We start from the raw sequence: 72,089 nt of genomic DNA on the forward strand, positions 1-72,089 counted from the left end.
AATAGGACACTGGGATTTATTAATCGAAGCGTTTGTAACAAGACACCTGGTGTGGTTCTTCAGCTATATCTTGCTCTGGTTAGGCCCCATTTAGATTATGCCGTTCAGTTTTGGTCGCCGTACTATAGAATGGATATAAATTCACTTGAACGTGTCCAACGTAGGATGACTAAGTTAATTCCCCAAATTAGAAATCTTTCATATGAAGAAAGATTAACAAAGCTTAAGTTGCATTCACTGGAAAGTGACCATCAGTGTGGTCCACCACAGGGACCAACAGTGTGGACCACCACAGGGACCAACAGTGTGGACCACCACAGGGACCAACAGTGTGGTCCACCACAGGGACCATCAGTGTGGTCCACCACAGGGACCAACAGTGTGGACCACCACAGGGACCAACAGTGTGGTCCACCACAGGGACCAACAGTGTGGTCCCCCACAGGGACCAACAGTGTGGTCCACCACAGGGACCAACAGTGTGGTCCCCCACAGGGACCTACAGTGTGGTCCACCACAGGGACCAACAGTGTGGACCACCACAGGGACCAACAGTGTGGTCCACCACAGGGACCATCAGTGTGGTCCACCACAGGGACCAACAGTGTGGACCACCACAGGGACCAACAGTGTGGTCCACCACAGGGACCAACAGTGTGGTCCCCCACAGGGACCAACAGTGTGGTCCACCACAGGGACCAACAGTGTGGTCCCCCACAGGGATCTACAGTGTGGTCCACCACAGGGACCAACAGTGTGGTCCACCACAGGGACCAACAGTGTGGTCCACCACAGGGACCAACAGTGTGGTCCACCACAGGGACCAACAGTGTGGTCCACCACAGGGACCAACAGTGTGGTCCACCACAGGGACCAACAGTGTGGTCCACCACAGGGACCAACAGTGTGGTCCACCACAGGGACCAACAGTGTGGTCCACCACAGGGACCAACAGTGTGGTCCCCCACAGGGACCTACAGTGTGGTCCACCACAGGGACCAACAGTGTGGTCCACCACAGGGACCAACAGTGTGGTCCACCACAGGGACCAACAGTGTGGTCCACCACAGGGACCAACAGTGTGGACCACCACAGGGACCAACAGTGTGGTCCACCACAGGGACCAACAGTGTGGTCCACCACAGGGACCAACAGTGTGGTCCACCACAGGGACCAACAGTGGACCAGAGGGACGTCACATCACTGGACATCTCCTCCATCAGTGTACTGACGTCCTCACACTGAGAGCCTTGTCACCCTTGTCATTTAGAGCTTGAGCCGTTAATGATGACAAACACACCCCCTGAGCCTCAGGTCTCCTCCCCTAACACGCCTAAATTAGAAATATTTCATGTTTTTTTTTTAGTTTTAGGATATCATATTAATTTTGCATTTTTCGAATTTTGATGTAATGATATCTTTACGATGCTCATATTAGGAACAAGGTGTACAGTATATGGGGAGCATAATGTCGGAAAATCCGACACCATTTAATAATCATACAGATAATAGCTGTATTGTACCAACAAGTTACCCATAGAAAACGTAACTTGTAGTGGAATTACCGTCTAAAGAAAACGGGATATCATCACCACATACTATTATAATTTACCATCTATTATGGTGGGAATTATTCTTAAATACATTAGTCTTTGGACTTTACCATCATAAAAACATCTTATATAAATTAACTTAATTATCAATATTAAAGTAGAGTAAATGTGACCCTTCTATCACTTTCTGAAATGTGGACAATGTAAGCCAGGCATCAGGGTGAGGGAGGGCAGGCATTGTTGATACTAGACCAGCGGCACACGGGAGCAAATACGGCTCCTGTTAAATTTACTTGGACGAAGTGTTATGGAAACCAGTGGTGTACCATTATCACACGCTGTCAACAAATTCAAGTTAAGTGTTCTTTCCGAAACCCATTATCTATCATTAGTGGCCATTAATGTCAGGATATAGGGTGGACCGGTTAGATCACGAAATCGCCTCAAACTAAAGGTAATTAAGCCAGGTCTTTATTGTTCCATGTATAGTGTTTTCTCTGATATAGCTTGTCATATATAGGATTCTGGCTTCACAGCTAGCGCACTTTTGACAGGTCAAGACGAGGAAGCAAGATTTTGTGCACCAGTTACTGGGTGATGGAAGCTACCTCAAAGAGGATAATTTGGTGTCTACACCCTAGTTATACCTGGTGGACTAACCTGCTGTACTATAAGATAAGGAACCTTTTCAATGTATGTAGTCTAATTCTGTAGTTTGATTGGCTGCATATATATAAACTAATAACCCCCCCCCCTAATGTGTAGAGGATCGATTTGTGAGATTAAGAGATTATTGCAGAAATACAGTCCACTTATCATTATACAAATTGCTATCGAAGTATATAAATTAACGTAAATATAAATTCATATAAATTAAATAAATATAAATCTAACAGGTCGGTTCCCACATTATGTGGACCTTCGGAACCGGAATATTTGGTCCTTTGAACCCACATTTGGTCATCTTAGTACCGGATGAACCAGTTAACCAGTGGATTCATTAAATATCTAGTGCAGTGTGATTTAAACAAAGCCAGTCAAGACGGCGGCGTTGCCCCTCAACTGAGTTCAGCTTCGTCAGCGGTTTCATGCACACCCACAGAGATTTGGTGGCGTGTTATTTCGTGAAATGACAGCGCTAATATTGAAGCCAGCCAAATTAGTGACTGTGTCGCGAGATTGTTCACGGATTTCGTGGTGTTCAATTTCGCGAGAGATTATCTACGAATTTTGTGGAGTTTATTTCGCGAGGTCACTAATAATATTTAATACTTCTTGATAATATTAGAAGTTTCACAGAGGCTAATTAAGAGGCTATTATCAATAATTGTGTATATTATTTCTCCAAAATAGAGAATCATTTAATATATACTGCACTAGTGTTCACAGTATAATATTTACTAATTGCCAACCCACAACAGGGTAGGATATTAACCATTGACTAGTTGAACTATTATCGTTCATCCTAGTCCCATTATTACCATAGTCAGTTGTACTATATTGAATAACCTAACACCATTAATGAATGGTCCTGACCCTATTTTGGGTGTAATTTTTATCAACTCGAGTTGAGTTGTATATATAATAATTTACTTATGATCATTACACCTTTGAGTGATTAATTAGTGTCTATTCCATCCTAGGGTGATATTGAAGAGCTAACCTAAAGGTACTTCCAGTGACACTGGTTTATCACTCAAATCATTAGTGTGTATGATTGTATATATATAATGTGTATTAATTTTAAGTGCTAACCTCTAGTAGAGGTAGGATTATTGCCTAGTGAGTTCAGAATTTACCCTAGGCTACCATTAGTGTTTGTTCAGTATTATGAGCAGCCCAAGTACAAGTCCCACAAGGCTTCACCAACTAGCTAGTATGGATAATGCTGGCAATGAGAAAACTGTCATACATCTAGTACTACAATTGCTGGATTTACCTCAACCTGATCAGACTGCTGACTCATTACAATCCTTCAGCATGGAGTTTGAGTCACTACTAAGAATATTCAGTCTTAAGGTTGATATAACTACTAGTGAATGGATGACCAAAGTAGTCCTTCAACGAAAATTGTCCAGTGATATACTAGATGAATTATATGCACATCAACATAACACCATCCTGACAGTACAGGACATCACTGAAGGTTTACATTCCATCATAAACAAACGACGAGCAAATGAGGAAGTTAAAGCCTCTTGCAAGCCTTCAGAAATAGAAAATAAGAGTCAATTAAAGGGTAAAACAACTACCCCAAATAAACATCAGTCAATTACTCTAACATCAAGTTGCAGAAAATCTGACAATGCAGCAGCAACCTCCAAGCCTACTGTTACTAGTTCACCCAAACCGGTAACTTCCAAACGTGCAGTAGGCTGGGGGACATGTATGTTCTGCAAAAGGAAACATTCAACATACCGTTGTGCTAATTATCCCACCAGAGACACTCGTATGGAGCGACTCCAGGAATTAGGGAGATGTGCAAGGTGTCTCAAGTCACACAACATAGACTATTGTGATACCCAATTAAACACCTGTAACAGGTGTAGAAGAGGTAGGCACCATGCAGCACTGTGTAAATATACGAAATTAACGTATTCAAGACCCAAGGTGGAAGATAGCATTCCCACCACAGTACAGTACTGCAAGGTGCAACAAACAAAGAGTGTCCATTCGGCAAAGTCTAAAGGTAATACGACTTTGCCTACTGCCCAAATTACCATCCTGAATAAGAGGGCCAAGGTCCATACCCGTGGGTTGTTTGACCAAGGATCCCAGAGAACATATATTACTAAAAGGCTGGCAGATGAATTACAATTAAGGCCTGTAGCCCAGATGTCATTCAACATCTCAGGGTTTGTAACAGATGCAGGACCTCAAGTCTACCAGGTGGTACAACCATCAGTACGTTTAGGCAGGTACGTCTGTCGAGTACAAGCCATTGTGGTGGACAAAATACCAGTAGACCTACAAGTTCAAGGTCTGAGAGCAACAGCCAAATTCCTGAGAAATAGAGGAATAAAATTGGCAGATAATATTAAGTCTGATCACCTCACCGACTTCGGTCTCCTTGTAGGGACAGACTATTGCCATCGATTCATCGGTAGCCCTACTAAATATCAGGGTATAACCATGTTAAACTCTGCAGGAGGTAAATTACTCTCAGGCCCAGTATCAAGCCTGAGGAGACCTATGCCTGCAGATAAACAATACCAGTAGAGATCTAAATTTGTCAGCTGATTATATTTCTCCAGTAGCATTATACTAAGGAGATTACAGCTGACTATACCAACAGAGGTTGATGTTAGTATCATCATTTGAAGCTGGAGATGATTTCATGAGGCCTCAGTGGCAAATCAGTGAACAGTAGCCTAAAACAGCTACAAGTCACTGCGACCAATGTCACTGAACCCACTGCAGTCTCAGAACCATACTTTACTTTAATGATGAGCTATTCAATCTTCTGAATCAATTAACTAAATTAAACCCCAATAAATCTGATGACTGATTTGATACATTTATTATTTAATCAAGATGTATTCCATGGGCCTCAGTGTTTATATATCAGTGACCAGTTACCTGAAGAAACTTCAAGTTATATCTAATGTCACTGATCTCACTGCAGTCCCTGAATCATACTTGACTGTAGTACTTGATCACATCCAGTCTTCTGGGTTAAATAATATGTAATAAGGCTTGAATATTAGCCTTTCAAGAGTTGACAGGGAAATGAAATCGCATTAGACTTCTAACCCCTGCAACTCTAGTACGGGACATCCGTCCTGTACGAACAGACGCACAAATGTGTGATTACTAACTACTAACATCAAATTAATCAAATAATTCGAAGGAGGAGTATCGGTGTTCGTCTGTTCTAAATAGGACTTCGACCCGTGAGCAGCCCCCTGGGGAATTATGTCGGAAAATCCGACACCATTTAATAATCATACAGATAATAGCTGTATTGTACCAACAAGTTACCCATAGAAAACGTAACTTGTAGTGGAATTACCGTCTAAAGAAAACGGGATATCATCACCACATACTATTATAATTTACCATCTATTATGGTGGGAATTATTCTTAAATACATTAGTCTTTGGACTTTACCATCATAAAAACATCTTATATAAATTAACTTAATTATCAATATTAAAGTAGAGTAAATGTGACCCTTCTATCACTTTCTGAAATGTGGACAATGTAAGCCAGGCATCAGGGTGAGGGAGGGCAGGCATTGTTGATACTAGACCAGAGGCACACGGGAGCAAATACGGCTCCTGTTAAATTTACTTGGACGAAGTGTTATGGAAACCAGTGGTGTACCATTATCACACGCTGTCAACAAATTCAAGTTAAGTGTTCTTTCCGAAACCCATTATCTATCATTAGTGGCCATTAATGTCAGGATATAGGGTGGTCCGGTTAGATCACGAAATCGCCTCAAACTAAAGGTAATTAAGCCAGGTCTTTATTGTTCCATGTATAGTGTTTTCTCTGATATAGCTTGTCATATATAGGATTCTGGCTTCACAGCTAGCGCACTTTTGACAGGTCAAGACGAGGAAGCAAGATTTTGTGCACCAGTTACTGGGTGATGGAAGCTACCTCAAAGAGGATAATTTGGTGTCTACACCCTAGTTATACCTGGTGGACTAACCTGCTGTACTATAAGATAAGGAACCTTTTCAATGTATGTAGTCTAATTCTGTAGTTTGATTGGCTGCATATATATAAACTAATAAACCCCCCCTAATGTGTAGAGGATCGATTTGTTAGATTAAGAGATTATTGCAGAAATACAGTCCACTTATCATTATACAAATTGCTATCAAAATATATAAATTAACGTAAATATAAATTCATATAAATTAAATAAATATAAATCTCACAGGTCGGTTCCCACACATAATTAGTGATGTGATCCTTGCAAATTATGATTTGCTGAATAATATTTCAAGTATATTGATCTGCTGGAAGAGATAACCTGCGGAGCCCGGGTCTCTCTCTCTCTCTCTCTCTCTCTCTCTCTCTCTCTCTCTCTCTCTCTCTCTCTCTCTCTCTCTCTCTCACTCATAGAGAGTAAGCATAGCGAAGGGAGGGGGGGGGGGGGGGGCAAAGTCCTGCGTGTGAGAAGTCTATATAACTCCTCTATTTATACTTTCACTAAACGATCCTTTTTGACATTTTTATTGTTACAAAAAATCAATGTTTTGCAACAATACGTCATTCATCCCTTTATATCCTCAGCCTCTATATCATGCCACACGTGCTGGGGGACTAGAGCCGTGCAACACGTGCTGGGGGACTAGAGCCGTGCAACACGTGCTGGGGGACTAGAGCCGTGCAACACGTGCTGGGGGACTAGAGCCGTGCAACACGTACTGGGGGACTAGAGCCGTGCAACACGTGCTGGGGGACTAGAGCCGTGCAACACGTGCTGGGGGACTAGAGCCGTGCAACACGTGCTGGGGGACTAGAGCCGTGCAACACGTGCTGGGGGACTAGAACCGTGCAACACGTGCTGGGGGACTAGAGCCGTGCAACACGTGCTGGGGGACTAGAGCCGTGCAACACGTGCTGGGGGACTAGAGCCGTGCAACACGTGCTGGGGGACTAGAGCCGTGCAACACGTGCTGGGGGACTAGAGCCGTGCAACACGTGCTGGGGGACTAGAGACGTGCAACACGTGCTGGGGGGACTAGAGACGTGCAACACGTGCTGGGGGACTAGAGCCGTGCAACACGTGCTGGGGGACTAGAGACGTGCAACACGTGCTGGGGGACTAGAGACGTGCAACACGTGCTGGGGGACTAGAGACGTGCAACACGTGCTGGGGGGACTAGAGCCGTGCAACACGTGCTGGGGGACTAGAGACGTGCAACACGTGCTGGGGGGACTAGAGCCGTGCAACACGTGCTGGGGGGACTAGAGCCGTGCAACACGTGCTGGGGGGACTAGAGCCGTGCAACACGTGCTGGGGGGACTAGAGACGTGCAACACGTGCTGGGGGGACTAGAGCCGTGCAACACGTGCTGGGGGGACTAGAGCCGTGCAACATGTGCTGGGGGGACTAGAGCCGTGCAACACGTGCTGGGGGACTAGAGCCGTGCAACACGTGCTGGTGGGACTAGAGCCGTGCAACACGTGCTGGGGGGACTAGAGACGTGCAACACGTGCTGGAGGGACTAGAGCCGTGCAACACGTGCTAGGGGACTAGAGCCGTGCAACACGTGCTGGGGGACTAGAGCCGTGCAACACGTGCTGGGGGACTAGAGCCGTGCAACACGTGCTGATGGACTAGAGCCGTGCAACACGTGCTGGGGGGACTAGAGCCGTGCAACACGTGCTGGGGGGACTAGAGCCGTGCAACACGTGCTAGGGGACTAGAGCCGTGCAACACGTGCTGGGGGACTAGAACCGTGCAACACGTGCTGGGGGACTAGAGCCGTGCAACACGTGCTGATGGACTAGAGCCGTGCAACACGTGCTGGGGGGACTAGAGCCGTGCAACACGTGCTGGGGGGACTAGAGCCGTGCAACACGTGCTAGGGGACTAGAGCCGTGCCACACGTGCTGGGGGACTAGAGCCGTGCAACACGTGCTGGGGGACTAGAGCCGTGCAACACGTGCTGATGGACTAGAGCCGTGCAACACGTGCTGGGGGGACTAGAGCCGTGCAACACGTGCTGGGGGGACTAGAGCCGTGCAACACGTGCTAGGGGACTAGAGCCGTGCAACACGTGCTGGGGGACTAGAGCCGTGCAACACGTGCTGGGGGACTAGAGCCGTGCAACACGTGCTGGGGGACTAGAGCCGTGCAACACGTGCTGATGGACTAGAGCCGTGCAACACGTGCTGGGGGGACTAGAGCCGTGCAACACGTGCTGATGGACTAGAGCCGTGCAACACGTGCTTTGGGGACTAGAGCCGTGCAACACGTGCTGGGGGACTAGAGCCGTGCAACACGTGCTAGGGGGACTAGAGCCGTGCAACACGTGCTGGGGGACTAGAGCCGTGCAACACGTGCTGGGGGACTAGAGCCGTGCAACACGTGCTGGGGGACTAGAGCCGTGCAACACGTGCTGGGGGACTAGAGCCGTGCAACACGTGCTGGGGGACTAGAGCCGTGCAACACGTGCTGGGGGACTAGAGCCGTGCAACACGTGCTGGGGGACTAGAGCCGTGCAAACACGTGCTGGGGGACTAGAGCCGTGCAACACGTGCTGGGGGACTAGAGCCGTGCAACACGTGCTTGGGGGACTAGAGCCGTGCAACACGTGCTGGATGGACTAGAGACGTGCAACACGTGCTGGGGGGACTAGATCCGTGCAACACGTGCTGGGGGACTAGAGCCGTGCAACACGTGCTGATGGACTAGAGCCGTGCAACACGTGCTGGGATGGACTAGAGCCGTGCAACACGTGCTGGGGGACTAGAGCCGTGAAACACGTGCTGGGGAGACTAGAGCCGTGCAACACGTGCTGGGGGGACTAGAGCCGTGCAACACGTGCTGATGGACTAGAGCCGTGCAACACGTGCTGGGGAGACTAGAGCCGTGCAACACGTGCTGGGGGACTAGAGCCGTGCAACACGTGCTGGGGGACTAGAGCCGTGCAACACGTGCTGATGGACTAGAGCCGTGCAACACGTGCTGGGGGGACTAGAGCCGTGCAACACGTGCTGGGGGACTAGAGCCGTGCAACACGTGCTGGGGAGACTAGAGTCGTGCAACACGTGCTGATGGACTAGAGCCGTGAAACACGTGCTGGGGAGACTAGAGCCGTGCAACACGTGCTGGGGGGACTAGAGCCGTGCAACACGTGCTGGGGGACTAGAGCCGTGCAACACGTGCTGATGGACTAGAGCCGTGCAACACGTGCTGGGGGGACTAGAGCCGTGCAACACGTGCTGGGGGACTAGAGCCGTGCAACACGTGCTGGGGAGACTAGAGTCGTGCAACACGTGCTGGGGGACTAGAGCCGTGCAACACGTGCTGGGGGGACTAGAGCCGTGCAACACGTGCTGGGGGACTAGAGCCGTGCAACACGTGCTGGTGGGACTAGAGCCGTGCAACACGTGCTGGGGGACTAGAGCCGTGCAACACGTGCTGGGGGACTAGAGCCGTGCAACACGTGCTGGGGGACTAGAGCCGTGCAACACGTGCTGGGGGGACTAGAGCCGTGCAACACGTGCTGGGGGACTAGAGCCGTGCAACACGTGCTGGGGGACTAGAGCCGTGCAACACGTGCTGGGGGACTAGAGCCGTGCAACACGTGCTGGGGGACTAGAGCCGTGCAACACGTGCTGGGGGGACTAGAGCCGTGCAACACGTGCTGGGGGGACTAGAGCCGTGCAACACGTGCTGGGGGACTAGAGCCGTGCAACACGTGCTGGGGGACTAGAGCCGTGCAACACGTGCTGGGGGACTAGAGCCGTGCAACACGTGCTGATGGGACTAGAGACGTGCAACACGTGCTGGGGGGACTAGATCCGTGCAACACGTGCTGGGGGACTAGAGCCGTGCAACACGTGCTGATAGACTAGAGCCGTGCAACACGTGCTGGGATGACTAGAGCCGTGCAACACGTGCTGGGGGACTAGAGCCGTGAAACACGTGCTGGGGAGACTAGAGCCGTGCAACACGTGCTGGGGGGACTAGAGCCGTGCAACACGTGCTGATGGACTAGAGCCGTGCAACACGTGCTGGGGAGACTAGAGCCGTGCAACACGTGCTGGGGGACTAGAGCCGTGCAACACGTGCTGGGGGACTAGAGCCGTGCAACACGTGCTGATGGACTAGAGCCGTGCAACACGTGCTGGGGGGACTAGAGCCGTGCAACACGTGCTGGGGGACTAGAGCCGTGCAACACGTGCTGGGGAGACTAGAGCCGTGCAACACGTGCTGATGGGACTAGAGCCGTGAAACACGTGCTGGGGAGACTAGAGCCGTGCAACACGTGCTGGGGGGACTAGAGCCGTGCAACACGTGCTGGGGGACTAGAGCCGTGCAACACGTGCTGATGAACTAGAGCCGTGCAACACGTGCTGGGGGGACTAGAGCCGTGCAACACGTGCTGGGGGACTAGAGCCGTGCAACACGTGCTGGGGAGACTAGAGTCGTGCAACACGTGCTGGGGGACTAGAGCCGTGCAACACGTGCTGGGGGGACTAGAGCCGTGCAACACGTGCTAGGGAGACTAGAGCCGTGCAACACGTGCTGGGGGGACTAGAGCCGTGCAACACGTGCTGGGGGACTAGAGCCGTGCAACACGTGCTGGGGAGACTAGAGTCGTGCAACACGTGCTGATGGACTAGAGCCGTGAAACACGTGCTGGGGAGACTAGAGCCGTGCAACACGTGCTGGGGGGACTAGAGCCGTGCAACACGTGCTGGGGGACTAGAGCCGTGCAACACGTGCTGATGAACTAGAGCCGTGCAACACGTGCTGGGGGGACTAGAGCCGCGCAACACGTGCTGGGGTACTAGAGCCGTGCAACACGTGCTGGGGAGACTAGAGTCGTGCAACACGTGCTGGGGGACTAGAGCCGTGCAACACGTGCTGGGGGGACTAGAGCCGTGCAACACGTGCTAGGGAGACTAGAGCCGTGCAACACGTGCTGTGGGACTAGAGCCGTGCAACACGTGCTGGGGAGACTAGAGCCGTGCAACACGTGCTGGGGGGACTAGAGCCGTGCAACACGTGCTTGGGGGACTAGAGCCGTGCAACTCGTGCTAGGGAGACTAGAGCCGTGCAACACGTGCTGGGGGGACTAGAGCCGTGCAACACGTGCTGGGGGGACTAGAGCCGTGCAACACGTGCTGGGGGGACTAGAGCCGTGCAACACGTGCTGGGGAGACTAGAGCCGTGCAACACGTGCTGGGGGGACTAGAGCCGTGCAACACGTGCTTGGGGACTAGAGCCGTGCAACACGTGCTGGGGGACTAGAGCCGTGCAACATGTGCTGGAGGACTTCAGCCGTGCAACATGTGCTGGAGGACTAGAGCCGTGCAACACGTGCTGGGGGGACTAGAGCCGTGCAACACGTGCTGGGGGGACTAGAGCCGTGCAACACGTGCTGGGGGGACTAGAGCCGTGCAACACGTGCTGGGGAGACTAGAGCCGTGCAACACGTGCTGGGGAGACTAGAGCCGTGCAACACGTGCTGGAGGACTAGAGCCGTGCAACACGTGCTGGGGGACTAGAGCCGTGCAACACGTGCTGGGGGACTAGAACCGTGCAACATGTGCTGGAGGACTTCAGCCGTGCAACACGTGCTGGGGGACTAGAGCCGTGCAACACGTGCTGGGGGGACTAGAGCCGTGCAACACGTGCTGGGGGAACTAGAGCCGTGCAACACGTGCTGGGGGGAATAGAGCCGTGCAACACGTGCTGGAGGACTTCAGCCGTGCAACACGTGCTGGGGGACTAGAGCCGTGCAACATGTGCTTGGGGGACTAGAGCCGTGCAACACGTGCTGGGGGACTAGAGCCGTGCAACACGTGCTGGGGGGACTAGAGCCGTGCAACACGTGCTGGGGGACTAAAGCCGTGCAACACGTGCTGGGGGGACTAGAGCCGTGCAACACGTGCTGGGGGACTAGAGCCGTGCAACACGTGCTGGGGGACTTGAGCCGTGCAACACGTGCTGGGGGACTAGAGCCGTGCAACACGTGCTGGGGGGACTAGAGCCGTGCAACACGTGCTGGGGGGACTAGAGCCGTGCAACACGTGCTGGGGGACTAGAGCCGTGCAACACGTGCTGGGGGTCTAGAGCCGTGCAACACGTGCTGGGGGGACTAGAGCCGTGCAACACGTGCTGGGGGACTAGAGCCGTGCAACACGTGCTGGGGGGACTAGAGCCGTGCAACACGTGCTGGGGGACTAGAGCCGTGCAACACGTGCTGGGGGTCTAGAGCCGTGCAACACGTGCTGGGCGGACTAGAGCCGTGCCACACGTGCTGGGGGACTAGAGCCGTGCAACACGTGCTGGGGGACTTGAGCCGTGCAACACGTGCTGGGGGACTAGAGCCGTGCAACACGTGCTGGGGGACTAGAGCCGTGCAACACGTGCTGGGGGTCTAGAGCCGTGCAACACGTGCTGGGGGGACTAGAGCCGTGCAACACGTGCTGGCGGACTAGAGCCGTGCCACACGTGCTGGGGGACTAGAGCCGTGCAACACGTGCTGGGGGACTTGAGCCGTGCAACACGTGCTGGGGGACTAGAACCGTGCAACATGTGCTGGAGGACTTCAGCCGTGCAACACGTGCTGGGGGACTAGAGCCGTGCAACACGTGCTGGGGGACTAGAGCCGTGCCACACGTGCTTGGGGGACTAGAGCCGTGCCACACGTGCTTGGGGGGGGGGGACAGAACAATAACAAAAAAGATGTCAAAAAGGATCGTTCAGTGATAGTTTAGTTGTTCTCCCGTAGATTTCCTGTTGATATCATCGACAGATACAGAGATAGCAGGAGACTCGACATCAACGAGGCACTACACATCAAAAAGTCAATACCAACAATCAACAGACAATTAACGCACAACTATATTCTATATTCAATATGCATATATTGTTGTTGATCATATTGATCATTGTTGCATATGTAAATATATATATATATATATATATATATATATATATATATATATATATATATATATATATATATATATATATATATATATATATATATATATATATATATATGTCGTACCTAGTAGCCAGAACGCACTTCTCAGCCTACTATGCAAGGCCCGATTTGCCTAATAAGCCAAGTTTTACTGAATTAATATATTTTCTCTAATATTTTTCTTATCAAATAATTAAGCTACCCATTTCATTACGTATGAGGTCAATGATTTTTGATTGGAGTTAAAACTAACGTAGATATATGACCGAACCTAACCAACCCTACCTAACCTAACCTAACCTATCTTTGTAGGTTAGGTTAGGTTAGGTAGCCGAAAAAGTTAGGTTAGGTTAGGTTACGTAGGTTAGGTAGTCGAAAAAACATTAATTCATGAAAACTTGCCTTATTAGGCAAATTGGGCCTTGCATAGTAGGCTGAGAAGTGCGTTCTGGCTACTAGGTACGACATATATATATATATATGTCGTACCTAGTAGCCAGAACTCACTTCTCGGCCTACTATGCAAGGCCCGATTTGCCTAATAAGCCAAGTTTTCCTGAATTAATATATTTTCTCAAATTTTTTTCTTATGAAAAGATAAAGCTACCCATTTCATTATGTATGAGGTAATTTTTTTTTATTGGAGTTAAAATTAACGTAGATATATGACCGAACCTAACCAACCCTACCTAACCTAACCTAACCTATAGAGATAGGTTAGGTTAGGTTAGGTAGCTGAAAAAGTTAGGTTAGGTAGGTTAGGTAGTCGAAAAACAATTAATTCATGAAAACTTGGCTTATTAGGCAAATCGGGCCTTGCATAGTAGGCTGAGAAGTGCGTTCTGGCTACTAGGTACGACATATATATATATAAATATATATATATATATATATATATATATATATATATATATATATATATATATATATATATATATATATATATATATATGTCGTACCTAGTAGCCAGAACGCACTTTTCAGCCTACTACGCATGGCCCGATTTGCCTAATAAGCCAAGTTTTCCTGAATTAATATATTTTCTCTAATTTTTTTCTTATAAAATGATAAAGCTACCCATTTCATTATGTATGAGGTCAATTTTTTTTTATTGGAGTTAAAATTAACGTAGATATATGACCGAACCTAACCAACCCTACCTAACCTAACCTATCTTTATAGGTTAGGTTAGGTTAGGTAGCCCAAAAAGGTAGGTTAGATTAGGTTAGGTAGGTTAGGTTGTCGAAAAACAATTAATTCATGAAAACTTGGCTTATTAGGCAAATCGGGCCTTGCATAGTAGGCTGAGAAGTGAGTTCTGGCTACTAGGTACGACATATATATTTTTATACATATATATATATATATATATATATATATATATATATATATATATATATATATATATATATATATATATATATATATATATATATATATATATTAGTATATTTTGGTAGCAGTCTTTCCTGTAGACATATATTATTAAATATGACCGAAAAAGTAAGATTAATAATTCTAACACGAATTTTCTCTATCTTTCTTACATTTCTTTTCACTGTTGATGGTAATTCAAAGATCAATTCTCCAAAATTCATTTTTATTTCTAGTCAGACGCGACACTTGAGCGCGTTTCGTAAAACTTATTACATTTTCAAAGACTTTAGTTTACAAACACAACTGAAACTGAATAGAGCTTACACATCTTCGAGGTTTATATCTACATTTGGGTGAGGTGGATGAGGTGAAAAACGAACTTTCACCAATGGGTATTCAATAGGTATTAAATTCCAACACAAGACAGAACACGAAAAAATGTTTATTGAATGAGTATTAAATTCAAACACAAGACAGAACACGAAACAAAGGGTATTGAATGGAAGTAATTGTAGAAAGCCTATTGGTCCATATTTCTTGATGCTTCTATATTGGAGCGGAGTCTTGAAGTGGGTAGAATATAGTTGTGCATTAATTGGCTGTTGATTGCTGGTGTTGACTTCTTGATGTGTAGTGCCTCGCAGACGTCAAGCCGCCTGCTATCGCTGTATCTATCGATGATTTCTGTGTTGTTTGCTAAGATTTCTCTGGTAATGGTTTGTTTGTGGGAAGAGATTATATGTTCCTTAATGGAGCCCTGTTGCTTATGCATCGTTAAACGCCTGGAAAGAGATGTTGTTGTCTTGCCTATATACTGTTTTTTTTTAGGCTTACAGATCCCAAGAGGGCATTTGAAGGCATAGACGACGTTGGTCTCTTTTAAAGCGTTCTGCTTTGTGTCTGGAGAGTTTCTCATGAGTAGGCTGGCCGTTTTTTCTGGTTTTATAGTAAATCGTCAGTTGTATCTTCTGATTTTTGTCTGTAGGGATAACGTTTCTACTGACAATATCTTTCAGGACCCTTTCCTCCGTTTTATGGGCTGTGGAAAAGAAGTTCCTGTAAAATAGTCTAATAGGGGGTATAGGTGTTGTGTTAGTTGTCTCTTCAGAGGTTGCATGGCTTTTCACTTTCCTTCTTATGATGTCTTCCACGAAACCATTGGAGAAGCCGTTGTTGAATAGGACCTGCCTTACCCTACAGAGTTCTTCTCATAACTTATTGGAATTTGAATTTGAATTTGGAACAGATATGAGGATGGGACGGAGGGAAGGGGGGGGGGGGAGGGATGGTGCCCAACCACTTGGACGCTCGGGGATTAAACGCCGACCAGCAAGCAGCAAGACCGTCCCTCTACCGTCCTGGAACATTGTCCGCGGTAAGAAGTGACAGATTACAGGCAGCACTCACCACACACCTGGTGACAGATTACAGGCAGCACTCAGCACACACCTGGTGACAGGTTACAGCCAGCACTCAGCAGACACCTGGTGACAGGTTACAGCCAGCACTCAGCACACACCTGGTGACAGGTTACAGGCAGCACTCAGCACACACCTGGTGACAGGTTACAGTCAGCACTCAGCACACACCTGGTGACAGGTTACAGGCAGCACTCAGCACACACCTGGTGACAGGTTACAGCCAGCACTCAGCACACACCTGGTGACAGGTTACAGCCAGCACTCAGCACACACCTGGTGACAGGTTACAGCCAGCACTCAGCACACACCTGGTGACAGGTTACAGCCAGCACTCAGCACACACCTGGTGACAGGTTACAGCCAGCACTCAGCACACACCTGGTGACAGGTTACAGCCAGCACTCAGCACACACCTGGTGACAGGTTACAGCCAGCACTCAGCACACACCTGGTGACAGGTTACAGCCAGCACTCAGCACACACCTGGTGACAGGTTACAGCCAGCACTCAGCACACACACCTGGTGACAGATTACCGCCAGCACTCAGCACACACCTGGTGACAGGTTACAGCCAGCACTCAGCACACACCTGGTGACAGGTTACAGCCAGCACTCAGCACACACCTGGTGACAGGTTACAGCCAGCACTCAGCACACACCTGGTGACAGGTTACAGCCAGCACTCGGCACACACACCTGGTGACAGATTACCGCCAGCACTCAGCACACACCTGGTGACAGGTTACAGCCAGCACTCAGCACACACCTGGTGACAGGTTACAGCCAGCACTCAGCACACACCTGGTGACAGGTTACAGGCAGCACTCAGCACACACCTGGTGACAGGTTACAGCCAGCACTCAGCACACACCTGGTGACAGGTTACAGCCAGCACTCAGCACACACCTGGTGACAGATTACAGCCAGCACTCAGCACACACCTGGTGACAGAACATGTACTACTGTTTTCTCTGAACAACAGAGACCGACAGACCACAGGAAGTGGATTAATATATATCCAGAGACAATGTGATTGTTCACTCTGCTCCTGTGTTCCACTAATAACTTAACAATGTTCACTATGCCTCTGTGTTCCACTAATAACTTAACAATGTTCACTATGCCTCTGTGTTCCACTAATAACTTAACAATGTTCACTATGCCCCTGTGTTCCACTAATAACTTAACAATGTTCACTATGCCTCTGTGTTCCACTAATAACTTAACAATGTTCACTATGCCTCTGTGTTCCACTAATAACTTAACAATGTTCACTATGCCTCTGTGTTCCACTAATAACTTAGCAATGTTCACTATGCCCCTGTGTTCCACTAATAACTTAACAATGTTCACTATGCCTCTGTGTTCCACTAATAACTTAACAATGTTCACTATGCCTCTGTGTTCCACTAATAATTTAACAATGTTCACTATGCCCCTGTGTTCCACTAATAACTTAACAATGTTCACTATGCCCCTGTGTTCCACTAATAACTTAACAATGTTCACTATGCCTCTGTGTTCCACTAATAACTTAACAATGTTCACTATGGCCCTGTGTTCCACTAATAACTTAACAATGTTTACTATACCTCTGTGTTCCACTAATAACTTAACAATGTTCACTATGGCCCCTGTGTTCCACTAATAACTTAACAATGTTCACTATGGCCCCTGTGTTGCCAAGACTTATACTGACGCCGCTGCAAGCAAGACAATACTTCTGTTGTTTGGCAGCAACACAGTGGACTCACTAACGCTCTGCGTCATCCACTCTTAGTTGATAAGGCAGTTGAAGGTGAATCAGTTGTTTCCTGCCTACCGACTCCTCCATTATGTTCCTGGACAGCTTTAGCACATGTTCTCAGACATAAGAACGTGTGACTCTCACCACCACTGTTGCTGCCACCTCCGCCAGTCTTGCTAAACCTCTCAACTTAGAATTTCTGGTGAAATTCCAACCTGACTATATTGTTGGCATCAGTGATATGATCATCATTATTTCTGGCTTCTATCTCTAAATTTGGTGCTGCCAAAATGTCTTGGATCTTACTGTTTAGGGTAAGTGTTTCCTTGGTGCTTCTGACGGTGTTGTGTTTACAATTGTGGTTTGGATGGAAGGAAACCGAGGCGGACGCCCAGCTCTTCCTGCTACGGAAGCAGGTAATAGGATGGGAGACCCGCAGTAGCCAGAGTCTGGTCCAAAGTTTGGCAACAAAGATGTTTCAACGTGCGACAGTGCCACGGTGTGACCTGGAGGTGGAGTCCTTGTGGTACTGGGTGCCAGCAGTCGGATCATTCCAACGACACCGACTATTAACCCAGCAAGTGGAGGACCTGAAGGTGTTCCTCCTGCAGGTAGGACAGGTGCCAGAGAGCCACCATGGTGGCACCGTTTAGTGGGACATTTGGCTACCGGCTGTTGGCATGGTCGTGCTGGTCCAGATGGTTGTGTAGGTGACACGGGGAGGACAGCCACAGTCACATCATGGTGTAGAGGTGGATAAGGAGGGAAATGAGGAGGAGAATGAGGAGGGAAGTGAGGAAGAGGACCAGGCAGGTTACAAGGATGAGGAGGGAACTGAGGAAGAGGACCAGGCAGGGTAAAAGGATGAGGAGGGAACTGAGGAAGAGGACCAGGCAGGGTAAAAGGATGAGGAGGAGGAAGGCCACGCAGCTGAGGAAGATGAGGAGAGAACTAAGACTTATAGTGAGAGGGATGTTACCGGCTCGTCTGAATGTACGAAGACCGATATGTGTAATGATGTCACCGATGATGATAGTGACGACGACGATGGCATCAATATCATAATGCCATCATTAGCAGATCAACGGATAATCAGGGACTTCAGTTAATCGTGAAAATATACAATATTCACCACAGCCTCACGATAAAAAAAAATTTGACAAAATTCAGAGAGTTCAGAAGTTTAATGTTGAGAAGAGAGAGGAGTTGGGGAAGGACGGAGCTCTCTTGGGCCGCCAAGAGGCGCTCGTAATATATACGTGCGGGGATGCCTTCGAGAGGGTTCTCAGTTGTGACTTCTCCCCACTAACGGTCGGGGGATGCACTCCCTTCGCCGCGGCACAATACAACCCGGATCCCGACGGAATGTTGGCTAAGGACGACGGCAAGAATCACGTGATTCACGTGTCCAATGTCTCCTTCAAACGTACCCAGAAAGAGGTGTTCACCCACTTCCAGAAGTTTGGTCCGCTCCATAACTTTAATACCAAGACCCATACCGACGCCCAATCACACATCGCGTCATGCAGGTCGGCGTTCAATACCCGACCGTCCAAGTGGTGGGGTACCATTCCTTCCCTCCGTCCCATCCCAAATCCTTATCCTGACCCCTTCCCAGTGTTATATAGTCAACGGCTTGGTGTTTTCTCCTGATAGTTTCCATTACTGTGTGTGTGTGTGTGTACTTACCTAGATGTGTTTGTGGGGGTTGAGCTCTGGCTCTTTGGTCCCGCCTCTCAACTGTCAATCAACTAATATACAGGTTCCTGAGCCCATTGGGCTCTATCATATCTACACTTCAAACTGTGTATGGAGTCAGCCTCCACCACATCACTTCCTAATGCATTCCACTTGTCTACCACTCTGACACTGAAACAATTCTTTCTAACGTCTCTATGACTCATTTGGGCACTCGATTTCCACCTGTGTCCCCTAGTGCGTGTGCCCCTTGTGGTAAATAGCCTGTCTTTATCTACCCTATCAATGCCTCTGAGAATCTTATATGTAGTGATCATGTCCCCTCTAACTCTTCTGTCTCACAGTTACGTGAGGTTTAATTCCTGTAGCCTCCTCGTAGCTCATACCCCTCAATTCGGGTATTAGTCTGGTGGCAAACCTTTGAACCTTTTTCAGTTTAGTCTTATGCTTGACTAGATATGGACTCCATGCTGGAGCCGCATACTCCAGGATTGGTCTGACATATGTGGTATACATAGTTCTGAAAGATTCCGTACACAAGTTTCTAAAGACCGTATGCCACTGATGTTATCTTCTTAATATGGACTGCAGGGGACAGGTCTGGCGTGATATCAACCCCCAAGTCTTTTTCTCTCTCTGACTCTTGAATAATTTCATCTCCCAAATGATATCTTGTATCTGGCCTCCTGCTCCCTACACCTATCTTCACTACATTACATTTGCTTGGCTTAAACTCTAACAACCATTTGTGCTACCATTCCTGCAGCTTGTCCATGTCTTCTTGAAGCCTCAAGCTGTCCTCCTCTTAATCCTTCTCATAATTTTGGCGTCGACAGCAAAAATTGAGAGGAATGAGTCTATACCCTCTGGGAGATCATTTACATTTATCAGAAACAGGATAGATCCGAGTCCGCCCAGCCCTCTCTTTCTTGTTTAATCTTTGTCACCTGTTCGTAGAATTCTATTAAGCCAGTAAGGCAAGATTTCCCCTTGAACCCGTGTTGATGGGTTGTCACGAAGTCCCTTCCCTCCAGATGTATTACTAAGTTTTTCTCACAATCTTCTCCATCACCTTGCATGATATACAAGTTAAGGACACTGGCCTGTAGTTCAGTGCCTCTTGTCAGTCACCCTTTTTGTATATGGGGATCACATTTAACCATCTTCCATATTTCTGGTAGGTCTCTCATCTCCACTGACGTACTATACATTATGGAGAGTGGCAAGCAAAGTGCTTCTACATACTCTTTCAATACCCATGGTAAGATTGTAACAAAGTAACAATAGGGCATGTACCCATGGTACATGCCCTATTAAACCACGGATTCTTCTTTCGCTTCTCTAAGTGTCTTTTTTCCCCCACACTTTGCCCGAAACGCTATATGTATTAATGGTTTTACGTATTGTACGTACAATCTCTATCTATTAACCCAACACTATGTTTGTAACTCATCATCTGTGTATGTACTTTTACCTGAATAAGAATTTGAATTTGAAATTGAATTTGAATTTATCTGGTTATATGAGTGTTGTTTAGCTCCTAGGATGTTAGAGTTGGCTCTCCATGTGCTTTTCATGTTGTCTTTTGCTTCTTTGAATCTACTCTCATAATATAAAAGTTTTGCTTCTCTTAGTATACAGGTAAGCACTGATGAATACCTTTTAACTACTTCCTTTGTTACTAGGCCAATAGTGTTCTGTGTGGGGCGGGGCCGGCGCTTGTCACCCAGAGGGACTCCTGGTGCTCCCCAGTGGGTAGTGACCATTATTGTTGTGTAGTGACCATTGTTATGGTGTAGTGACCATTATTGTTGTGTAGTGACCATTGTTATTGTGTAGTGACCATTATTGTTGTGTAGTGACTATTATTGTTGTGTAGTGACCATTGTTGTTGTGTAGTGACCATTATTGTTGTGTAGTGACCATTGTTGTTGTGTAGTGACCATTATTGTTGTGTAGTGACCATTATTGTTGTGTAGTGACCATTGTTGTTGTGTAGTGACCATTGTTGTTGTGTAGTGACCATTATTGTTGTGTAGTGACCATTATTGTTGTGTAGTGACCATTGTTGTGTAGTGACCATTATTGTTGTGTAGTGACCATTGTTGTGTAGTGACCATTGTTGTTGTGTAGTGACCATTATTGTTGTGTAGTGACCATTGTTGTTGTGTAGTGACCATTATTGTTGTGTAGTGACCATTGTTGTTGTGTAGTGACCATTGTTGTTGTGTAGTGACCATTATTGTTGTGTAGTGACCATTGTTGTTGTGTAGTGACCATTATTGTTGTGTAGTGACCATTATTGTTGTGTAGTGACCATTGTTGTGTAGTGACCATTATTGTTGTGTAGTGACCATTGTTGTGTAGTGACCATTGTTGTTGTGTAGTGACCATTATTGTTGTGTAGTGACCATTGTTGTTGTGTAGTGACCATTATTGTTGTGTAGTGACCATTGTTGTTGTGTAGTGACCATTATTGTTGTGTAGTGACCATTGTTGTTGTGTAGTGACCATTGTTGTTGTGTAGTGACCATTATTGTTGTGTAGTGACCATTATTGTTGTGTAGTGACCATTGTTGTTGTGTAGTGACCATTGTTGTTGTGTAGTGACCATTATTGTTGTGTAGTGACCATTATTGTTGTGTAGTGACCATTGTTGTGTAGTGACCATTATTGTTGTGTAGTGACCATTGTTGTGTAGTGACCATTGTTGTTGTGTAGTGACCATTATTGTTGTGTAGTGACCATTGTTGTTGTGTAGTGACCATTATTGTTGTGTAGTGACCATTGTTGTTGTGTAGTGACCATTGTTGTTGTGTAGTGACCATTATTGTTGTGTAGTGACCATTGTTGTTGTGTAGTGACCATTATTGTTGTGTAGTGACCATTATTGTTGTGTAGTGACCATTGTTGTGTAGTGACCATTGTTGTTGTGTAGTGACCATTATTGTTGTGTAGTGACCATTGTTATTGTGTAGTGACCATTATTGTTGTGTAGTGACCATTGTTGTTGTGTAGTGACCATTATTGTTGTGTAGTGACCATTGTTGTTGTGTAGTGACCATTGTTGTTGTGTAGTGACCATTATTGTTGTGTAGTGACCATTGTTGTTGTGTAGTGACCATTATTGTTGTGTAGTGACCATTATTGTTGTGTAGTGACCATTGTTGTGTAGTGACCATTGTTGTTGTGTAGTGACCATTATTGTTGTGTAGTGACCATTGTTATTGTGTAGTGACCATTATTGTTGTGTAGTGACCATTGTTGTTGTGTAGTGACCATTATTGTTGTGTAGTGACCATTGTTGTTGTGTAGTGACCATTGTTGTTGTGTAGTGACCATTATTGTTGTGTAGTGACCATTATTGTTGTGTAGTGACCATTGTTGTTGTGTAGTGACCATTGTTGTTGTGTAGTGACCATTATTGTTGTGTAGTGACCATTATTGTTGTGTAGTGACCATTGTTGTGTAGTGACCATTTTTGTTGTGTAGTGACCATTGTTGTGTAGTGACCATTGTTGTTGTGTAGTGACCATTATTGTTGTGTAGTGACCATTGTTGTTGTGTAGTGACCATTATTGTTGTGTAGTGACCATTGTTGTTGTGTAGTGACCATTGTTGTTGTGTAGTGACCATTATTGTTGTGTAGTGACCATTGTTGTTGTGTAGTGACCATTATTGTTGTGTAGTGACCATTATTGTTGTGTAGTGACCATTGTTGTGTAGTGACCATTGTTGTTGTGTAGTGACCATTATTGTTGTGTAGTGACCATTGTTATTGTGTAGTGACCATTATTGTTGTGTAGTGACCATTGTTGTTGTGTAGTGACCATTATTGTTGTGTAGTGACCATTGTTGTTGTGTAGTGACCATTGTTGTTGTGTAGTGACCATTATTGTTGTGTAGTGACCATTGTTGTTGTGTAGTGACCATTATTGTTGTGTAGTGACCATTATTGTTGTGTAGTGACCATTGTTGTGTAGTGACCATTGTTGTTGTGTAGTGACCATTATTGTTGTGTAGTGACCATTGTTATTGTGTAGTGACCATTATTGTTGTGTAGTGACCATTGTTGTTGTGTAGTGACCATTATTGTTGTGTAGTGACCATTGTTGTTGTGTAGTGACCATTGTTGTTGTGTAGTGACCATTATTGTTGTGTAGTGACCATTGTTGTTGTGTAGTGACCATTATTGTTGTGTAGTGACCATTATTGTTGTGTAGTGACCATTGTTGTGTAGTGACCATTATTGTTGTGTAGTGACCATTGTTGTGTAGTGACCATTGTTGTTGTGTAGTGACCATTATTGTTGTGTAGTGACCATTGTTGTTGTGTAGTGACCATTATTGTTGTGTAGTGACCATTGTTGTTGTGTAGTGACCATTGTTGTTGTGTAGTGACCATTGTTGTTGTGTAGTGACCATTATTGTTGTGTAGTGACCATTATTGTTGTGTAGTGACCATTGTTGTGTAGTGACCATTATTGTTGTGTAGTGACCATTGTTATTGTGTAGTGACCATTGTTGTTGTGTAGTGACCATTGTTGTTGTGTAGTGACCATTGTTATTGTGTAGTGACCATTGTTGTTGTGTAGTGACCATTATTGTTGTGTAGTGACCATTGTTGTTGTGTAGTGACCATTGTTGTTGTGTAGTGACCATTGTTGTTGTGTAGTGACCATTGTTATTGTGTAGTGACCATTATTGTTGTGTAGTGACCATTGTTGTGTAGTGACCATTATTGTTGTGTAGTGACCATTGTTGTTGTGTAGTGACCATTATTGTTGTGTAGTGACCATTGTTGTTGTGTAGTGACCATTGTTATTGTGTAGTGACCATTGTTATTGTGTAGTGACCATTGTTATTGTGTAGTGACCATTGTTATTGTGTAGTGACCATTGTTATTGTGTAGTGACCATTGTTATTGTGTAGTGACCATTGTTATTGTGTAGTGACCATTGTTATTGTGTAGTGACCATTGTTATTGTGTAGTGACCATTGTTATTGTGTAGTGACCATTGTTGTTGTGTAGTGACCATTGTTGTTGTGTAGTGACCATTGTTATTGTGTAGTGACCATTGTTGTTGTGTAGTGACCATTATTGTTGTGTAGTGACCATTGTTATTGTGTAGTGACCATTGTTGTTGTGTAGTGACCATTATTGTTGTGTAGTGACCATTGTTATTGTGTAGTGACCATTGTTGTGTAGTGACCATTGTTATTGTGTAGTGACCATTGTTATTGTGTAGTGACCATTGTTATTGTGTAGTGACCATTGTTGTTGTGTAGTGACCATTGTTGTGTAGTGACCATTGTTATTGTGTAGTGACCATTGTTATTGTGTAGTGACCATTGTTGTGTAGTGACCATTGTTATTGTGTAGTGACCATTGTTATTGTGTAGTGACCATTGTTATTGTGTAGTGACCATTGTTATTGTGTAGTGACCATTGTTATTGTGTAGTGACCATTGTTATTGTGTAGTGACCATTGTTATTGTGTAGTGACCATTGTTATTGTGTAGTGTTACGGAATGCCTTATCGTGTTATTGCGTCGCATAAAAAAAGGCACTGATATTTAATTAGTTATACTTTCAATATTGCAGGGAGAACAAGGTTAACGACCTTGATGGTCGTTAACGGTCAGCACGGTGCGGCTCGTCCGGTGGCGGGAATTCTGTTAGCCAATCAGAATCACCTGGCGAGGCAATGAGTGCTGGTCGGAAAATGAACTGAGGAGTACTCTACTCACTCCCATTCGGTCAACATGCCGTCGTCGTGTGTGTGTGTGACCAGGTTGCCCCCAGCTGTGACAGCGTGCCCCACATCTCCAGCGACACGGACCTTAGGACGTAGCGGCATGGTCGACTCCGTATGACGTCTTTGAAATCTACCGCTGTTCTGGATTATTGGACCCAGTCCGAAAAGTAGATGGTCCTAAAGAATTGAATCGACTGACGAGTGGTGGCTATTTCATTGGCATATACATAGTGTTTTGGTGACTATATTACAAGTACAGTGTCTTAGTATGTATATATATATATATATATATATATATATATATATATATATATATATATATATATATATATATATATATATATATATATATATATATATATATAACTGAAAACTCACACCCCAGAAGTGACTCGAACCCATACTCCCAGAAGCAACGCAACTGGTATGTACAAGACGCCTTAATCCACTTGACCATCACGACCGGACAAAATGAGGTGATAGCCGAGGCTATTTGAACCACCCCACCGCCGGCACTCGGATAGTTATCTTGGGCATAGCATTTTACCAAATCACCTCATTCTTTGGGGCACACGTGAGGAACACAAATGCGAACAAGCCTGAATGGTCCCCAGGACAATATGCAACTGAAAACTCACACCCCAGAAGTGACTCGAACCCATACTCCCAGAAGCAACGCAACTGGTATGTACAAGACGCCTTAATCCACTTGACCATCACGACCGGACAAAATGAGGTGATAGCCGAGGCTATTTGAACCACCCCACCGCCGGCACTCGGATAGTTATCTTGGGCATAGCATTTTACCAAATCACCTCATTCTTTGGGGCACACGTGAGGAACACAAATGCGAACAAGCCTGAATGGTCCCTAGGACAATATGCAACTGAAAACTCACACCCCAGAAGTGACTCGAACCCATACTCCCAGAAGCAACGCAACTGGTATGTACAAGACGCCTTAATCCACTTGACCATCACGACCGGACAAAATGAGGTGATAGCCGAGGCTATTTGAACCACCCCACCGCCGGCACTCGGACAGTTATCTTGGGCATAGCATTTTACCAAATCACCTCATTCTTTGGGGCACACCTGAGGAACACAAATGCGAACAAGCCTGAATGGTCCCCAGGACAATATGCAACTGAAAACTCCATACCATAAGCCTGAATGGGGACCATTCAGGCTTGTTCGCATTTGTGTTCCTCACGTGTGCCCCAAAGAATGAGGTGATTTGGTAAAATGCTATGCCCAAGATAACTATCCGAGTGCCGGCGGTGGGGTGGTTCAAATAGCCTCGGCTATCACCTCATTTTGTCCGGTCGTGATGGTCAAGTGGATTAAGGCGTCTTGTACATACCAGTTGCGTTGCTTCTGGGAGTATGGGTTCGAGTCACTTCTGGGGTGTGAGTTTTCAGTTGCATATTGTCCTGGGGACCATTCAGGCTTGTTCGCATTTGTGTTCCTCACGTGTGCCCCAAAGAATGAGGTGATTTGGTAAAATGCTATGCCCAAGATAACTATCCGAGTGCCGGCGGTGGGGTGGTTCAAATAGCCTCGGCTATCACCTCATTTTGTCCGGTCGTGATGGTCAAGTGGATTAAGGCGTCTTGTACATACCAGTTGCGTTGCTTCTGGGAGTATGGGTTCGAGTCACTTCTGGGGTGTGAGTTTTCAGTTGCATATTGTCCTGGGGACCATTCAGGCTTGTTCGCATTTGTGTTCCTCACGTGTGCCCCAAAGAATGAGGTGATTTGGTAAAATGCTATGCCCAAGATAACTATCCGAGTGCCGGCGGTGGGGTGGTTCAAATAGCCTCGGCTATCACCTCATTTTGTCCGGTCGTGATGGTCAAGTGGATTAAGGCGTCTTGTACATACCAGTTGCGTTGCTTCTGGGAGTATGGGTTCGAGTCACTTCTGGGGTGTGAGTTTTCAGTTGCATATTGTCCTGGGGACCATTCAGGCTTGTTCGCATTTGTGTTCCTCACGTGTGCCCCAAAGAATGAGGTGATTTGGTAAAATGCTATGCCCAAGATAACTTTCCGAGTGCCGGCGGTGGGGTGGTTCAAATAGCCTCGGCTATCACCTCATTTTGTCCGGTCGTGATGGTCAAGTGGATTAATGCGTCTTGTACATACCAGTTGCGTTGCTTCTGGGAGTATGGGTTCGAGTCACTTCTGGGGTGTGAGTTTTCAGTTGCATATTGTCCTGGGGACCATTCAGGCTTGTTCGCATATATATATATATATATATATATATATATATATATATATATATATATATATATATATATATATATATATATGCAAACAAGCCTGAATGGTCCCCAGGACTATATACAACTGAAAACTCACACCCCAGAAGTGACTCGAACCCATACTCCCACAACTGGTATGTACAGGGACGCCTTAATCCGCTTGACCATCACGACCGGACATAAGGAAGTGATAGCCGAGGCTATATGAACCACTTCCCCGCCGGCACTCGGATGGTAATCTTGGGCATAGCATTTTATCAAATCACCTCATTCTTTGGGGCACACGTGAGGAACACAAATGCAAACAAGCCTGAATGGTCCCCAGGACTATATACAACTGAAAACTCACACCCCAGAAGTGACTCGAACCCATACTCCCACAACTGGTATGTACAGGGACGCCTTAATCCGCTTGACCATCACGACCGGACATAAGGAAGTGATAGCCGAGGCTATATGAACCACTTCCCCGCCGGCACTCGGATGGTAATCTTGGGCATAGCATTTTATCAAATCACCTCATTCTTTGGGGCACACGTGAGGAACACAAATGCAAACAAGCCTGAATGGTCCCCAGGACTATATACAACTGAAAACTCACACCCCAGAAGTGACTCGAACCCATACTCCCACAACTGGTATGTACAGGGACGCCTTAATCCGCTTGACCATCACGACCGGACATAAGGAAGTGATAGCCGAGGCTATATGAACCACTTCCCCGCCGGCACTCGGATGGTAATCTTGGGCATAGCATTTTATCAAATCACCTCATTCTTTGGGGCACACGTGAGGAACACAAATGCAAACAAGCCTGAATGGTCCCCAGGACTATATACAACTGAAAACTCACACCCCAGAAGTGACTCGAACCCATACTCCCACAACTGGTATGTACAGGGACGCCTTAATCCGCTTGACCATCACGACCGGACATAAGGAAGTGATAGCCGAGGCTATATGAACCACTTCCCCGCCGGCACTCGGATGGTAATCTTGGGCATAGCATTTTATCAAATCACCTCATTCTTTGGGGCACACGTGAGGAACACAAATGCAAACAAGCCTGAATGGTCCCCAGGACTATATACAACTGAAAACTCACACCCCAGAAGTGACTCGAACCCATACTCCCACAACTGGTATGTACAGGGACGCCTTAATCCGCTTGACCATCACGACCGGACATAAGGAAGTGATAGCCGAGGCTATATGAACCACTTCCCCGCCGGCACTCGGATGGTAATCTTGGGCATAGCATTTTATCAAATCACCTCATTCTTTGGGGCACACGTGAGGAACACAAATGCAAACAAGCCTGAATGGTCCCCAGGACTATATACAACTGAAAACTCACACCCCAGAAGTGACTCGAACCCATACTCCCACAACTGGTATGTACAGGGACGCCTTAATCCGCTTGACCATCACGACCGGACATAAGGAAGTGATAGCCGAGGCTATATGAACCACTTCCCCGCCGGCACTCGGATGGTAATCTTGGGCATAGCATTTTATCAAATCACCTCATTCTTTGGGGCACACGTGAGGAACACAAATGCAAACAAGCCTGAATGGTCCCCAGGACTATATACAACTGAAAACTCACACCCCAGAAGTGACTCGAACCCATACTCCCACAACTGGTATGTACAGGGACGCCTTAATCCGCTTGACCATCACGACCGGACATAAGGAAGTGATAGCCGAGGCTATATGAACCACTTCCCCGCCGGCACTCGGATGGTAATCTTGGGCATAGCATTTTATCAAATCACCTCATTCTTTGGGGCACACGTGAGGAACACAAATGCAAACAAGCCTGAATGGTCCCCAGGACTATATACAACTGAAAACTCACACCCCAGAAGTGACTCGAACCCATACTCCCACAACTGGTATGTACAGGGACGCCTTAATCCGCTTGACCATCACGACCGGACATAAGGAAGTGATAGCCGAGGCTATATGAACCACTTCCCCGCCGGCACTCGGATGGTAATCTTGGGCATAGCATTTTATCAAATCACCTCATTCTTTGGGGCACACGTGAGGAACACAAATGCAAACAAGCCTGAATGGTCCCCAGGACTATATACAACTGAAAACTCACACCCCAGAAGTGACTCGAACCCATACTCCCACAACTGGTATGTACAGGGACGCCTTAATCCGCTTGACCATCACGACCGGACATAAGGAAGTGATAGCCGAGGCTATATGAACCACTTCCCCGCCGGCACTCGGATGGTAATCTTGGGCATAGCATTTTATCAAATCACCTCATTCTTTGGGGCACACGTGAGGAACACAAATGCAAACAAGCCTGAATGGTCCCCAGGACTATATACAACTGAAAACTCACACCCCAGAAGTGACTCGAACCCATACTCCCACAACTGGTATGTACAGGGACGCCTTAATCCGCTTGACCATCACGACCGGACATAAGGAAGTGATAGCCGAGGCTATATGAACCACTTCCCCGCCGGCACTCGGATGGTAATCTTGGGCATAGCATTTTATCAAATCACCTCATTCTTTGGGGCACACGTGAGGAACACAAATGCAAACAAGCCTGAATGGTCCCCAGGACTATATACAACTGAAAACTCACACCCCAGAAGTGACTCGAACCCATACTCCCACAACTGGTATGTACAGGGACGCCTTAATCCGCTTGACCATCACGACCGGACATAAGGAAGTGATAGCCGAGGCTATATGAACCACTTCCCCGCCGGCACTCGGATGGTAATCTTGGGCATAGCATTTTATCAAATCACCTCATTCTTTGGGGCACACGTGAGGAACACAAATGCAAACAAGCCTGAATGGTCCCCAGGACTATATACAACTGAAAACTCACACCCCAGAAGTGACTCGAACCCATACTCCCACAACTGGTATGTACAGGGACGCCTTAATCCGCTTGACCATCACGACCGGACATAAGGAAGTGATAGCCGAGGCTATATGAACCACTTCCCCGCCGGCACTCGGATGGTAATCTTGGGCATAGCATTTTATCAAATCACCTCATTCTTTGGGGCACACGTGAGGAACACAAATGCAAACAAGCCTGAATGGTCCCCAGGACTATATACAACTGAAAACTCACACCCCAGAAGTGACTCGAACCCATACTCCCACAACTGGTATGTACAGGGACGCCTTAATCCGCTTGACCATCACGACCGGACATAAGGAAGTGATAGCCGAGGCTATATGAACCACTTCCCCGCCGGCACTCGGATGGTAATCTTGGGCATAGCATTTTATCAAATCACCTCATTCTTTGGGGCACACGTGAGGAACACAAATGCAAACAAGCCTGAATGGTCCCCAGGACTATATACAACTGAAAACTCACACCCCAGAAGTGACTCGAACCCATACTCCCACAACTGGTATGTACAGTATGATTAAGGCGTCCCTGTACATACCAGTTGTGGGAGTATGGGTTCGAGTCACTTCTGGGGTGTGAGTTTTCAGTTGTATATAGTCCTGGGGACCATTCAGGCTTGTTTGCATTTGTGTTCCTCACGTGTGCCCCAAAGAATGAGGTGATTTGATAAAATGCTATGCCCAAGATTACCATCCGAGTGCCGGCGGGGAAGTGGTTCATATAGCCTCGGCTATCACTTCCTTATGTCCGGTCGTGATGGTCAAGCGGATTAAGGCGTCCCTGTACATACCAGTTGTGGGAGTATGGGTTCGAGTCACTTCTGGGGTGTGAGTTTTCAGTTGTATATAGTCCTGGGGACCATTCAGGCTTGTTTGCATTTGTGTTCCTCACGTGTGCCCCAAAGAATGAGGTGATTTGATAAAATGCTATGCCCAAGATTACCATCCGAGTGCCGGCGGGGAAGTGGTTCATATAGCCTCGGCTATCACTTCCTTATGTCCGGTCGTGATGGTCAAGCGGATTAAGGCGTCCCTGTACATACCAGTTGTGGGAGTATGGGTTCGAGTCACTTCTGGGGTGTGAGTTTTCAGTTGTATATAGTCCTGGGGACCATTCAGGCTTGTTTGCATTTGTGTTCCTCACGTGTGCCCCAAAGAATGAGGTGATTTGATAAAATGCTATGCCCAAGATTACCATCCGAGTGCCGGCGGGGAAGTGGTTCATATAGCCTCGGCTATCACTTCCTTATGTCCGGTCGTGATGGTCAAGCGGATTAAGGCGTCCCTGTACATACCAGTTGTGGGAGTATGGGTTCGAGTCACTTCTGGGGTGTGAGTTTTCAGTTGTATATAGTCCTGGGGACCATTCAGGCTTGTTTGCATTTGTGTTCCTCACGTGTGCCCCAAAGAATGAGGTGATTTGATAAAATGCTATGCCCAAGATTACCATCCGAGTGCCGGCGGGGAAGTGGTTCATATAGCCTCGGCTATCACTTCCTTATGTCCGGTCGTGATGGTCAAGCGGATTAAGGCGTCCCTGTACATACCAGTTGTGGGAGTATGGGTTCGAGTCACTTCTGGGGTGTGAGTTTTCAGTTGTATATAGTCCTGGGGACCATTCAGGCTTGTTTGCATTTGTGTTCCTCACGTGTGCCCCAAAGAATGAGGTGATTTGATAAAATGCTATGCCCAAGATTACCATCCGAGTGCCGGCGGGGAAGTGGTTCATATAGCCTCGGCTATCACTTCCTTATGTCCGGTCGTGATGGTCAAGCGGATTAAGGCGTCCCTGTACATACCAGTTGTGGGAGTATGGGTTCGAGTCACTTCTGGGGTGTGAGTTTTCAGTTGTATATAGTCCTGGGGACCATTCAGGCTTGTTTGCATTTGTGTTCCTCACGTGTGCCCCAAAGAATGAGGTGATTTGATAAAATGCTATGCCCAAGATTACCATCCGAGTGCCGGCGGGGAAGTGGTTCATATAGCCTCGGCTATCACTTCCTTATGTCCGGTCGTGATGGTCAAGCGGATTAAGGCGTCCCTGTACATACCAGTTGTGGGAGTATGGGTTCGAGTCACTTCTGGGGTGTGAGTTTTCAGTTGTATATAGTCCTGGGGACCATTCAGGCTTGTTTGCATTTGTGTTCCTCACGTGTGCCCCAAAGAATGAGGTGATTTGATAAAATGCTATGCCCAAGATTACCATCCGAGTGCCGGCGGGGAAGTGGTTCATATAGCCTCGGCTATCACTTCCTTATGTCCGGTCGTGATGGTCAAGCGGATTAAGGCGTCCCTGTACATACCAGTTGTGGGAGTATGGGTTCGAGTCACTTCTGGGGTGTGAGTTTTCAGTTGTATATAGTCCTGGGGACCATTCAGGCTTGTTTGCATTTGTGTTCCTCACGTGTGCCCCAAAGAATGAGGTGATTTGATAAAATGCTATGCCCAAGATTACCATCCGAGTGCCGGCGGGGAAGTGGTTCATATAGCCTCGGCTATCACTTCCTTATGTCCGGTCGTGATGGTCAAGCGGATTAAGGCGTCCCTGTACATACCAGTTGTGGGAGTATGGGTTCGAGTCACTTCTGGGGTGTGAGTTTTCAGTTGTATATAGTCCTGGGGACCATTCAGGCTTGTTTGCATTTGTGTTCCTCACGTGTGCCCCAAAGAATGAGGTGATTTGATAAAATGCTATGCCCAAGATTACCATCCGAGTGCCGGCGGGGAAGTGGTTCATATAGCCTCGGCTATCACTTCCTTATGTCCGGTCGTGATGGTCAAGCGGATTAAGGCGTCCCTGTACATACCAGTTGTGGGAGTATGGGTTCGAGTCACTTCTGGGGTGTGAGTTTTCAGTTGTATATAGTCCTGGGGACCATTCAGGCTTGTTTGCATTTGTGTTCCTCACGTGTGCCCCAAAGAATGAGGTGATTTGATAAAATGCTATGCCCAAGATTACCATCCGAGTGCCGGCGGGGAAGTGGTTCATATAGCCTCGGCTATCACTTCCTTATGTCCGGTCGTGATGGTCAAGCGGATTAAGGCGTCCCTGTACATACCAGTTGTGGGAGTATGGGTTCGAGTCACTTCTGGGGTGTGAGTTTTCAGTTGTATATAGTCCTGGGGACCATTCAGGCTTGTTTGCATTTGTGTTCCTCACGTGTGCCCCAAAGAATGAGGTGATTTGATAAAATGCTATGCCCAAGATTACCATCCGAGTGCCGGCGGGGAAGTGGTTCATATAGCCTCGGCTATCACTTCCTTATGTCCGGTCGTGATGGTCAAGCGGATTAAGGCGTCCCTGTACATACCAGTTGTGGGAGTATGGGTTCGAGTCACTTCTGGGGTGTGAGTTTTCAGTTGTATATAGTCCTGGGGACCATTCAGGCTTGTTTGCATTTGTGTTCCTCACGTGTGCCCCAAAGAATGAGGTGATTTGATAAAATGCTATGCCCAAGATTACCATCCGAGTGCCGGCGGGGAAGTGGTTCATATAGCCTCGGCTATCACTTCCTTATGTCCGGTCGTGATGGTCAAGCGGATTAAGGCGTCCCTGTACATACCAGTTGTGGGAGTATGGGTTCGAGTCACTTCTGGGGTGTGAGTTTTCAGTTATATATATATATATATATATATATATATATATATATATATATATATATATATATATATAATTTTAACTGTACATATAATGTACCCCAGTGTTTTAGTGATTTAGCTGAATATATCCATTAGCCTTCTCCAAAATTATTTCTTGTCCTCAGTCAGATCTCAGAGAATTAAGTGTGTCGCACCTGACAATAGGTCATGCTGAAATTGACACCTGAAAAAGTCAAAGTACCCAATTGGATTACAAAGCATAAGAAAAACACGTACAGAACACACCAATTTTAAATGTGTTGGGTTTTCGACAGTTCGATCCCAACACATATGGGGGCCTGTCCAGGAGGTTTTAAGCAAGACACACTGTGTACACTTGTAGCACCCATTGCTAGTCATCTAGGTATCCAGCTAGGTAAAGTTTTCATCATGGATTGTGTCCAAGAATTTATAACAAAAGAGGACCCATTGATTTTGGAGAGCTGTACGAAAGAACTGAAGCAAATCGCCGAACACTATGAGATAGAATTAGTGTCGACTAAAGTGGTCTATATGAGACAAGAACTTGGAAATAAGTAAAGTCACGACGCGAAGCCGTAGGAGCGGTAGGATTAGATGTGAGTGTAAAAGAAAGTGGGGAACAAGATAATGAGGAAGTATCTTCTGATACGTCACATAGGAGTGGAAATTTAGAGTATGAACTGGAACGTTTGATACTTGTAGCTCAAATCACGAGGGAAGAGAGACAGTTTCAGTTAGAGAAACTGAAACTGGAGCAAGAGAAATTGCGACTTCAGAGTGAGACAGAGAAAATGCGATTGGAAAGTGAACAAGAAAAAATGATACTTGAGAGCAAGAGAGTGCGACTTCAGAGTGAGCAAAAAACGCGTGTAGAATTAGAAAAGGAGAAAATGAAGCAAATGGAAATCGAAGCAAATAAATTTGTGGCTGCTCAGAGGCGAGGGCGAGAGGTACACTCGGAGAGCACACTATGCTTGCAGCATACGATCATAAGGCACGTGAAAAGGAGGTTCCACAATTTTGTCCGGAAGAGTCAGTCTTTTTTTGAGCATTTTAAAAAAGTCGCTAAACTAAAGCAGTGGCCAGAGGAGGATTGGGCCCAATTGGTGCAAATAAGATTGACTGGGGTGGCGAGAGAGAGAGAGAGGCCTATACACAGCTCTCTCTAGAAGATTGTAAAAATTACTGGACTGTGAAGCTTACCGGAAGCGGTTCAGAGAAATGGTAAAGACACAAAGGAGCACATATGCTGAAACAGCCAGAGATTTGGAACGTAGATTCCAAAGATGGATGGGTTTCGAAAAGGTAGAATCATTCGAAGACTTAAAACAATTGATGTAAATGGAAAAATTCTTGGAGATGGTGACTCCAGACACCAGGTTTAAGGTTCAAGAAACAGGAATAAAAACACTCTTAGAAGCAATGGACAAAGCAGATGTGATTACGGAAGCTTACAGAAGTCTCCAGGAACATAAAGAAAAAGGTCACTCAAAGTTGCAGGGTAGTAAAAGACAGTATATGTGGAACAGTGGAGATGGTCGTGGATATACGGGCTAGCCGATAGCATGACAAAGTCAGGGGTATGTGGAATTTTTTCCGTCGGGAGGTGACGCATTCGAGGGTCAGGCTAGCGCACCCTCGGGTCAGGGAGGAAGTACAACATCGTCTAGAAATCGAGGTACAGGACAATGGAGACGTGGCGAATCCTATTATAATGGACAACGTAGTTCGAGAGGACGAGGATTCCCTTCTCAGGTAATATGCTACACATGTAACAAGCCTGGACACTTTAGTAGAGAGTGTAGGCAAGGCAGGAGAGTGGTGTCCCTGACAGTAAGTAAATACAGTCGTCCGTATAAGAGTTTAAAGGAGGAATTGCCCCAGGTGATGACGTTCATTACGAAAGGATATAACCCTTTCATTAGCAAAGGTATGGTGAGTATTGGGGGTCAGCCTGACCAACAAGTCACAATATTACGTGACACAGGAGCGAATCACAGCTTAATACTGAAAAGTCTGATTCCTGAGTACACATCTTGTATAAACGGACAAATAATTATGGTACGGGGTATAAATTCAGAGATGGATATACCTATGTGTACAGTAAAGCTAACCTCTGATTACTTTACAGATGAAGTGATGTTAGGAGTGTGCTCGGACATACCCATTCCTGGAGTACACGTCATCTTGGGCAACGATTTGTGTGGTTCAAGTGTGTTGCCAGAGGTACTGAGCAGTGATATACCAAACGGACATCAAAACAATTTGGAAGATGAAAAATGTGATAACATAATGCTCGCCAGTATTCGGGATGATCCCTCGGAAGATGATCAAAAGGATGTATATCCGGCCTGCGTCGTAACCCTAGCGCAGAATGCTCGACTAAGAGATGTGCCAGAGAGAATGGACGTATCTTCTGCAGAGGAGGAAGAGGTGGATTTTGGCCTAAAAGACTTTTTTTTTTTTTTTTTTTTTTTTTTTTTTTTAGATATATACAAGAGTTGTTACATTCTTGTACAGCCACTAGTACGCGTAGCGTTTCGGGCAAGTCCTTAATCCTATGGTCCCTGGAATACGATCCCCTGCCGCGAAGAATCGTTTTTTCATCCAAGTACACATTTTACTGTTGCGTTAAACAGAGGCTACAGTTAAGGAATTGCGCCCAATAAATCCTCCCCGGCCAGGATACGAACCCATGACATAGCGCTCGCGGAACGCCAGGCGAGTGTCTTAGGAGGAACATGCATCACCAAGTACAGAGAGAGTGAAAGTAAAACCAGAGTTACCATCCCACATAAAGGTAAGCAAACCAGATTTTATAGCTGCCCAGAAATTAGAATTTGAGAAATATATCAAGGAAGCTAAGGGAAGAAATGCTTGTATCACGTCACCCACTTACTATTACCTGGACGACGGGGTTTTGATGCGAAAATGGCGATCAGACCATGCGCCAGCTGACAAAGACTGGGTTGAAAAGGATCAAGTGATTGTACCTCAAGGTTATAGGAACTCTGTATTAGAAGTTGCCCATGCATTAGAAATGGCGGGACATCTCGGTGTCCATAAGACACTTAGGAAAATACAAGAGCATTTTTATTGGCCAGGTATGGCTGCAGATGTAAAAAGTTATTGCAAAACTTGTTTATCCTGTCAGAGCGCGAAAACCTGCTCCAGCGATTCCTAGAGCCCAGCCCGCTGAAATTAAGAGTCGGAAGGTGAATGCAACTGTGCTGAGCAGAAGTAAGGAAGGATGTGGACAGATTGAGGATGGGAGAAGAGCGTCAAGTTGTCCACGAGCGCAGAAGCATAGGGATAATGGAGTTAAGTTGTTTGAGATGGCAGGAGTTGACATATTTCACAGAAAACGTGGAGGAGCGGTAGTGAAGAAGAGTAATAGCCGAGAAAAAGAAAGAGACAGTATGTGTGGAGAGATGCTTACGAGCACACTAGGAGAGGTAAAGCGACATGTACGGTAGAGGGCTGTTGGGTGTAGTACAGTGCTCGAAGAAACTTTTAGGGAACGAAGAAGAGTTGAAGGAGAAGAAATGGAGTTGTATAGAGGTGAGAAGTGTGAGAAGATGATGATACAAGCATGGAGGAATAGAAGAAAACCGAGGATTCGATGGAAGTCGAAGAGGAAGTCTCGGATAAATGAGGAGACGAAAGACGATCGTCAGTGAAGACGAGGGAGTGAAGTATGACGACAGGAGACGGAAGTATAATGGCAGTAGATGGAAATGTGAATTATGACGTTTTAGAAAAGAAAATAAGAAATAGTGAAGTGACGAGGGACGGTAGACCTCAGGAAAGTACTTATGCATCAGCCACACTGTCAAAAGCGGTGTATTCAGATAACGTACCAATGTATTTCTGTACATACTTATAAAAATGATTTGTTGTTAAACAGATTTTGTGTGCAGTTGGAGGCAAAGGAGATCCTGAACGCCAAAGATCTGTGTCCAGTAGGTATGGCACCATTTCTACAAAATGATAAGGTATGTCTGATAAGACATGTCATGACTAGAATGAGTTAAATCTTTGTATGATGGATGCAAAAGGAATAGTGCTACATTCGGTAGAGAAAATTAGTTTGGATGCTCAGATATAACACTCTTTTAAGGGGGGGAGGAGTGTTACGGAATGCCTTATCGTGTTATTGCGTCGCATAAAAAAAATGGCAGTTATTTAATAGTTATACTTTCAATATTACAGGGAGAACAAGGTTAACGACCGTGAAGGTCGTTAACGGTCAGCACGGTATATATATATATATATATATATATATATATATATATATATATATATATATATATATATATATATATATATATATATATATATATATATATATGTATATATATATATATATATATATATATATATATATATATATATATATATATATATATATATGTCGTACCTAGTAGCCAGAACTCACTTTTTGGCCTACTATTCAAGGCCCGATTTGCCTAATAAGCCAAGTTTTCATGAATTAATTGTTTTTCGACTACCTAACCTACCTAACCTAACCTAACCTAACTTTTTCGGCTACCTAACCAAACCTAACCTATAAAGATAGGTTAGGTTAGGTTAGGTAGGGTTGGTTAGGTTCGGTCATATATCTACGTTAATTTTAACTCCAATAAAAAAAATTGACCTCATACATAATGAAATGGGTAGCTTTATCATTTCATAAGAAAAAAATTAGAACAAATATATTAATTCAGGAAAACTTGGCTTATTAGGCAAATCGGGCCTTGAATAGTAGGCCAAAAAGTGAGTTCTGGCTACTAGGTACGACATATATATATATATATATATATATATATATGTCATACCTAGTAGCCAGAACTCACTTCTCAGCCTACTATGCAAGGCCCAATTTGCCTAATAAGCCAAGTTTTCATGAATTAATTGTTTTTCGACTACCTAACCTACCTAACCTAACCTAACCTAACTTTTTCCGCTACCTAACCTAACCTAACCTATAAAGATAGGTTAGGTTAGGTTAGGTAGGGTTGGTTAGGTTCGGTCATATATCTACGTTAATTTTATCTCCAATTAAAAAAAATTGACCTCATACGTAATGAAATGGGTAGCTTTATCATTTCATAAGAAAAATATTTGAGAAAATATATTAATTCAGGAAAACTTGGCTTATTAGGCAAATCGGGCCTTGCATAGTAGGCTGAGAAGTGCGTTCTGGCTACTAGGTACGACATATATATATATATATATATATATATATATGAATGACCGAAAAAGTAAGATTTATAATTCTAACACGAAGTTTCTCAATATTTCTTATGTTTCTTTTCGCTGTCGATGGTAATTGAAAAATCAATTCTCCAAAATTCATTTTTATTTGGAGAATTGATTTTTCAATTACCATCGACAGTGAAAAGAAACATAAGAAATATTGAGAAAATTTGTGTTAGAATTATTAATCTTACTTTTTCGGTCATATTTAATAATATATGTTTACAAGAAAGACTGCTACCAAAATATACTAATATATACTATATATATATATATATATATATATATATATATATATATATATATATATATATATATATATATAATATATATATAATATATATATACAATATATATATATATAATATATATATATAATATATATAATAATATATATAATATATTATATATATATATATTGGTAGCAGTCTTTCCTGTATTATAATATTATTAAATATGACCGAAAAAGTAAGATTAATAATTCTAACACGAATTTTCTCGACCTTTCTTACGTTTCTTTTCACTGTTGATGGTAATTTAAAGATCAATTCTCCAAAATTCATTTTTATTTCTAGTCTGACGCGACTCTTGAGCGCGTTTCGTAAAACTTATTACATTTTCAAAGACTTTAGTTTACACAAACACACACAACTTTAACATAATAGAGCTCAAACATCTTTCGAGTTTTTATACCTACATTTGGGTGAAGTGACATGTTACAATAGTTTTGGATGAGGTGAAAATAAACTTTTAACACAAGACAGAACACGAAACAATGAAACAGGTATTAAAAGTAGGTAACTGCAGATTGCCTATTTTTATTGGCCCATATTTCTTGATGCTTGTATATTGGAGCGGAGTCTTGAAGTGGGTAGAATATAGTTGTGCATTAATTGGCTGTTGATTGCTGGTGTTTTCTTGATGTGTAGTGCCTCGCAGACGTCGAGCCGCTTGCTATCGCTGTATCTATCGATGATTTCTGTGTTGTTTGCTAAGATTTCTCTGGTGATGGTTTGGTTGTGGGAAGAGGCTATATGTTCCTTAATGGAGCCCTGTTGCTTATGCATCGTTAAACGCCTGGAAAGAGATGTTGTTGTCTTGCCTATATACTGAGTTTTTTGAGGCTTACAATCCCCAAGAGGGCATTTAAAGGCATAGACGACGTTGGTCTCTTTTAAAACGTTCTGCTTTGTGTCTGCAGAGTTTCTCATGAGTAGGCTGGTCGTTTTTTTGGTTTTATAGTAAATTGTCAGTTGTATCTTCTGATTTTTTGTCTGTAGGGATAACGTTTCTACTGACAATATCTTTCAGGACCCTTTCCTCCGTTTTATGGGCTGTGGAAAAGAAGTTCCTGTAAAATGGTCTAATAGGGGGTATAGGTGTTGTGTTAGTTGTCTCTTCAGAGGTTGCATGGCGTTTCACTTTCCTTCTTATGATGTCTTCCACGAAACCATTGGAGAAGCCGTTGTTGACTAGGACCTGCCTTACCCTACATAGTTCTTCGCCGACTTGCTTCCATTCTGAGCTGTGGCTGAGAGCACGGTCGACATAATCGTTAACAACACTCCTCTTGTACCTGTCCGGGCAGTCACTGTTGGCATTCAGGCACATTCCTATGTTTGTTTCCTTAGTGTAGACTGCAGTGTGAAAAACTCCGCTTAAAACTCCGCTCCGTAAACATATATAAGACTAATGTCATGGAAAGGAGCGGAGTTTTCCACACTGCAGTCTACACTAAGGAAACAAACATAGGAATGTGCCTGAATGCCAACAGTGACTGCCCGGACAGGTACAAGAGGAGTGTTGTTAACGATTATGTCGACCGTGCCCTCAGCCACAGCTCAGAATGGAAGCAAGTCGACGAAGAACTCTGTAGGGTAAGGCAGGTCCTAGTCAACAACGGCTTCTCCAATGGTTTCGTGGAAGACATCATAAGAAGGAAAGTGAAACGCCATGCAACCTCTGAAGAGACAACTAACACAACACCTATACCCCCTATTTGACTATTTTACAGGAACTTCTTTTCCACAGCCCATAAAACGGAGGAAAGGGTCCTGAAAGATATTGTCAGTAGAAACGTTATCCCTACAGACAAAAATCAGAAGATACAACTGACAATTTACTACAAAACCAAAAAAACGGCCAGCCTACTCATGAGAAACTCTGCAGACACAAAGCAGAACGTTTTAAAAGAGACCAACGTCGTCTATGCCTTCAAATGCCCTCTTGGGGATTGTAAGCCTCAAAAAACTCAGTATATAGGCAAGACAACAACATCTCTTTCCAGGCGTTTAACGATGCATAAGCAACAGGGCTCCATTAAGGAACATATAGCCTCTTCCCACAACCAAACCATCACCAGAGAAATCTTAGCAAACAACACAGAAATCATCGATAGATACAGCGATAGCAAGCGGCTCGACGTCTGCGAGGCACTACACACCAAGAAGTCAACACCAGCAATCAACAGCCAATTAATGCACAACTATATTCTACCCACTTCAAGACCGCTCCAAAAAAGAAACGTAAGAAAGATCGAGAAAATTCGTGTTAGAATTATTAATCTTACTTTTTCGGTCATATTTAATAACATATATATATATATATATATATATATATATATATATATATATATATATATATATATATATATATATATATATATATATATATATATATATATATATATATATATATATATATATATATATATATATTAGTATATTTTGGTAGCAGTCTTTCCTGTAGACATATATTATTAAATATGACCGAAAAAGTAAGAATAATAATTCTAACACGAATTTTCTCAATCTTTCGTACATTACGCTTCACTGTTGGAGGTAAATCAAAAATCACTTCTCCAAAATTCATTTTTATTTCTAGTCTGACGCGACACGGGCGCGTTTCGTAAAACTTATTACATTTTCAAAGACTTCACAAATACACAACTGATTAGAACGTATCTCTGATTTTATATCTACATTTGAGTGAGGTGGGAAGGGTGATGTGGCATTAACACAAGACAGAACAGGAGGGGATATTAATAGGGTATTAAAAGTATCAACACAAGACAGAACAGAAACAATGGGTATTGAATAGAAGTGTTTGTAGAAAGCCTATTGGTCCATATTTCTTGATGCTTCTATATTGGAGCGGAGTCTTGAGGTGGGTAGAATATAGTTGTGCAATAATTGGCTGTTGATTGCTGGTGTTGACTTCTTGATGTGTAGTGCCTCACAAACGTCAAGCCGCCTGCTATCGCTGTATCTATCGATGATTTCTGTGTTGTTTACTAGGATTTCTCTGGCGATGGTTTGGTTATGGGAAGAGATTATATGTTCCTTAATGGAGCCCTGTTGCTTATGCATCGTTAAACGCCTAGAAAGAGATGTTGTTGTCTTGCCTATATACTGGGTTTTTTGGAGCTTACAGTCCCCAAGTGGGCATTTGAAGGCATAGACGACATTAGTCTCTTTTAAAGCGTTCTGTTTTGTGTCTGGAGAGTTTCTCATGAGTAGGCTGGCCGTTTTTCTGGTTTTATAGTAAATCGTCAGTTGTATCCTCTGATTTTTGTCTGTAGGGATAACGTTTCTATTAACAATATCTTTCAGGACCCTTTCCTCCGTTTTATGAGCTGTGGAAAAGAAGTTCCTGTAAAATAGTCTAATAGGGGGTATAGGTGTTGTGTTAGTTGTCTCTTCAGAGGTTGCATGGCTTTTCACTTTCCTTCTTATGATGTCTTCGATGAAACCATTGGAGAAGCCGTTATTGACTAGGACCTGCCTTACCCTACAGAGTTCTTCGTCGACTTGCTTCCATTCTGAGCTGTGGCTGAGAGCACGGTCGACGTATGCGTTAACAACACTCCTCTTGTACCTGTCAGGGCAGTCGCTGTTGGCATTTAGGCACATTCCTATGTTTGTTTCCTTAGTGTAGACTGCAGTGTGGAAACCTCCGCCCTTTTCCATGACTGTTACATCTAGAAAAGGCAGCTTCCCATCCTTTTCCGTCTCGTAAGTGAAACGCAGCACGGAACTCTGCTCAAATGCCTCCTTCAGCTTCTGCAGATGTCTGACATCAGGTACCTGTGTAAAAATGTCGTCAACATACCTGCAGTATATGGCCGGTTTCAAGTTCATGTCGACTAAGACTTTTTGCTCGATGGTACCCATGTAGAAGTTTGCAAACAGGACACCTAGGGGAGAACCCATGGCGACCCCATCTACTTGCTTATACATGTGCCCATCCGGGCTCAAGAAGGGTGCCTCTTTAGTACAAGCTTGGAGTAGTTTCCTCAGAATACTTTCTGGCATGTCAAGAGGAGTACATTCTGGATCACGATACACTCTGTCGGCTATCATTCCGATTGTCTCGTCCACAGGTACGTTGGTAAACAGCGATTCTACGTCCAACGAGGCTCTTATCCCTGTGGCCCGTGTGCCCCGCAGTAAGTCCACAAATTTCTTTGGAGACTTCAGGCTGAAGGCGCAAGGAACATAAGGAGTCAGCAGGCCGTTGAGTCGCTTTGCCAGTCTGTACGTGGGTGTGGGTATCTGGCTAATGATTGGCCGAAGTGGGTTTCCAGGCTTGTGCGTCTTGACATTTCCATACGCATATCCAGGTTTATATTCCCCAATGATCTTTGGCAGGTGGAGTCCGGATTTCTTGGCGTTTACAGTTTCGATCAGTTTGTTGACCTTTGCTTTTAATTCGGCTGTAGTGTCCTTCGTTACCCTTTGGAACTTAGTTTGGTCAGAGAGTATGATGTTCATTTTCGCCAGATATTCGTCTTTTTTAAGAATGACATATATTGGCGACTTGTCACCTCTCCTGACAACTATCTCCTTGTTCTCACGAAGGCTTTTAGCTGCCGCTTTAAGCTCGGGGGACAGTATGGTGCTTCTGTAGTTGCCTCGATTCTTTCCTCCTTCTGCAATAAGTTCTGCTTGTAAGGTATCTTTGGTAGTGACCTTCTTTTGTGTCTCGAGGTCGAATATGTCGTCCAACAGAATTTCCAACTCTACTTTCCGGGCCATTTCACTCGGTCTGGACATAACATGACAGTTTATGCCCAGATTTAGGAGAGTGACTTGGTCCTCAGTGAGGTTAATTCCTGCAAGGTTCAGGAAGCCATCTCTTGGTCGTGGAATTGCCATAGGTCCTCCATATAATGTTGTTAGTTTCTTGATAATCCTTGTTTCAGTACTGAGGTGATGTTGGTCTGTGAGGATGTCGAGGTGTTGTTCAATGCGGGTACGGATACTATGGTCGATGTTGCTATTTCTCCACTCGTTTGTAGCATGAAGTAGTTGCGTTTTGTTGTCTTTGATTTCATTCTCTGCCTTGTATATCTGATCACGAATCAGATCCTGGCGATATTTTATCGTGAAGGCTTGATTCCTTGCTGCTGGGTTGTGCACTTTAATATGTCGCTGTTGGCCTAAATGCCAACAGCGACTGCCCTGACAGGTACAAGAGGAGTGTTGTTAACGCATACGTCGACCGTGCTCTCAGCCACAGCTCAGAATGGAAGCAAGTCGACGAAGAACTCTGTAGGGTAAGGCAGGTCCTAGTCAATAACGGCTTCTCCAATGGTTTCATCGAAGACATCATAAGAAGGAAAGTGAAAAGCCATGCAACCTCTGAAGAGACAACTAACACAACACCTATACCCCCTATTAGACTATTTTACAGGAACTTCTTTTCCACAGCTCATAAAACGGAGGAAAGGGTCCTGAAAGATATTGTTAATAGAAACGTTATCCCTACAGACAAAAATCAGAGGATACAACTGACGATTTACTATAAAACCAGAAAAACGGCCAGCCTACTCATGAGAAACTCTCCAGACACAAAACAGAACGCTTTAAAAGAGACTAATGTCGTCTATGCCTTCAAATGCCCACTTGGGGACTGTAAGCTCCAAAAAACCCAGTATATAGGCAAGACAACAACATCTCTTTCTAGGCGTTTAACGATGCATAAGCAACAGGGCTCCATTAAGGAACATATAATCTCTTCCCATAACCAAACCATCGCCAGAGAAATCCTAGTAAACAACACAGAAATCATCGATAGATACAGCGATAGCAGGCGGCTTGACGTTTGCGAGGCACTACACATCAAGAAGTCAACACCAGCAATCAACAGCCAATTATTGCACAACTATATTCTACCCACCTCAAGACTCCGCTCCAATATAGAAGCATCAAGAAATATGGACCAATAGGCTTTCTACAAACACTTCTATTCAATACCCATTGTTTCTGTTCTGTCTTGTGTTGATACTTTTAATACCCTATTAATATCCCCTCCTGTTCTGTCTTGTGTTAATGCCACATCACCCTTCCCACCTCACTCAAATGTAGATATAAAATCAGAGATACGTTCTAATCAGTTGTGTATTTGTGAAGTCTTTGAAAATGTAATAAGTTTTACGAAACGCGCCCGTGTTGCGTCAGACTAGAAATAAAAATGAATTTTGGAGAAGTGATTTTTGATTTACCTCCAACAGTGAAGCGTAATGTACGAAAGATTGAGAAAATTCGTGTTAGAATTATTAATCTTACTTTTTCGGTCATATTTAATAATATATATATATATATATATATATATATATATATATATATATATATATATATATATATATATATATATATATATATATATATATATATATTTTATTTATTTTATTTTTTTTTTAAAGTTTGTGAGGGTACCACCTCTGGTGCCAATGTGGGGACCCATAGCCTCGGAGAAGAAAATAAAAAGTATTCAGAGGAGACCTTGTGGTTTCTCACTGAACACTAATCTTATCTTCTCCTACCACCCCCATTCTTTTGTATGTACATATATATATATATATATATATATATATATATATATATATATATATATATATATATATATATATATATATATATATATATATATATGCAACAATGATCACAAAAACACTGATCCAAGTATGCAGAATAACCACATGTGAAAAATAGAAAATGCTTAACGCGTTTTCGGCTAATTCGCCTTCATTCTACTTTGCTCTGATGAAGGCGAATTAGCCGAAAACGCGTTAAGCATTTTCTATTTTTCACATGTGGTTATTCTGCATATATATATATATATATATATATATATATATATATATATATATATATATATATATATATATATATATATATATATATATATTTATATATATATATATATATATTTATATTTATATATATTTATATTTATATATATATATATTTATATATATATTTATATATATATATATATTTATATATATATATATATATATATATATATATATATATTTATATATATATATAGTTAAATAAGAGTATGTAGGATATGTTGAGGAGGGAGGGCCACCCCCCCCCCCAACCCCTGAGATGGTAGGAGACCAGGCTCTTAAAATGGGTGGTTAGGGGTAGGGCATGTGATGAAGGGTGAGAGGGGAAGAGGGGTAGGGCATGTGATGAAGGGTGTGAGGGGAAGAGGGGTAGGCCATGTGATGAAGGGTGAGAGGGGAAGGGAGGGGAGCGGGCAGTAGCTTTTTGTCTGATAGTGGGGGGGGGGCGTATAACTTTCTCACCCAATTCTGTTTATGTCGCTGGTGTTCAATGATGGTGATTAGTTTACACGTCAGACAGGCCTGTGTTGGCGGTAGTAGTGAGATGGGTGAGGTCTGCAAACACACCGCCGTCTCACCTCCGCTATACCTCAAATGCGCCATTCATTCTCTCTCCCTTAGGTGAGCAATGTTCCCCACATACAAATTCCAAGCATGCGTTGTTAGCAAAGTAAACATATATAAGACTAATGTGGAAAATCTTAGTCTTGATATTATTATTATTATTCTTATTATTGTTATTATAATTTAAATTGACTTGTTCATTATTACTGAGTTCAAGACTGCCTCTAAGACCTACATTATCCAAATATAAACACTAACCGATGAGAATAAAACCGGATGAGTCGATAGTGAAATAGTTAGCTCGAGGTTAAGTGAGTTAGAGAATAATGACCCCGTCAGACCTTGAACCATTTAGCGCTGTAGCTCATTCTAAGCATTTTACTGAATGAGGGAGACATTTTACATCTTAAAAGGTGTCTCAAGTAAGTGAGCGAGCGCTGCATGGGATACACATAGCAGCCACTGGTTACCAACCTACATGCTTTTCTCTCTCTCTATTCACATCATTAAATAGTTAGGGGAAAAGTAAATATCAATTTCTTTTTCCTAATGCCACTGTTCACGTATGTTTTTCCTTTCACTTCTTGCATCTGTTTACTTAGCGTTAACAATATTTTCTAATTCATTTAACTTTTAAGAGTAAGTATATGCAGTTAACGTGTCAGTCAAACATGTGATAGTGAACTGAAGACTGTATTAAGTTATGAGGATAGAATAGTTATACCTTTCCCAGATCTCACAAGGCATTTCTCATGAATGAGTTTGAATTGAAGGAAGGTCATAGGTCTGACCTCCGCTCTACCTCAAACACGTCATTCATTCTCTCTCTCCCCATAGGTGCGCCATGTTCCCCACATACAAATTCCAAGCATTGCACTAATAGTAAAGTAAACATATACAAAACATATGACGCTACCATTTCGTTCTATGTTTTTACCAGATGAGAGCGGTATGAAAGTGGAACCACTCACCTAAGTCGTAACAGGAGTTGTCTCTCTCTCTCACAGCGGGGTATACATCAGAGATACACTAAAAGGGACGTCATTAGTTCATGTCTTAAACACAGGACCCTGGGTGACTGTTTCTAATGAGTAAGTAAACTTTATTTGTAAAATAATATGAGAAGACTGAAAGCCTGACATCTGTAGGATGGGTAAAGACAGTTTAGTTATTTATCACAAGACGTCCACGCAGTAGTGAAACGTAAATACTGCAGACTAAGACTGTGACCGTGAGAATACGGCAGACTAAGACTGTGACCGTGAGAATACTGCGGACTAAGACTGTGGCCGTGAGAATACTGCGGACTAAGACTGTGGCCGTGAGAATACTGCAGACTAAGACTGTGGCCGTGAGAATACTGCGGACTAAGACTGTGACCGTGAGAATACTGCGGACTAAGACTGTGGCCGTGAGAATACTGCAGACTAAGACTGTGGCCGTGAGAATACTGCGGACTAAGACTGTGACCGTGAGAATACTGCGGACTAAGACTGTGACCGTGAGAATACTGCGGACTAAGACTGTGGCCATGAGAATACTGCGGACTAAGACTGTGACCGTGAGAATACTGCGGACTAAGACTGTGACCGTGAGAATACTGCGGACTAAGACTGTGACCGTGAGAATACTGCGGACTAAGACTGTGACCGTGAGAATACTGCGGACTAAGACTGTGACGGTGAGAATACTGCGGACTAAGACTGTGACCGTGAGAATACTGCGGACTAAGACTGTGACCGTGAGAATAATGCGGACTAAGACTGTGACCGTGAGAATACTGCGGACTAAGACTGTGACCGTGAGAATACTGCTGACTAAGACTGTGACCGTGAGAATACTGCGGACTAAGACTGTGACCGTGAGAATAAAGATGAACACTGATGTTTCGGAGTGTTATTTTAGTCGAGAAATGATTGAAAGGTTTATTGCCTAGTATGAGAAAGAGACTATGAGGTGTATGGTGAAATCATACAAAAAATATTAGAATTTGTAGGTAGTGATCACGTCTCCCCAACTTATCTGTCTTCCAGCATTGCGTGGTTCACATTTCACAAAAACCTTTCCTCCTTCCTCCTAACGCCAACTATTAGTTCGTGGACTAGAGGGTCACCTTTGTTTAAACTAATCTACACACACGATATGAAATGTGAACAACTAAAACTCACTCATTACGGTGGGAATGAATGAATGTGTGATCTGTCTGTATAAACGCTGGAGATACAGAAATATTGAACTGTTTTCACCTGATTGACGAATAATTTAGTTAAGGAATGTGAAAGAGTGGTGTTGGGTGATTGGTAAAAGTAAAAGTTAGCAACATTATGAAACAGAATAAGTGTTTGAAGTGATGAGCAGCTTAAAGATACCTTATTTGTTAGAAGAAAAAACTAGTAATAGTTTAAAATCCATGTTATATGTTTTGACTGTCTATCTATCTAATAGCATATTGCTACATTTTGACTTTGTTAAGTTTTACATTGCTGTGTAATGCATAGAATTTTATATGTGGTGAACAGAACCTCCTCTTACTGCTCATAGAAAATGGTGGATGTAAGTATTTTATGGAATATGACTCCTCTTATTCAAATCCTTTTTAAAACTAGATACAATATCCATGTTAAGTTTTGGTTTCTCTTCACTGTTAACACGAGATGCTAGGAGAAACAACTGCTGATTAGGCGGTGACGGTAAAGCCATGACGTCGAAGGGTAACGAGCCAAATGTCACACACACACACACACACACACACACACACACACACACACACACACACACACACACACACACACACACACACACACACAGAGGAAAACTATGAGGAGATGAATAAATTCCTATGGGATATACATTGGGACACAGAACTTGGAACCAAGTCCGTACAAGACATGATGGACTATGTCACCCAAAAATGTCAGGAGGCTGTAAGCAGGTTTGTCCCAGCCCGACAGGAAAAAACAGAGAAGCGAAGGAAGAATCCGTGGTTTAATAGGGAATGTATGAAAGCAAAGGAGCTGAACAAAAGGGCATGGAGGAACTTCCGTAATAACAGAACACCAGAAAGTAGAGAGAGATACCAGAGAACCAGGAACGAGTATGTTAGTGTGAGAAGAGCAGCTGAGAAAAGGTATGAAAATTATATAGCTAATAAAGCCAAGACCGAACCAAAGCTACTACACAGTCACATCAGGAGGAAGACATCAGTGAAGGAACAGGTGATGAAACTTAGGGTGGGCGAGGACAGGTACACAGAGAATGACAAAGAGGTGTGTGAAGAACTCAACAAAAGGTTCCAGGAGGTCTTTACAATAGTACAGGGAGAAGTCACGGCGCTAGGAGAGGTGGCAGCAAACCAGGTGACCTTAGAAAGGTTCGAAATTACAAGAGATGAGGTCAAGAAGCACCTATTGGAGCTGGATGTGAGAAAAGCTGTTGGGCCGGATGGAATCTCACCATGGGTATTGAAAGAGTGTGCAGGAGCACTTTGCTTGCCACTCTCCATAGTGTATAGTAGGTCACTGGAAACGGGAGACCTACCAGAAGTATGGAAGACTGCTAATGTAGTACCAATATTTAAAAAGGGTGACAGACAAGAGGCACTGAACTACAGGCCAGTGTCCTTAACTTGTATACCATGCAAGGTGATGGAGAAGATTGTGAGAAAAAACCTAGTAACACATCTGGAGAGAAGAGAATTCGTGACAACCCATCAACATGGGTTCAGGGAGGGTAAATCTTGCCTTACAGGCTTGATAGAATTCTATGATCAGGTGACAAAGATTAAGCAAGAAAGAGAAGGATGGGCGGACTGCATTTTTTTGGACTGTCGGAAAGCCTTTGACACAGTACCCCATAAAAGGTTGATGCATAAGCTGGAGAAACAGGCAGGAGTAACTGGTAGGGCGCTCCAGTGGATAAGGGAGTACCTAAGCAATAGGAAGCCGAGAGTTATAGTGAGGGGTGAGACCTCAGAATGGCGTGAAGTCACCAGTGGAGTCCCACAGGGCTCTGTGCTTGGACCTATCCTGTTTCTGATATACGTAAATGATCTCCCAGAGGGTATAGACTCATTCCTCTCAATGTTTGCTGACGACGCCAAAATTATGAGAAGGATTAAGACAGAGGAGGACAGCTTGAGGCTTCAAGAAGACCTGAACAAGCTGCAGGAATGGTCGAACAAATGGATGTTAGAGTTTAACCCAAGCAAATGTAATGTAATGAAGATAGGGGTAGGAAGCAGGAGACCAGATACAAGGTATCACTTGGGAGATGAAATACTTCAAGAGTCGGAGAGAGAGAAAGACCTGGGGGTTGATATCACGCCAGACCTGTCCCCTGAAGCTCATATCAAGAGGATAACATCAGCAGCATATGCCAGGTTGGCTAACATAAGAACGGCCTTTAGAAACTTGTGTAAGGAATCTTTCAGAACATTATATACCACATATGTCAGACCAATCCTGGAGTCCATATCTAGTCAAGCATAAGACTAAACTGGAAAAGGTTCAAAGGTTTGCCACCAGACTAGTACCCGAGCTGAGAGGTATGAGCTACGAGGAGAGACTACGGGAATTAAACCTCACTTCGTTGGAAGACAGAAGAGTTAGGGGGGACATGATCACCACATTCAAGATTCTCAAGGGAATCAACAGGGTTGATAAAGACAGGCTATTTAACACAAGGGGCACACGCACTAGGGGACAGAGGTGGAAACTGAGTGCCCAAATGAGCCACAGAGATATTAGAAAGAACTTTTTTAGTGTCAGAGTGGTTGACAAATGGAATGCATTAGGAAGCAATGTGGTGGAGGCTGACTCCATACACAGTTTCAAGTGTAGATATGATAGAGCCCAATAGGCTCAGGAACCTGTACACCTGTTGATTGACGGTTGAGAGGCGGGACCAAAGAGCCAGAGCTCAACCCCCGCAAGCACAACTAGATGAGTACAACTAGGTGAGTACACACGGTGCTAAACGCCTCAGGGTTGTCTTACCCATCATCACCGGGGTCAAGGTCAGACGGTCTGAAACTGCGTGACTGTCTAAGAGAGAACATATACGGACTTGACGTGTTGAGCCTAGCAAAATTGAAACCATCTATTTCATTAATGCATCAGCTGGGTTGGCAGCTATAAAAACGAGGGGGGTGTAAATACCTGCTTCAACTATGTTGTATGTTAGAGCGAGCCTTGAAATAAAACCCGATAAATAGCTTGTACTCAGAGATAAAGAAAAACCCAATTTTAAAAATATAATATCAAGTCTATGATTTTCCACATTACATGACATTACATTGTGTCTTACAAGGTCTAAAACAGTCACACAGTAAAAGAATGAGCAAATGATGTTTGCGTGTTGGTCACGTTACGTTAGGTAGACACGCTTTACATTTCAAAATGATATTTATTTGGACGACAGAACGCTGATTTCTGGGTTACAATACATTGCGCATATTACAAGGGAACTAAAACAGACTCGCAGTAATATTTATATGAAGAATACGATTGAAGACTAGCTTACGGCCCTCGTTACTCTTAAAGAAGTTATTTGGGGAATGAATGATGATAGCACATTGGTCACGTTACTTTTCAAGGTTACAAGGGTTGGCCTTTGTGCTTATTCGGATAGAGACATGTCAGTCTTCCTTCGGTTAATGTACCGTTTTAAGTCTCCAAACCTAATGGTGCGTTTGTGAACTGGGTTGTAAAGGCTTTTGCACAGAACAACCGGTCTATCCAATCCTACGTAATTAATGGCTATCAACTGAAAGTATCTTAAACTAAAAACTAAGTTCCTCTGTTAACATCACACACCGACTATTCCATTGAGAATTACTAAGGTGAAGATTAGTCACCTGTAGGATCGTGTGCTAATGTGGGGATGAAAGAGTGGCTGAGCTGGGTGACAGCTCAGCGATAAGGAGAGAGATACAAGACCACTCGATATGAAATGTTAAAAAACTATATGCAAAAAGTTAAATGAATTAGAAATATTGTTAACGCTAAATAACCAGAAGCTATAATTGAAAGGAAAACGTTATGTGAACAGACGCATCCGGAGAAAGCAAAGATGATTGCCTGTCCCCTAACTAAGTATTTAATGATCTGTATACTGAGAAAAACGTGTAGGATGGCTGGTTGGTTGGTAACCAGTGACTGCTAAGTGTATCCTATGCAGTTGGGTGTTTACAAAATACGTCACCGCTCGCTCACGGCTCATTAGAAACAGTCACCCAGGGTCCTGTGTTTAAGACATGAACTAATGACGTCCCTTTTAGTGTATCTCTGATGTATACCCCGCTGTGAGAGAGAGAGACAACTCCTGTTACGACTTAGGTGGGTGGTTCCACTTTCATACCGCTCTCATCGGTAAAAACATAGAACGAAATGGTAGCGTCATATGTTTTGTATGTTTACTATCAGCGCAATGCTTGGAATTTGTATGTGGGGAACATGGCGCACCTATGGGGGAGAGAGAGAGAATGGGGTCTCTACCCTAGGCATCCAGGCGGAGATATATAGACAGAATACAGGGTTAAGGAATTGACGTGTGAACTTTACTAACAGTTCAATCCTTGGAATTTGTATGTGGGGAACATGGCTCACCTAAGGGAGAGAGAGAATGAATGACGCGTTTGAGGTAGGGCGGAGGTCAGACCTATGACCTTCCTTCAATTCAAGCTCATTCAGGAGGAATGCCTTGCGAGATCTGGCTCGTAGACTGAAGTATCAATCACAGCCTGGCTGATCAGCCCCAGGATGCAATTCCACAACAGTTGTGTTACGAACCCAAGTCCATCGTCAGAGCACGGAGCAGTGACATCAGCGCCATCTGTGATTCCGCTCCCGAAACCCCCACAACATGGTCAACGCCATCTAGTGACGACGGGAATATACCGGCGAGAGGCGCTAGATTCCTGTCCCAGTCGGCTCGAGAGGTAGCCGGTGCTGACCTCTGGTGAGGTGGCTGTCGGAAAATCCGACACCATTTAATAATATTACATGCAATTGCAGATAATATTGCTGCCATTGTATACACAGGTTAACCCATAGAAAATGTAGCTTGTAGTGGAATTTTCCGTATATAGAAAACGGGATATCATTGCCACATACTATTATAAATTCACCAGCTATTTTGTTGGGAATTATTCTTAAATACATTAGTCTTTTGACTTTTAATCATAAAAACATCTCATTTTAATTAACTTAATTATCAATATCAAAATAATGTAAATGTGACCCTTTTATCAGTTTTTTATCAGTTCTTACCCTTTTATCTGGACAAAGTAGGCCAGGCGTCAGTGAGGAAGGAGTGGTCAGCCATTGTTGTTAAGACCAGAGGCGCAGGGAGCAAATTCGGCTCCTATCATTTCTCTTGGACGAAGTGTAATGGAGATCATATAAGTGCTCTACCGTCATCAACACGCTGTCAACAATAATCAAGGGAAGTGTTCTACCGAAACCCGTTTATCTAATCATTTTTGGCCATTAATGTTAGGTAGATATTGGGCGAACTGGTTAGAATGCGAACTCGCCTCATGCAAAAGGTAATTAAGCCTTGGTCCTTATCTGATTCATTATACAGTGTTTTCTCTGATATACCTGTCATATATTAGGATTCTGGCTTTACAGCTAGCACCCTTTGACTGGTCAAGAAGAGGAAGCAAGCTTGGTATATCAGTTACTGGTTGATGGAAGCAGCCTCAAATGAGGATAATTCGGTATCTACATCCTAGTTATACCTGGTGGACTAGGGCCTGTTGTACAATAAGATAAGGAACCTCCTCAATGTATACTAATATTTGTAGTTTAATACTGTAGTTTGATTGGCTGCATATATATAAATATAATATAAACCCCCCCCTAATGTGTATGGATCGATTTGTGAGATTATTGCAGAAATACAGTCCACTTAACATCATACAAATTGCTATCAAAGTATATAAATAAACATATATAAATTCTATATAAATTCATATAAATGAAATATATATAAATCATACAGGTCGGTTCCCACATTATTTGGTCCTTCGAACCGGATGACAGATGTTTCGGTTATCTTTGTACCGGATGAACCAGTTAACCTGTGGATTCATTAAATATACTGGTACTAATGCAGTGTGATTTATACAAAACCAGTCAAAGACCGGCGGCGTAGCCTCCCTCGAGCGAGTTCACGAGCCCTTCAACTCAGTCCAGCTTCATCAGGGGTTTGATGGTCACCCACCGATTTGGTGGCATGTTATTCTGTGAGATGACAGCGCTTATATTGAAGCCAGCCAAATTAGTGGCTGTGTCCTCGCGAGATTGTTCACGGATTTCGTGGTGTTAATTTTGTGAGAGATTATCCACGAATTTTATGGAGTTTATTTCGCGAGGTCACTAACAATATTTAATACTTCTTGATAATATTAGAAGTTTCATAGAGGCAATTAAGAGGCTATCATCAATAATTGTGTATATTATTTCTCCAAAATAGAGAATTATTTAATATATTGCACTAGTGTTCACAATATAATATTTCCAATTGCCAACCCACAACAGGGTAGGATATACATTGACTAGTGTTTATAGATAACCTAGTCCCCTATTACCATTGACTAGTTGAACTATTTATTATTCATCCTAGTCCCATTATTACCATAGTCTAGTTGTACTATATTAAACAACCTAGCACCATTAATGAATGGTGCAGACCCTATTTTGGGTATAATTGTTATCAGCTCGAGTTGAGTTGTGTATATATAACAATTTACTTATGATCATTACACCTTTGAGTGATTAATTAGTGTCTCTACCATCCTAGGGTGATAATCGAGGAGCTACCCTAAAGGTACTTCCAGTGACACTGGTTTATCACTCAAATCATTAGTGTGTATGATTGTATATATATAATGTGTATTAATTTTAAGTGCTAACCGCTAGTAGAGGTAGGATTATATCCTAGTGATTGCAGAATTTTACCCTAGGCTACCATCAGTACTTGCTCACAATTTATGAGGTAGTACTATCTAATTAGCAAGTCACCATGACTAATCCACAGAAAGCAAAGCGTGCTTTAGTAGCAAGCAAACGTCAACTGACAAGAGATCTCGACCAATATGAACAGTTGTTATATGAGCCTGTAATTAATTATCGTCAGTTGAAAATACCACTATTACAGATTCAAACCCAATTGCATATTTTGAAAGCAAATAGGAAATCTTACCAAAATCACGTCCATGACGACGACGACATAGTAGTTGAAGATGTGGAACCATTCCTGTCTGACCTAGCACAATATGAAGAAGAAACTCAAGCCAGGTTGGAGCACTTACACAGGATAATTGAATCAGAACAATTAGCCAGTACATCAAATAAAGTAGATTATGTTATGGATGATCTGGATCTTTTTGAGAATAAATGTCAAGCCAGATTAGATCCTTTTAATCAACGTGGATAAAGCTTCACCCAATATTATACCACCAGAATTTAAACAATTCTCATACAATTTATCCACAGTTATTGTGGATTCTGAAAACCCAATACCTGAAGTTACTAAGTTAACATGCCTCCAAACTGAAATTAGAGGTGAAGCTGAACCAGTACTAGAAAATGTAAATGAAAATAGCGACAGCACTAATTTTTGGGAGGGGGGTAGAAATAGCCTAAGCTACTCTATCCCTTTGAGATGTATTTATTGCTTATCTCAATAAACATACTTGAGCACTAATTTCCCAGTCTATCTTCCTAGGAATAATGATTGCAATGAGAAAACTGTCATACATCTAGTACTACAATTGCTGGATTTACCACAACCTGATCAGACTGCTGACTCATTACAATCCTTCAGCATGGAGTTTGAGTCACTACTAAGAACATTCAGTCTTAAGGTTGATATAACTAGTAGTGAATGGATGACCAAAGTAGTCCTTCAACGAAAATTGTCCAGCGATATACTAGATGAATTATATGCACATCAACATAAGACCATCCTGACAGTACAGGACATCACTGAAGGTTTACATGCCATCATTAACAAACGACGAGCAAATGAGGAAGTTAAAGCCTCTTGCAAGCCTTCAGAAATAGAAAATAATAGTCAATTAAAGGGTAAAACAACTACCCCAAATAAACATCAGTCAAGTACTCGCACATCAAGTTGCAGAAAATCTGGCAATGCAGCAGAATCCTCCAAGCCTACTGTTACTAGTTCACCCAAACCAGTAACTTCCAAACGTGCAGTAGGCTGGGGGACATGTATGTTCTGCAAAAAGAAACATTCAACATACTGTTGTGCTAATTATCCAGACAGAGACACTCGCATTAAGCGACTCCAGGAATTTGGGAGATGTTCAAGGTGTCTCAAGTCACACAACATAGACTATTGTGATACCCAATTCAACACCTGCAACAGGTGTAGAAGAGGTAGGCACCATGCAGCACTGTGCAAACATACGAAATTAACGTATTCAAGACCCAAGGTGGAAGATAGCATTCCCACCACAGTACAGTACTGCAAGGTGCAACAAACAAAGAGTGTCCAATCGGCAAAGTCTAAAGGTAATACGACTTTGCCTACTGCCCAAATTACCATCCAGAATAAGAGGGCCAAGGTCCATACCCGAAGGTTGTTTGACCACGGGTCCCAGAGAACATATGTCAATAAAAAGTTGGCAGATGAACTACAATTAAGGCCTGTAGCCCAGACGACAATCAACATCTCAGGGTTTCTAAGAGATGCAGGACCTCAAGTCTACCAGGTGGTACAACCATCAATACGTTTAGGCAGGTACATCTGTCAAGTACAAGCCATTGTGGTGGACAAAATACCAGTAGACCTACAAGTTCAAGGTCTGACAGCAACAGCCAAATTTCTGAGAAATAGAGGAATAAAATTGGCAGATAATATTAAGTCTGATCACTTCACCGACTTCGGTATCCTTGTAGGTACAGACTACTACCAACGATTCATTGGTAGCCCTACTAAATATCAGGGCATAACTATGCTAAATTCTGCAGGAGGCAAATTACTGTCAGGCCCAGTATTAAACCTGAAGAGACCTATGGCTGCAGATAAACAATACCAATAGAAATCTAAATTTGTCAGCTGATTATATTTCTCTAGTAGCATTATACTAAGGAGATTACAGCTGACTATAGCAACAGAGGTTGATGTAAATATCATCATTTAAAGCTGAAGATGAGTTCATGAGGCTTCAGTGGCAAATCAGTGAACAGTAGCCTAAACAGCTACAAGTCACTGCGACCAATGTCACTGAACCCACTGCAGTCTCAGAACCATACTTTACTTTAATGATGGGCTATTCAATCCTCTGAATCAATTAACTAAATTAAACCCCAATAAATCTGATGACTGATTTGATACATTTATTATTTAATCAAGATGTATTCCATTTGCCTCAGTGTTTATATATCAGTGACCAGTTACCTGACCAAGCTTAAGTTATATCTAATGTCGCTGATCTCACTGCAGTCCCTGAATCATACTTGACTGTAGTACTTGATCACATTCAGTCTTCTGAGTTAAATAATATGTAATTAGGCTTGAATTTTAGCCTCTCAAGGGTTAACAGGGAAATGAAATCGCATTAGACTTCTAACCCCTGCAACTCTAGTACGGGTCATCCGTCCTGTACGAACAGACGCACAAATGTGTGATTACTAACTACTAACATCTAATTAATCTAATAATTCGAAGGAGGAGTATCGGTGTTCGTCTGTTCTAAATAGGACTTCGACCCATGAGCAGCCTTGGGGAATTATGTCGGAAAATCCGACACCATTTAATAATATTACATGCAATTGCAGATAATATTGCTGCCATTGTATACACAAGTTAACCCATAGAAAATGTAGCTTGTAGTGGAATTTTCCGTCTATAGAAAACAGGATATCACTGCCACATACTATTATAAATTCACCAGCTATTTTGTTGGGAATTATTCTTAAATACATTAGTCTTTCGACTTTTAAATCATAAAAACATCTCATTTTAATTAACTTAATTATCAATATCAAAATAAAGTAAATGTGCCCTTCTATCAGTTACTGATATCTGGACAAAGTAGGCCAGGCGTCAGTGAGGAAGGAGTGGTCAGTCATTGTTGTTAAGACCAGAGGCGCAGGGAGCAAATTCGGCTCCTATCATTTCTCTTGGACGAAGGGTAATGGACATCATATTAGTGCTCTACCATCATCAACACGCTGTCAACAATAATCAAGGGAAGTGTTCTACCGAAACCCGTTTATCTAATCATTTTTGGCCATTAATGTTAGGTAAATATTGGGCGAACCGGTTAGAATGCGAACTCGCCTCATACAAAAGGTAATTAAGCCTTGGTCCTTATCTGATTCATTATACAGTGTTTTCTCTGATATACCTGTCATATATTAGGATTCTGGCTTTACAGCTAGCGCCCTTTGGCAGGTCAAGAAGAGGAAGCAAGCTTGGTATATCAGTTACTGGGTGATGGAAGCTGCCTCAAATGAGGATAATTTGGTATCTACATCCTAGTTATACCTGGTGGACTAAGGCCTGTTGTACAATAAGATAAGGAACCTCCTCAATGTATACTAATATATGTAGTTTGATTGGCTGCATATATATAAATATAATATAAACCCCCCTAATGTGTATGGATCGATTTGTGAGATTATTGTAGAAATACAGTCCACTTAACATCATACAAATTGCTATCGAAGTATATAAATTAATGTAAATATAAATTCTATATAAATTCATATAAATTAAATATATATAAATCTCACAGGTCGGTTCCCACAGTGGCGCTTAGAAAATGAGCACCATCTATGGAGCGAAAAGGTGGACGTTTGTGGCTAAGCCAGTAAGTGATGTTTCCTAGTGGTCCCATGTAGTGTCCCAGTGTACTGATGACGTGTCTGTATTCACAGAGTCAACGTAGGGCTGCTGTGATGTACGAAGAGTCAGTCTACCCAAGGCAGCCAAGGTCTCTGTACCAGTCTGCTTTACAGAAGCAGTGAGCCACCGCCGGACGAGAACTGTAGAGTGTTCAACTGTCTGCCTGAGGAGTGGCAGTGACGGGATTCGCCGTACCTGGGGCTGGCTGCTGGAAGAGACAACTGACTGAGGTGCCGAAAGAGGAGAGTAACCAGCGAGTTACACGAAGCTCCTGCCTAGGGCTCGCAACCCTAGTATTTGCTCGTGAAGTGGCCTAACAGCGTGAGGCTGATTGGTACCTGCCAGCAACAGGCTGGACTGTGGTTGTGGGCCTTCACGACGAGGCACCTAGTGGAATTGTGATTTGGCTGGCCCGTGGCCAGGGTAGACTCATCGTTGTTTCCTGGTACCTGCTAAGGGTAGTGCCACGGATAAGGAAACCTGGTACAAGACTGCACGGAGTGAGCTTCGCCGAGTGTTCAGTGTCTTCTGAGAGAGACGATGATGTACATAGTGCAGTAATATTTTCCGTTTAAGACTTTTATATATATATATGGTGATGGGAAGAATAATTATATATGGTTAAAGTGATGAACTTGTGTATTTAATGTACCTTCCCTTTTTATTTTACTTGCATTACTGAGCTCGTCTCTTGAAAGCCTCTACTAACTTGGGGCCGGATATATGAACTTTCGTACCACTTGAAAAGAACCCGGTTGCATCCCATTGTGGCCGTAACAAGTTGCCAAACTACTGGGTATACCTATTTACTGCTAGGTGAACAGAGGTACTAGGTCATAGGAAAAAAAACCATTTCCATAACACTGGAGTCCAAACTCGGGTGTCCTGACTGTGAATCATGAACGGGAGTTGAACCAGGGTCTGCGTTACTCCTATTGATTCAGGTATTCATAAAATATTCCTTGTGAGAGAATGTAGGATTATGAAGCTGCTTGAATGTCTTTTCTCCGGTGATGGGTGTGAGTGTTTTCCAGAAGTGCTAAACTGCCAGGGATGTGAGGTATTGTTATAGATTCCTGGTGGTCTTTACCTAGTTCCCGCCCTCTTGTCTTCAGCTGGCAAGTTAACCTTTGTAGTTCTTGCCTCATGTGTCAAGACGTTTGGGCTGTATTAAATATGTGACAAGTATGTTAAATATGTGTTACACATATTTGTGTAACATACATTGCATACACATACATACACATACATTACACATGCTATTCAGACCCCTAACTTTCAGACCCATTATGCCCTTTTCACCCCCCAGACCCCCGGTGAAAGGGGGAACTCTGACACCCGAGTTTCCAAGAAGAGTCTCAAGGTTTGGTACACCAATGCTGATGGGGTAGCCAATAAAGCAGAAGAGATAAAAGAAAGAGTTAGTGAGGCAGACCCAGACATAGTGGCAATAGTGGAAACTAAAATAAATGGCATGATCTCAGATGCAATCTTTCCAGAGGGGTACCAGGTGATTAGAAAAGAAAGGACACAGAGACAGGGAGGAGGAGTGGCACTCCTAATAAAGCGGAAATGGAAGTTTGATGAGCTGGAAAATCTGGGTACCAATGAAAGTACGAGCTTCATACATGGAACTCTGACAGTGGATGGGAAGAAGATTGTAATCTTGATACTCTACAATCCCCCACCAAACAGTAGAAGGCCCAGGCAGGAGTACGAGGACAGCAACAAGACATGTATAGATGAACTGCAGAGGGCAGCAACTATAGCGCATAGAATGAGAGCGAAGCTGCTGGTCATGGGGGACCTAAATCACGGAGAGATAGATTGGGAAACGAGGAATCCCCATGGCTGGGAGGAGACCTGGGGAGCGAAGCTGGTAGACGTTATTGACAGGAATATCCTAACACAGCATGTGAAGGAAGATACTAGGGAAAGAGGAGAGGATACGCCCAGCCTATTAGATCTCACTTTCACCCAGAATGTAGAAGACATCGAGCAGTTGGAACACGGAATACCACTAGGAGCCAGTGACCATTGTGTCCTAGTCTTTGACTACATGATGGAGCTTAAAATTGTGACCAAAGGACAAGAGGTCCGGGAAAGGAGACTTGATTACAGAAAAGGGGACTACAGAAGGATAAGGGACTACCTGGGAGAAGTGCAGTGGAAGGAAGAACTTAGAGAAAAACAGTGCAAGGTATGATGAACCAAGTCATATTGAAATGCAAGGAGGCTGAAGAGTAAACAATAGTCTATAGAGTAAACAATAGACTATCCAACAATAAAGGAAAAAAGCAGGAGGGAATATAATAACCCATGGTTTAATAGACAGTGTCAGGAAGCAAAGGTGAGAAGCAGGAGGGAGTGGAGGAAGTACAGAAGACAAAGGACAGAGGACAACAGGATTAGATGTAACAGAGCTAGGAATGATTACATTAACATAAGACGAGTGTCGGAAAAAAATTATGAGAAAGATATTGCAGTCAAAGCGAAAAAGCAACCTAAATTACTACATAGCCATATAAGAAGGAAGATGTCCGTAAATGACCAAGTGACAAGACTGAGGAAAACAGAAGGGGCATATACAGAAAGCGACAAGAAAATCTGCGAGGTACTGAATGCAAAATTCCATGGAGTGTTCACAACCGAGCCTGAGCAGCTCCCATTATTAGAAGCGATTACCCTAGATGAAAGACTATCAGATATAGAGGTGACAGCAGAGGAGGTAATGAAACAGTTGACAACACTGGATGCAAATAAAGCTGTTGGACCAGACAAAGTATCACCGTGGATACTTAAAGAGACAGCGCAGGCTCTCAGCGTGCCTCTGGCAATGATCTTTAATGAGTCTGTAGTAAAAGTGTTATTACATTATTGTACTCGGATGGATGCTCGCTTGACTGTTTCGTTTGGATGCTCGTTTGACTGTTTTGTTGTTGTCAGATCAGCTGTGTCGTGCCTGTGTACAGGTTAGTTTATGTTCACTCCTAGTTTAATTTCTATTTGTTCTAGCGTTAGTCATGTGTAGTTTGCTTATTATATTATATATCTTAAGCACTGTTAGTCTTTATAAGTAATGTCTATTATATGACTTGTGTTTATTGCAGGATGTAACTGTACTGTAATTATTTGTTCAATAAAGCCACATGTCTGGCAATGCTTCTCCTTTACCTCAATTTATTGAACAAATAATTCAGCCAGTGAACATGGAGCGGTTACTACGGCCCGAGAGGTTTGATACTGACCCAAACACCACCAACGCCTCTCAGGAATGGCGTCACTGGCTCAAGACGTTCCAAAACTTCACTCTAGCAGTAGAAGAAAATACTCCCACCGTGGACAAACTGCGTCTCTTAATAAACTACGTTGCTCCACGTGTGTTCGACTACATAGCTGACTGCACTACGTATGACGCGGCTGAAAAATCCCTAACAGAACTGTTTGTGAAGCCCAAGAATGAAGTACTGTATTCGCAAGTTATGTGCTTGCAACACGACGCCAAGAACCCGGTGAGTCGCTTAACCAGTTTCTTCAGGCATTAAAGTTATTAGCTAAAGATTGCCAGTTCAAAGCAGTGACTGCTGTAGAAGCCTGTGATAACTATGTGGGAGATGCTTTCATTAATGGGCTAGGTTCTGCCACAATAAGGCAGCGCTTACTTGAAAATAAAACTATAGACTTACAGTCAGTCTTTGACCAGGCTCGCACTCTAGAAACGGCACAGAAACTTTCTGCCTCTTATGCTCAGCCAGGGGCTACAAATGCTGCCATGGCACTCTCATTAGACCTGGAGGACTCAGGAGGACAAGAAAGTGTAGAAGAAAAGGTTGACACAGTTTCTGCAGCTACAACTAGTGGTTTAAAGTGCTTCTTTTGTGGTCACACTCGACATCCTCGCAGTCGATGTCCAGCTAGAGAGGCTCTGTGTATGAATTGCAAGAAAAGGGTCATTATGCTAAGGTCTGCCGATCTCTGAAACAGACTAACAGCGCTTCAAACACCCAACATTCCGCTGCTATGCTCGCTACTTTAGCTGGGACTTCGCCCTCATGTCTCAATAAATCAGTGCTAGTTCTAAGATCAATGGTATTCCAGTTAGTGCACTGATTGACACTGGTAGCTCTGAGAACTTTATTCATAAGAATATTGCCGAGCGGAGTGGGTTACTCGTCTATCCTGACAATGGGGCAGTTTCTATGGCTACTGTATCATTCTCTTCAAAATTCCTGGGTCAGTGTTCTGTAGACTTAGAATTGCAAAGAGAAACTTACCATGATGTGAATCTCAAAGTGTTACCAGATTTGTGTGCTGATGTGATTTTAGGTCATAACTTTTTACAAAATCATTCTGTGCTCGAGATGGCTTTTGGAGGAGATAGACCTCCCCTTAGAATATGTGGATTAGCTGCCGTCAAAGTTTCGGCTCCATCTCTCTTCAGTAATTTAGCACCAGACTGCAAGCCGACGCTATTCTGAGGCTGACAAGTTGTTTATTGAATCTGAGACCGCTCGGATGCTACGTGAAGAGATAATTAGACCCAGTCATTCTCCAGTCAAGCCCAGGTATTAGTAACTAAAGGAGAACATCACAAGACAAGATTGGTTGTAGATTACTCACAAACAATCAATCGATTCACGGGGCTGGATGCCTACCCCTTACCACATATAGATGAGATTGTAAATAATGTTGCTAGATTTAAAGTATACAGCACGCTAGACTTGAGAAGTGCTTACCATCAAGTGGGTTTAACCGAGGAAGAAAAACCCTATACAGCCTTTGAAGCTTGCGGGAAGCTTTTTGAATTTAATCGTATCCCTTTTGGGGTCACTAATGGAGTGGCCAGTTTTCAAAGAGTAATTGATGGCATCCATGAGAAAGAAGGAGTGAAGGGCACCTTCGCTTATGTAGATGATGTCTGTGTTTGTGGAGATTCTGAGGAAGCCCATGATAAAAATCTGTAACATTTTATGGACGTTGCAAGAAGGAATAACCTGACCCTGAATCTTGAAAAGTGTAGTTTTCGACTCAGGTCTATAAAACTGTTGGGATATCTTATACAAGAAGGTGAAATTAGACCTGACCCGGAACGCCTCGAGCCACTGTTAAAACTTCCACTACCAAGTAACACAGGTTCTTTACACAGAACAATGGGAATGCTTACACATTACTCCCGTTGGGTGCCGAGTTTTTCTGAGAAGATCCGTCCTCTCTCTCATGCCAATGATTTTCCCTTATCTGCTGCCGCTGCAAAAGCTTTTGAAGGATTGAAACAAGACATTGCTGAGGCAGTGGTTCGGCAAGCGACCCAACAGCTTTCGCTGTGGAAACCGATGCTTCAGATCATGCTATTGCCGCTACCCTAACACAGAATGAACAACCAGAAGCTTTCTTCTCCCGAACACTTTCAAATAGTGAACAAAGGCACTCATCAGTGGAGAAGGAAGCTTATGCCATTGTTGAAGCCCTAAGGAAGTGGCGACACTATCTCATTGGACGCCATTTTCGGCTTGTGACTGACCAGCGCAGTGTTGCTTTTATGTTCAACTCTAAATCAGCGGGTAAGGTTAACAATGATAAAATTGCTAGATGACGAGTCGAACTCTCCTGTTACCACTATGACATTGTATATCACCCAGGTAAACAGAACATACCAGCTGATGCATTCTCACGTGTATGTGGTGCCACCAGTATGGATGAACTAAAGGAATTGCATGACACTCTGTGTCACCCTGGAGTGTCTCGTATGGCTCATTTGGTCCGATGTCGAAATCTGCCTTATTCTGTGGAAGAAGTGAAGAAGATGACTAATTCTTGCTCTGCATGCTCTGAACTTAAACCTCGGTTTTGCAAGTTTGATTCTGGGCATTTGATTAAAGCTACTCAGCCATTTGAAAGACTCAACATAGATTTTAAAGGACCACTTCCATCACATTCAAGGAATAAATATATCCTTACTGTTGTAGATGAATTCTCTAGATTCCCTTTTACATTCCCTTGTTCAGATATGACTACAGGTACAGTAATTCAGTGTCTGGTGCAGTTGTTTGCAATCTTTGGTATGCCTGCATATATACACTCTGATAGAGGAACTTCGTTTATGTCTGAGGAGTTGAAAGATTTTCTACTAAAAAAAGGGGTAGCAACTAGCCGTACGACTCCTTACAACCCTAGAGGAAATGGCCAGGCTGAGAAGTACAATGGGATTATTTGGAAGACAGTGCTGCTAGCTCTTAGGACGAGAGGCTTAGATGTATCCCAATGGGAAGTTCTTATTCCTGATGCACTCCACTCTATTCGATCACTGTTGTGTACCTCTACAAATTGTACACCACATGAACGATTCTTCCAGCATACAAGAAGATCAACTTCAGGGCGAGCACTACCTACGTGGCTTGCTTGCAGAGGCCCTGTCCTCCTGAAACGTCAGGTGCGGCAAAGCAAAAATGATCCTCTAGTTGATGAGGTTGAGGTCGTAGACGTGAATCCGGAATACGCCCATGTCAAGTTCCCGGGTGGCAGGATTACTACTGTATCATTAAGACACCTCGCACCCACGGCCACAGAGGGCTGCGAGAGTTTGGACCCCAATCTCATCATTCAACAGCAACACCCAGCGATTGTGAAAGCTGGGGTAAACCCCAATCCGCCTCATCCTGAACTACTTCATCCGGAACTACCTCATCCTGAACTACTTCGTTCTGAACCACCTAACCTAGAAACACCTAACTGGAAACCTTTCTCTGACGTAACACTCCCTCGAGAAGGTGGTATGCAGGAACCGACTGGAACACTAGAGGCTTCAACTTTGAAGGAGTCCCTTCGGCGATCTGGAAGGACGCGCAGTACCCATATTCATCTTCGGGACTATGTTACTTAAAGCTAGATGGGGTGAATGTAGTAAAAGTGTTATTATATCATTGTACCCGGATGGATGCTCGCTTGACTGTTTCGTTTGGATGCTCGTTTGACTGTTTCGTTTGGATGCTCGTTTGACTGTTTTGTTGTTGTCAGATCAGCTGTGTCGTGCCTGTGTACAGGTTAGTTTATGTTCACTCCTAGTTTAATTTCTATTTGTTCTAGCGTTAGTCATGTGTAGTTTACTTATTATATTACATATCTTAAGCACTGTTAGTCTTTATAAGTAATGTCTATTATATGACTTGTGTTTATTGCAGGATGTAACTGTACTGTAATTATTTGTTCAATAAAGCCACATGTCTGGCAATGCTTCTCCTTTACCTCAGAGTCACTTATGTCGGGAGAATTGCCCAGTTGCTGGAAGGAGGCAAATGTCGTACCGATTTTCAAGAAAGGTGATAGGGAGGAGGCACTTAACTACAGACCCGTATCACTGACAAGCATCCCCTGCAAAATACTTGAAAGAATAATTAGGCTAAGACTTGTTGAGCACCTGGAGAGCATTGGGTTTGTAAACAAGTACCAACATGGGTTCTGGACAGGGAAATCATGCCTAACAATCCTTTTAGAATTCTATGATAAAGTAACAAGGATAAGGCAGGACAGAGAAGGCTGGGCAGACTGCATATTTCTTGACTGCCAAAAGGCCTTTGATACAATACCGCACATGAGACTGCTATACAAACTTGAGAGGCAGGCAGGAGTAAGCGGAAAGGCCCTAGTATGGGTGAAGAACTACCTAACAGGAAGGAGCCAGAGGGTAATGGTAAGGGGCGAGAAGTCGGACTGGCGAACAGTAACAAGTGGAGTACCTCAAGGATCGGTGCTGGGACCAATCGTCTTTCTAATTTACGTAAATGATATGTTTACAGGAGTGGAATCATACATGTCAATGTTTGCTGATGATGCAAAATTAATGAGAAGAGTTATGACAGACGAGGATTGTAGGATCCTCCAAGAGGACTTAAACAGGTTGCAGAGATGGTCAGGGAAATGGCTGCTGGAGTTTAACACCAGTAAATGTAAAGTTATGGAAATGGAATCAGGTGATAGGAAACCAAAGGGACAGTACACAATGAAGGGGAACAGCCTACCTGTAACGATTCGAGAAAGAGACCTGGGAGTGGATGTGACATCCTAATCTAACTCCTGAGGCACATATAAATAGGATAACGACAGCAGCGTACTCTACACTGGCGAAAATTAGAACTTCATTCGGAAACCTAAATGAGGAGACTTTTAGGGCACTTTACACTGCCTACGTGAGACCCGTCTTAGAGTATGCCGCGCCATCATGGAGCCCCCACCTGAAGAAACACATAAAGAAACTGGAGAAGGTTCAGAGGTTTGCGACGAGGCTTGTCCCAGAGTTGCGAGGGATGGGATATGAAGAGCGTCTGCAGGAACTGAACCTTACGACACTAGAGAAAAGAAGGGAGAGAGGAGATATGATAGGGACATATAAAATACTCAGGGGAATTGACAAAGTGGAAATAGATGAAATGTTCACACGTAATAATAACAGAACGAGGGGACATGGGTGGAAACTGGAAACTCAGATGAGTCACAGAGATGTTAAGAAGTTTTCTTTTAGCGTGAGAGTAGTGTAAAAATGGAATGCACTTGGGGAGCAGGTTGTGGAAGCAAATACTATACATACTTTTAAAACTAGGTATGATAGGGAAATGGGACAGGAGTCATTGCTGTAAACAACCGATAGCTGGAAAGGCGGGATCCAAGAGTCAATGCTCGATCCTGCAAGCACAAAGAGGTGAGTACAGGTGGCAAGTGTTCCACATGTGGCAAGGGATTAGTTGTAACACAACCAATCTCGAACATGTGAAATACGAAATACAAAATTATTTGAGTGTCCTCTAGAATTTTATTTACAGAAAATCATATTCTTTAAACTGAAAGAAAACGAATTAAGCAAATTTTTTAATTTTTTTTTAAATTTTACCCCAACGGTTTATAATACTATAAAGTTATAACTAACGAATATTCTTTGTGTAAGCCAAAGGTTCACTTACCAGTTTACAAGGAGACTATTACTGGAACTGTAACATGCTATGCAGGTAGCATGTTCCTGTGAGATGTACTCACAGGAGATGTAGTCGTAGGAGACGTACTTGTAGGAGACGTACTCGCAGGAGACATACTCGTAGGAGATATACTCGCCAGAGATGTACTCGCAGGAGACGTACTCGTAGGAGACGTACTCACAGGAGACGTACTCACAGGAGACATACTCGCAGGAGACATACTCACAGGAGATGTTCTCACAGATGTACTCACAGGGAGCCGGTCGGCCGAACGGACAGCACGCTGGACTTGTGATCCTGTGGTCCTGGGTTCGATCCCAGGCGCCGGCGAGAAACAATGGGCAGAGTTTCTTTCACCCTATGCCCCTGTTACCTAGCAGTAAAATAGGTACCTGGGTGTTAGTCAGCTGTCACGGGCTGCTTCCTGGGGGTGGAGGCCTGGTCGAGGACCGGGCCGCAGGGACACTAAAGCTCCGAAATCATCTCAAGATAACCTCAAGATAACAGGAGATGTACTCGCAAGAGACATACGCACAGGAGACGTACTCGCAGGAGACGTACTCTCAGGAGACGTACTCATAGGAGACGTACTCACAGGAGACGTACAGGAGACGTACTCCCAGGAGACGTACTCACAGGAGACGTACTCCCAGGAGACGTACTCGCAGGAGTCGTACTCCCAGGAGACGTACTCGCAGGAGACGTATTCATAGGAGACGAACTCCCAGGAGACGTACTCGCAGGAGACGTACTCACTGGAGACGTACTCACTGGAGACGTACTCACTGGAGACGTACTCACTGGAGACGTACTCACTGGAGACGAACTCGCAGGGGACGTACTCGCAGGAGACGGGTCCAGGGTTCGAGTCTCCTAGAGCCCAGGTGAATGGAATTTAGGGTTGTTGTTGTGTTGTAAATCTATCATCCCAGGGAGGGTTATTAAGGCCACCACAACAACTTGCTCATCAACCGCCCAGTATACATTCGTCCTGAATACAATCCAGGACTAATACAAACTCCGTGTATATATATATATATATATATATATATATATATATATATATATATAATATATATATATATATATATATATATATATATATATATATATATATATATATATATATATGTATACACCGAAGAATGGAATATCTCTCTCAGTGTATATACAGCAAAGAAATTTAATATCTCTCGGTGTATACTCTTGTTGTATGTTGATGTATTTCAGGAGAAGGCGCTGACATACTCGACTTTATTACAGCCAAAACGTCACATGTTACGGGTATGGAAGCATCACGGAATGCTATTCTGTTCTCCGGCATCTCAGCTTGTGCTAACATTAAACTTGCAGCTAATATATATTTGAACCTTTAGGTATACTGTTAGTGCTTGTTTCGCGTTGTGTATCTTGACACAAATCCCATTTCAATAATGTTGTTCTGAGACGTAATTAAGTCCCCGTATAGCTAAGTCTATTGGACTTTAAAAGTCTCATATTCATTTTCCTCGGATTTTATATTTTTTACCATCATATTTTTCGAGAAAACTCCTCATTCCTTTCTCTGTGTGAATTTGATATTTGTCTTTGAATATCGTATTTTCTCCCTTGAGCCATATTCTTTCCACATAATGCCTTGCCTGAGCCATTATATCCGGGTCCTGCTCTTGGGACACCTGTGGGCGGCCCGGTCTCCTCTGACAAATGATGTCCTATTGTGTGTCTTCATATTTTAAACCTGGAGAGAAAGTATTCTCAAAATAAATGTTTAATATGAAACTCTGTCAGCTGGAGTCCATGGACTGTGTGTGTGTGTGTGTGTGTGTGTGTGTACTCACCTAGTTGTACTCACCTAGTTGTGTTTGCGGGGGTTGAGCTCTGGCTCTTTAGTCCCGCCTCTCAACTGTCAATCAACAGGTGTACAGGTTCCTGAGCCTATTGGGCTCTATCATATCTACACTTGAAACTGTGTATGGAGTCAGCCTCCACCACATCACCCCCTAATGCATTCCATTTGTCAACCACTCTGACACTAAAAAAGTTCTTTCTAATATCTCTGTGGCTCATTTGGGCACTCAGTTTCCACCTGTGTCCCCTTGTGCGTATTCCCCTTGTGTTAAATAGACTGTCTTTATCTATCCTATCAATTCCCTTCAGAATCTTGAATGTGGTGATCATATCCCCTCTAACTCTTATGTCTTCCAGCGAAGTGAGGTTTAATTCCCGTAGTCTCTCCTCGTAGCTCATACCTCTCAGCTCGGGTACTAGTCTGGTGGCAAACCTTTGAACATTTTCCAGTTTAGTCTTATCCTTGACTAGATATGGACTCCATGCTGGGGCTGCATACTCCAGGATTGGCCTGACATATGTGGTATACAAAGTTCTGAATGATTCTTTACACAAGTTTCTGAATGCCGTTCGTATGTTGGCCAGCCTGGCATATGCCGCTGATGTTATCCTCTTGATATGTGCTGCAGGAGACAGGTCTGGCGTGATATCAACCCCCAAGTCTTTTTCCTTCTCTGACTCCTGAAGAATTTCCTCTCCCAGATGATACCTTGCATCTGGCCTCCTGCTCCCTACACCTATCTTCATTACATTACATTTGGTTGGGTTAAACTCTAACAACCATTTGTTCGACCATTCCTTCAGCTTGTCTAGGTCTTCTTGAAGCCTCAAACAGTTCTCTTCTGTTTTCATCCTTCTCATAATTTTAGCATCGTCCGCAAACATCGAGAGAAATGAATCGATACCCTCCGGGAGATCATTTACATATATCAGAAACAAGATAGGACCGAGTACAGAGCCCTGTGGGACTCCACTGGTGACTTCACGCCAATCGGAGGTCTCACCCCTCACCGTAACTCTCTGCTTCCTATTGCTTAGATACTCCCTTATCCACTGGAGCACCTTACCAGCTACACCTGCCTGTCTCTCCAGCTTATGTACCAGCCTCTTATGCGGTACTGTGTCAAAGGCTTTCCGACAATCCAAGAAAATGCAGTCCGCCCAGCCCTCTCTTTCTTGCTTAATCTTTGTCACCTGATCGTAGAATTCTATCAAGCCTGTAAGGCAAGATTTACCCTCTCTGAACCCATGTTGGCGATTTGTCACGAAGTCCCTTCTCTCCAGATGTGTTACCAGTTTTTTTCTCACGATCTTCTCCATCATCTTGCATGGTACACAAGTCAAGGACGCTGGCCTGTAGTTCAGTGCCTCTTGCCTGTCGCCCTTTTTGTATATTGGGACCACATTCGCCGTCTTCCATATTTCTGGTAGGTCTCCGATCTCCAGTGACTTTCTATA

The 72,089-nt window shown here is 43.7% G+C and overlaps 2 protein-coding genes across 2 annotated transcripts; one reads left to right on the forward strand and one right to left on the reverse strand.

The window, feature by feature from the left end:
- Positions 1-18,739: 18,739 nt before the first annotated feature.
- On the forward strand, positions 18,740-38,204 carry LOC138369006 (glutamic acid-rich protein-like). The gene is made up of 6 exons (XM_069331796.1): positions 18,740-18,836; positions 34,680-34,927; positions 35,337-35,529; positions 36,109-36,410; positions 37,898-37,972; positions 38,190-38,204. Exons 1-6 carry the CDS (start codon positions 18,740-18,742, stop codon positions 38,202-38,204), a joined length of 930 nt encoding a protein of 309 aa, XP_069187897.1.
- A 9,902-nt stretch (positions 38,205-48,106) lies between these two features.
- LOC138369007 (putative uncharacterized protein FLJ46204) lies at positions 48,107-49,638 on the reverse strand. The gene is made up of 2 exons (XM_069331800.1): positions 49,515-49,638; positions 48,107-48,870 (listed from the first exon to the last, which is right to left on the reverse strand). The coding sequence occupies exons 1-2, from the start codon at positions 49,636-49,638 to the stop codon at positions 48,107-48,109; spliced, it is 888 nt and encodes a 295-aa protein (XP_069187901.1).
- Between the last annotated feature and the right edge of the window lie 22,451 nt (positions 49,639-72,089).

Source organism: Procambarus clarkii, chromosome 3 (assembly GCF_040958095.1).
Source record: "Procambarus clarkii isolate CNS0578487 chromosome 3, FALCON_Pclarkii_2.0, whole genome shotgun sequence".
In the NCBI taxonomy this organism is placed as follows: domain Eukaryota; kingdom Metazoa; phylum Arthropoda; class Malacostraca; order Decapoda; family Cambaridae; genus Procambarus; species Procambarus clarkii.

Coding starts and splice junctions, on each gene's coding strand:
- LOC138369007 (XM_069331800.1), bottom strand. CDS start 49,638: ATGGCTTTACCGTCACCGCCTAATCAGCAGTTGTTTCTCCTAGCATCT. Junction 48,871..49,514: donor AAAGGATTTGAATAAGAGGA/GTCATATTCCAT, acceptor TTCTCATACTAG/GCAATAAACCTTTCAATCAT.
- LOC138369006 (XM_069331796.1), top strand. CDS start 18,740: ATGTGTAATGATGTCACCGATGATGATAGTGACGACGACGATGGCATC. Junction 34,928..35,336: donor CTCAGAGGCGAGGGCGAGAG/GTACACTCGGAG, acceptor AAATTCTTGGAG/ATGGTGACTCCAGACACCAG. Junction 35,530..36,108: donor AGATGGTCGTGGATATACGG/GCTAGCCGATAG, acceptor ATTACTTTACAG/ATGAAGTGATGTTAGGAGTG.